Raw genomic sequence first — 72,089 nt, forward strand, 5'->3', positions numbered from 1 at the left:
AACCATTTGGAGACTGCGATGCAAAGGGTGCATTCTTGTTACCATGGATATAGCCACTTGGAGTGAGTATCAAGTGATACATTTGTTACAATTCAATTTTGAACTGCCTTTTTAGTCGAAGATAGTTTGTTCTAACAGAACACAGACAGACAGGTGCGACATTAGCACCTGAGAAAAGAGCTCTCAGCCATTTAAACTGAAGGAAGAGAATTTTAGTCTGTTTAATTATCTCTCAAAATTCTAAAAATAATGTCAAGCCAAAACAGAGATCTCTAATAATTTAAACTGAAGGAAGGGAAGTTAGACTGTAACAATCTTTTATCCCTCAAAAAACTCTAAAGTCAGATTGATTCTATTGAAAGTGTTTGCAAGTTGTTAATTGTTGAAAAGAAGAAGGAAAGCATCTCTTACTGTTGGAGTTAGACTATGGACTGTTCTACTATGGAAGACCCTTCCCCCCCCCCCCCATCGGAAGGCTGTAAGGACTTCAAGCAACATTAGACTATAAATTTGCAAGGACTCTAATTTTTTCTATTTTAAATGTTGTTTATATCTTCATAGTGTTTAAGAATTTCATTTTTCTAATTAAAGAGTAAATTTATTGATTTAAAGACACCTGGTTTGGTTAGCCTCATTTAGGGGTTAATAGATGGTACAATTTGGCTGGGTCTTTCTTTAATTTGGAAAGTTTTAAATGATATGTTAGGCGATCTGTGGAGCGACGTGATTGAATTAACAGTATGTTTCACCCACCACAATCAGAATAGTTTATTTTGATTGGGGGCTTTGACTGGAGCGGTCGGTTGTAACATTGTTTTCAGGTTGGAAACCTGTCCCTAATGGGAAACTGATTCAAGATGTTCATGGGAGTGAGCCCTTAATTGATACGGAGACAGGTTTCATGTCCAATTAGAGCCAGTGGGGGCAGATGAAGTGGGAGACTGATATAGACTCGCCATCACTGAGGCTGCTCATTTCTTCTGGCATATTCATCAGAATTCGTCCTAAGTCTTCCATTGCAGTAGAGGGAAGCGAGATGTCACAGGAGAGCCGGAGGCCTGGCACCGGGCCAGGGCTGCTCCTCGCTTCATCGATGCTGACCTGGATCTAATGTTGGAGACCGTGAAGGAGGAGGTGGGAGGTCCTCTTTGCAGAGGGTGGCAGGAGGAGGCCACTGCATCGCACAGGGCACTAAGTGGGTTACTGGGGTTTGTTCTTACTCTCTGTCTACTGTTTTCTTCTGTTTGTACTGTATAAATTTTGACACTTTAAGCCACATGTCTGGGACTCCTTTTATTGCTGCCATGACAGGAAAAGTGGGCATAAGGTTGTGAAAGAGCTAACTGGATCCTCCATGGTGAGAGCAAAACCCCTGAGCAGATGTGCTTCCGTCAATGGTGGTAAGTGATTAAACATTCAAGGCGGTGTCTTTCATGCATGTGTCAGCATACGCAGCTCAGCCTGCCTTCCATGCTATGCTCCTCAACCTGGGTCAGAGGGACTCCGTTGAAAGATCCCTGAATCGGGAGATCCTTGACATTCATGGCATCTTCACAAACCCTTCGCACCCTGAGCTATCTCGTTGTGCAGCCGGGCACCTCTCTGTTCAGCACCATCTCCCTCTCCCTCTACTTCCTCCTCCCCTCGCATTTCCTGCTCCTCCCCTGATGAGCTGTCTCCTTCCAGAGCCTCAACGTCCACACCTCTCCGGAGGGCTATGTTATGGAGAATGCAGCAGACCACCACAATATCCGAGAAACGTGCAGGAGCATACCACCTGACTGATCCAGGCACTGGAAGTGCATCTTCAGAAGCCCCATGGGCCTGCTCAATAGTGGTCTTACTGAGCAGGTGGCATTGGCTGTACTGCCTCTGTGCCTCTGTCTGGGGCTTCTGTAGAGGAATGAATAGCCATGTCTTCAAGAGATATTCCTTGTTCCCTTGGATCCATCCATGCACTTTAGGGATTGGCTTGAAGATCTGAGGCATGAAGATGAAGGAGTCATGGCAGCTGCCAGGAAAGCAAGCGCACACTTGGAGGGAGCTCTTGTTGTGCTCACTGGCTAGTCACTCGATGCCTTGATGGCCACATGGGTGTAATCAATGATGCCCTGCACCTGGGGGAATCCAGCGATGATGGCGAAACCCTATGTCCTCTGTCCCTGAGCAGCCATGTCTGTTGTGAAATTAATATACTGTCCAGCTCTGGCAAAGAGAGCATCAGTGACCAGTGAGCTGCAGTGGTGGCAGCTGTTTGCGAGGTACTACCAAGATCTGCAGCTCATTGTTGAAGCCAGAAGTAAAGAGGTTCAAGGCCACAATGATTTTGATGGCTACTGAAGGGCATGGTGACCAGTACTGAGAGATGCGAGGTCTTCAGCGGCAAGATCACAGATCTCTGTGACCATCTGCCTGGAGAGTCACAGTCTCCTGTGGCACTGGGTCTTGGTCATCTCCAGGTAGCTCCATCTTCGGCAGTAGATCCTATGTTGAAGGTATGGCCTCCATTGTCATCAAGCTCCTCTTTCCTCTCCTGTGACCTCCTGCTGCTCAGGGCGCCACCCTTCTTGTGTAGTCGTGTACCCCCATTTCTAGCTTCAGCCTTCCTTTTGGACAGGTGACTACCCTGTGATTGGCAGCCTTGTCCACTGCTCATCTGCCCCTGTGATTCTGGGGGGGGGGGGGGGGGGGGTGGTGAGTGGAGGTGCATGATGACTTCATTCAATGGCCAAGTGCTGAATGCCCACTGTCTTCACCACCTGCCCAGCACCAAGGGCACCTTCTTTGCAAATACCAAGTCCCTCTTCGCCCCGCTGACTCTCGTATGGGGCTGGGATGATTCCCTGGGGCAACCCTGACTGGCTCCCCATTCTGCACCTGCCCTCCCTTCAGCTGATCAGAAAGATAATTCCTGAAACCTTTAAGTTCCCTTCAAAATTCCATCCTCCCTCTGCAACAAGCTCCTCACGAGCTTTTTATGTATTTTAATTGGCCTCAATGGGGAAGCAAGCGGGATCGCTGTCCTGCCCTGGTGAACATTGCTGGCGCCAAGAACGGCATCTTAAAACTGACAAGCCAGCCAGCACCAGTATTTTTGTGCATCCCCCCAACCTCTGTTCCCAACCTTGGTGGGGTGGAGAGACACCCGAAAATTCAGCCCCCAGTGTGAACATTTTAACACTTAACTCTAACAACTACTTGTAATACCGCTAGATGGCACTATAATGAGTATTCCAATGTTAAATTACAACAATGACCATGAATAGTTATTGTAACATTACTAGATAGTGCTGAATTGTCTTTTCCCCACAACGCACGAAAAATGTATGCTAAAATAATTCATCCTGTTTTACCCTCAGTAATTGCCATTTTTAATGCCCAAAGATTTTGAACAAATTTAAAATATCAAATAATATTTCATAATTTGCTGAATTGTGCATTTCAAATGCCTTCACTAAAGGTTTTATTTGGCACAGTGAAGAGTAAGTGGTGGCAAAGTACCCAGCGCTATGCCTGCAGTAGGCCCAGCATTAGCAATCTAATGAGGTGGGACAAGACATTCTCAGCCTCCTGCCTTACTTTCCACAATGTGCATCTGTGGCATTCCCAGTCAGGTACTCCAAAAATCTGGCACCAAAAAAAAAACTCATCAGTAATGTTAAAATTATCTATGCAGTTAAAGGGAGAACATTTCTACAACACTTTTGTTCAGTTTTTCTTCATAGAGTCATATAAACCAACCTCTTGTATTGTTACAGCAACAGTCAAATCTGGATCCACACCATTTTTAAGTAGTTTGCAATACAGGGTCAGCAATGTTCAAATATTGAAATCTGGTAATTCTTTGTTGTGGAGGTTTATTTTTTCAGTAACTGCATTGAGACCAGGAATTACTGCAATGTGAAGGGTATTGCAACATGCCTACTTGAACTTCCAAGGAGGGCTAGGGAAGGCTAGGCACTCATAGGGCAAATGACTATTAATTGAAAGTGGTTTACAAATAATTGGCAACATATAGTATATTTTTAAAATAGCCACTGTACAGTATATACTATTAATTTCTGTGGCACATGGGAATATTGAAGAACCTGTGGTTGCAAGGTTTAAAAAAAAGCTTGCATATTTGCACTTGGGCAATGATGCAAGATGGTAGCTAAATGTTCCTACATGTTGAAAATAGATTTACAGCATGCAATTATACAGCAAGGAAATAAATATATAGCCACATGAAAACTTCCATATAATCTGCATTATGTCATTTAATAGTTATACTGCACCCATATTTTAAAAACACAATTCTGAGATATGAAGCCTTTATTTTGTTCATAATTATACAGATGCATACAGTGTTTAATTTACAAAGCAAATTAAACATTCAAAAGTTACGTCTTATAGCATTTTGAAAAAGAAAAAATGCACAAAATGTAATATGAAGAAAACATTTAGATTAATGTGGATTGCTAATAGTTACTCTGAAAATTATAAAACAGCACTTGTACCAACGTAAGTTCTCCAACTCATTTAAAAAGCTATTTTGTAGCTATTCAGACCAAAATGTCTACGTGATCATTTAACAGCTCTATTTAATATAACTGTTTACCTTCACTTACAAAGAATTCCAGAGAAATGTATTTGCACAAATTCATGTCAGAAAGCAAAAAGCCTAGACTGCAGATTAAGTTGCAGTGAAAGCTATCAGACTACAGAATAGAGTAAAAAAACAGATCTGCTTTCTAGTGGAAGGCTTGCAGAACTGGCTAATATTACTCCACGATTGGCTTTAAGTGGCTTTTTTTTTTTAATTTGATCTCTAGGCAAAATCAATGCTGATGTAAATCAAAGATATTCTGAATATTTAACTTGTTCAATATGTATTTTTGTGTACACATGTGTATATACATATTTAAAATATATAAACTGGCACCCTTTGTTGGCTAGTGCGCCAACTACCTTGGCTTCAATAAGCAGTAGATGCTGTGTATAAATAACTTCTTTGATGTTTATTGCTGCATGAAATGTAGTTATTGTCTAAAAGTTTATTAATTTAAATTCATAAGTGTAAATATTAAAATATTTGAGCTAAAAATTTACAGTGATTGTGTTAAAATGCAAAAGATGGAAAGAATATTCTCATATAGTTAGGGAGGTTTTGCTCCAACTTAAGTGTAGTTTTGAAGATAATATGGCAAAACAGAGGAGTGGTTTTTCCATTACAGACTTTTTTTGAACTTAGTACTCAGTGGGGTTAGTGGAGTCGTAAACTGTACATACAGTAAAAGGTTTCAGATGTTTTCCTTTACCAAATGTAATTAGATTCGGGTGGTATGTGACTCTCAACATTCTCCTTAGGTAAAGGCGTATGCTGTCTGTGCTTGAAACCTGATGACCTCAGGGTGTTCATTACGCTGGCTCCGTATCCTTAAAAAAAAACAAAATGCTTAAAAAGATCCAATTTATTCATCTTCAGCATCTGTGCAATTCATGTAATATTAGCATAGTTGCAATGCAAACCTGGTGAAAGAATATGCTTACGGTAAACAGCAGGAATATGTCAACAAAGCTATGCTGAACCGACAGAATTTCAAAGATATGTTCTGCATTCAATTTACTGTTTCAAATTAGCTACAGCAACTAGCTACGCTTTCCATTTAATGATTACTTGATGTTCTACTCAAGTTAGGTTTGCAAGAGAAACCAAATCCAGCATTAAAGCATTAAATTTATTCTGGAGGTGATTTATTGGATTGATATGTCTCTATTAAATGGGACAAAAGAAACACAGTAATTAGTTGAAAGAGATCAAATTACCTGGGATTTAATGCATTCTTAGGATCAAATATGTTGCCAAGACTATTTGGCAAAAAAAGCTGTGAAAGAGGTCAGGGTGTCTGCATACCCTTCTGTTCCCACTTACTCTTATTACAATGTCTTCCATGCCAGCCTTCCCTGCATTCACATTTGTTTGGCTCAATACAGGATCCATGTGGTCCACAGTCAGGTTCACAAACAGCTGCAAAAGAGCAAAGTATGAATGTTTAATTTTTCTCAATATTTTTTCAGGGTTTAAGGATTTCTCAGTCACTATGAGCATATTGGGCCTGTTAAAATTTCAGTCAATATGGATGTAAAGATTGGATTTCCCAAATGGGTATGGCAATTTCTAACTTAAAACATATTCATCTTCACCTGTCTCTTTCATGGCAAGCTTGCTTTTTAAGTCTGATGCTAAAATGACAGTATTGTTACATCACTTACAACTAGTGTACTTTAATTTTTTGAAGAAATCGGTGGCATTTGGACAGGGTGCTTTCTGTGCATTGAGTCAATGATTCTTATTTATTCATTTAGTTTTTTAATCATTCTTTTCCATCATTTTTTTCTCTTCTCCCAATGCCCATGCAGATAAAGAATATTTCAAGCACAAGACAGTATTTGTACCAATATAGTTTAGCAGAGTTGCAACAAATAAACTGTCTCATGTCTTTCTCACCTTCCCCTACAGGTTTTCTCCCCTCCCTTTCTGATACATGCACTGACTCATCATGGAATATAGTTTCATGGTCACAACAAACTCTTAGTATTCTTTCCAAGTTCATTCTTCATGTGTGTATCCAGATAACAGCTACCAGCAGGTTATCATGGAAGCATCACTGCCAAACACAATCCATATGTTCCTATGTTCCAATATCTGTACACATGTACTGGATCAATGGTATCACTGGGTATCAGGAGCTAGGATTATTTTCATCACCTCCTCCCTGGCCAAGGGTAGCTCACTCAGCACAGACCAGGGGCATTCCAATGGAATGAAAATTAGATGGGTTTCATAACAAATGAATGATCCACTCCACTGGATTACATCCCAAGCAGTGAAGATGAAAATCAAAAGACCTGGGACCTTGTCCTTCTGTAAACTCAGCACCACACATTTATCCACTGAACTATCAAAGGAGCCAAAGGGGATGAAACTGGTCTTCAGCAAAAATGCAAAACTGACAACAGCAAATTGGCAGCTCATTTCACACCACACCTGACTTTCTGTCCCACTGACTTCAATACTGCGGATTAGCTCTTGCCTATTTCATGCTTTCGATGAAGGCCAATTTCACCCCAAAGATTCCTGACAGCAAGATATACTTTACAAATAAATTCTATTTGAAATCAGTGTTCAGTTCACCTCTGAAGTCAAAAGAGCACTGATCTCAATGTTCAGCACCATGTAATTTTCAGACACCAAAACACTGCAGAAATAAAACCAATGTGCAACACACAGCACAACTATTGGTGAATTAAAAGATAGAAGGATCACCCAGGGAAATTTTAAATTTAGTTTTGATTTTAAAAATTGCTACATACTTGGAGAAGGATCACGTGTGTCTTTTTTTTTGGTCTTCCTTACAGGATTCTTTTAATAATAACTTGAAGAAAATAAAAACCACCACAGGTGAAGGTGTGATGAGTTTGAAAAGAGAAAGATGTTTTTTTAATCGCAAGATACTTACGCTTAGAGCACAGGTCACCCTGGTAACCTTTAACGCATTTGCATTTGTTTCTCCCAGTGCATTTCCCCCCATTTCTGCATGGCTGCCGACATTTACCTGCACAAAAGGAACAGTAGATTTCTGCACTGAGTGTTTCATACTTCTAACCACCCAGCATATTTCAGTTACTCCAAGAATAAGTATTACGAGAAGGTAGATTTAAACTCAGTTAATGAAAAATAATTAAATACAGGATGCAATAAAGGAAACACTAGGATCTGAAATTTATTTTACCCAAGTGGCTCAGGACTAAGCTGCTAACAGCCATGAGTGAGTTTTGGCCTGATTCATGAGAAATGTATCGTCATATATTTCGTCTGTTTGTAGTGCTTATTTCCTGGTCATTTTATGCTTCCACTACTGTGCGACATCTTTAAAATTAATTTACTGTATATTTTAGAAGCAACACAACATACATTTGGAAAGCAAAGCACCTTTAACATGGCAGAATGGTGCAAGGCGCTTCAACATAAGGCACAGATTGAACACCAAACAGAAGTGGGAGAAGGTTCAGAGAGGTGATTGCAGGCATGGTTAGGGAAGTATATTGAGAGCGTGCTTTTTAAGGTATGAGAGATATAGCAAGCCTTCGGGGATAATTCCAACCTGCATGGTCATGAAATGGGTGTGAGAGGAAACAGTCATCCAGACTCAAGGGCCAGCATAAGCTGATATTTATGCGTGGAAATTATTGAGGTCATAATATTAATTTGTAAACAAGAGTAAAGATTTTGAAAGCAACATGCAACAACTCCATATCCCTTGACACCCTTACCTAACTAAAATCTATCAATTTCAGATTTGAAAATTTCAATTGATGAGCATCCACAGCCTTTTGGGAACAGAGTTCCTGATTTCCAATAGCTTTTATATGCCTTGCTAGTGTTTAGCTAGAAGAAGCTCTGATTCATCCCAGACAGTTGGACAGGTAAATGAACAGCACAGCAACGATTATGGAATCAAGGGTGGTACAGATTCTGACACTTATGGATAATGTTACAGAGGCAGCATGTATATGAAGAATAAGAGCAGATCATTGGATGGTACATCAAGGCATGCTGGAAGTGACTAAACAGGGGTGGTGGTGGTGGTGAAGAAATTGTAGGAGTGATCAGATTTAGTTGTGACCTTGGAAACACTCAGGTGATGTTGAGGTTGAAGTGTTTTGTGTGAGGCAAGTTAGCATGCAGTGTGAGTTTTCATTGAGGGCCAGATGTTAGAAAATCTGGACTGCAGAGGGCCGTGCCATACCACCTATCCTTCATGGAGCAGTTTCTGCAGGAAAACACCTTTGACCACCGGTCCATCAGGCAGTGGTCTGCACAGAATGTCCTCAAGGCCCTACGGGGAAAGGAGACGGTGGATCCTGACGGATGGCTCCCCGAGCAGACCATCAAAGTAATTTGGCGGAATGCCTCATCACCAGAACTTTCAAACAAGCACCAAGATGTAGCTTGGCTGGTGGTGAGAAGGGCCCTCCCTGTCAGATCCTTCATGCACACCCGAAGTCTCGCCCCCTCCGCACAATGCCCCCGCGGTGGTTGTGGTGGGGAAGAGACGGTTGCCCACCTCCTCCTGGAATGTGTCTTTGCAAAGCAGGTGTGGAAAGAGATGCAGTGGTTTTTGTCGAGGTTCATCCCAAGCAGCTCTGTAACACAGGAGTCTGTGCTCTACGGGCTGTTCCCAGGGACGCACACCGAGACAAACATCAACTGCTGCTGGAGGACTATCAATTCGGTGAAAGGCGCCCTTTGGTCTGCCCGTAACTTGCTGGTCTTCCAGCGCAAAGAGTTGTCCACCACCGAATGTTACAGACTGGCCCATTCCAAGGTCCAGGACTACGTGCTGAGGGACGCACTAAAGCTTGGTGCAGCCGCAGCAAAGGCTCAATGGGGAAAGACCACAGTGTAAGGTCCCCCCACCAAGCTGAACTGAGGGCTGGATCCATGGGAAACCCCTCGAACTGTATCGGAGAAATTTTGTGTGCTGTAAATGTATAAATGTATATGGCATGACAATGAAATGGAAGGGTTGTGAGGCAACTCATGATTGTATAGAAGGAAACTGATCACCTTTGCACTGTTTGTATTTTTTGACTTGATGCTGTTTTAAACTGTTTGGGAATGTAATTTTTACAGATTTTTATGAATAAAGTATATTTTGGAAATAAAAAAAGTGAGAAAAGTAAGCAAAAAATTGTTGGCAGGCTCGGAAGGTAATGAGAACTTTGGAGGAGGGGTGGGAGGAATGAGAAAAGATGTACTGAAAGGAGAAAAGAGTGCTGGAGGGTTAAGGGATCGGGTTGAGTTGGGACTTGGAGTTGAAAGCCATGCTAATTTGGGCAGAGAATAGAATGAATTGCCAGCACCTGATGCAATTGCAGTGAGGGGAAGAGGAGTCACCAGCAGAAAGCCAGGTTTCAGTCAGGCCTAGGATGTTGATGGGTTCATCTGAAATAAAGGCATGGATGGAAAATGGACATGGCAATGTAGAGTGGGCAGTCAACAGGAAATCCAGAGGCATTGGAAAGGGAGAGCAGAGTGAGGGATGTGGAGGTTTAACCCTCAGAGAATGATGTGGATACCATATGTATCAGGAGAAAATAATAAAGGTAGTTGCTGCTGTGTGACAGAAAGTGGTGTCATGGTGGATCTCTAGGTTGGAGCAGAGGAAGTTGTGAGCTCCCAGCTGGGACTCATTCGTGGCAGGACAGGTCAGTGGGAGAATCACAATGTAGAGAAAGGCTGGGAGGAGTGTGCGGTGAATTTGGGGGCAAGTGGGGAATATTAGGAAGAGATCAGGAGAGGACGGATGGTTCAGGAAAATAGTCCTAACAGGAATGAGAGATGGTTATACAAAAGAGGGAGAGAAGCTTGGGTCCAGACTGGCAGCCAGAAGTACACACACAAGTAGATGCAAAGTGTGATATTTGGTATAGGTAATTTCAAAAAAACTTTCCATTTAAGATTTCTTGATTCATCAGCAATCATTATAGAATGTGAGTTTTTCAATATGAGCTTTAAGATATTTGATCATTTAAAATCTAGCATTTCAATCAGAAGACTACATTCACAGCTGGAAGCTGAAACCATGTTGTGATATCAGAAAATGTTACCACTTTCACACATAATTTATTTGTTTTCCATTTTAATGTAAGTGCTTAAAGTAAATGGAGTAAAGTCAGAATTCAAACGTGTTAACACATTCATTACTAACTGCATATGATTTTGGCCCATTGGTTTGTTCATTATATTTCAGCTTCAGCATTAAACTCATTTAAGCACTTTAGTGTTTACATATGCAGAGTTTACACTTCCTTTAATAAATGCAATATTTAATTGTTTATATTTTAAAAATCTTTAGTTACAGCAACAACGAATAGCTCGCCTGAAAAACTTTTTGAGCTATTTCATCATCTATCAGTTGACAGTTCAGTTCACCAGGCAACTATTAACAGCACATAACAGCATCAAGCTGAACAGTAAAAGTTGTAAATAATTTGCTATCACAAATAAATCATTTTTGCAAACATATTACATCTGGCAAATGTAAATAAACAGAAATTGGTATATGTAAATGTACAAGGTTGATACTGACTGATTTCACACTGATCCCCTTCATATCCTGGTGGGCAAATGCATTTGGCAGGATGGAAGCAGGTTCCACCATTGTAACAGGTTGTGGTGCAGTTTGCTGAAATAAAATATTTCAAAATAAGATGCTCGGTATAATTCTCAACAAATATTGGGGCACAAAAAAGTACATCTCAAAAGACTGCCCATAAAATAACTTGAATTAAAGTCCTTCTTTAAAGTGCAATTCATGGCTGCATGATTAATATCTCATTTTCTGTGATACAGATGTGCAATGAAGGATTCACATAATAAATGGTGAAATACAAGTTCAACCACCCTACTACTGAGTTCCTTCTTCTCAGTTATGAGAACATGTTCAAAAGAATAAATAATTTAATACCAACCATTTTACTTGGAGAGTCATACATCAGTGTGTCAGACATAATGTGAATCAATTATGCAATTTCTCAGAGCATGGAGACCATTCTGTCCAACATAGAGCAGCTGATCAGGTCCACGAACATGGTGGTGCCCACCCCGATGGAGCCTCTGCTTGCAACTGACAGCTTCTGCAGCAGCTCACATTGCTGCTAATGAAGCAGAGTTTGCTGCTATCTGGGGCCAGTGTTAACAAGGGCTTCCAGAGCATCACTTCAGCCCTGCACTCTATACTCATGAAGAGCTGAAGGAGTGCTGAAGCACAGTCCCAGGTGAAAGGCTTTGACAGCATGCCTGATCCCCCATGACTCACTCTACCAGTGCCCTTGTTAGTGCCAAGGAGCTAGCTGAGCCAGACTGTCCCAGTCCACTGCGTGATGCTGTAATCATCAGCCGGTTCCCCAAGTCCCAAAGCTACTCAAGGACATATGAAGTGTACTCAATGGAAGCTCAGCAGCCTTCCACTTCCCAAGCTGTAACCACTGAAGAAACACCTGGTAGGAGCACAAGGATAGGTAAACAAGCATAGCAGACTGACTAAAGAGCTGTAGAGGATTCTTAATTATTCCTGCTAAATATTATACACAGATGGAATTGAGATGTTGGATCAATTCTTTTTCTGGGTTTGGTGTTAGTGTCAATATTTGTAGTGAAGTGAGGACTAGACCAACATTGCAGGTGAAGTCTAGTGGACACTGGAAAAGCAATGTAGATGTTTCTCCTGGATACAGCATTGCACAGAAAATGGTCACTAATATACCTGCTATAGCTTAGAAGGAGCCCATTGCATTCTGCTCCGCAGGGCTCAGTACTGGGTCCCCTGCTTTTCGTGGTGTATATTAACGATTTGGACGTAAATGTAGGGGGCATGATCAAGAAGTTTGCGAATGACACAAAGATTGGCCATGAGATAGATAGCGAGGAGGATAGCTGTAGGCTGCAGGAAGATATTGATGGTCTGGTCAGATGGGCAGAAAAGTGGCAAATGGAATTCAACTTGGAGAAGCGTTAGGTGATGCATTTGGTGGGGGGGGGTGGGGAAGAGAAACGATCAAACAAGGCAAATGGAATACACAATTAATAGAAAAATACTGAGAAGTGTAGAGGAAGTAAGGGACCTTTGAGTGAATGTCCACAGATCCCTGAAGGTAGCAGGACAGGTCAATAAGGTGGTTAAGAAGGCATATGGAATCCTTTCCTTTATTAGCGAAGGTATAGAATGCAAGAGCAGGTAGGTTATGCTGGAACTGCATAACTCATTGATTAGGCCACAACTTGTGTACTGTGTGCAGTTCTGGGCACCTCGTTACAGAAAGGATATAATTGCACTAGAGAGGATACAGAGGAGATTTATGAGGATGTTGCCAGGACTGGAAAAATGCAGCTATGAGGAAAGATTGGATAGGCTGGTGTTGTGCTCCTCGGAACAGAGAAGGCTGAGGGAAGATCTGATTGAAATGTACAAAATGTTGAAGGGCCTGGATAGAGTGGAAGTGAAGAGTCGATTCACCTTAGCAGAGAGGTCAGTGACGAGGGGGCATAGATTTAAAGTGATTGGTAGAAAAATCAGAGGGGAGATGAGGAAAAACTTTTTTACCCAGAGGGTGGTGATGGTCTGGAACTCACTGCCTGAAAGGGTAGTTGAGGCAGAGACCCTCAACTCATTCAAAAGGCGTCTGGACATGCATCTTAACTGCTGTAAGCTGCAGGCTAGAGACCAAATGCTGGAAGGCGAGATGAGAATAGGTGGATCGTTTTTCAGCCAGCACAGACACGATGGGCCAAGTGGCCTCTTTCTAGGTCTTAAACTTTCTATGATTCTAAAAGAAATAGACCACGATAACCTTAATAGCCACATGCCCTAGTACAGTGGTTCTGAAACAGGTTTGGTTGGAGGACCACTTTTCAAATAGATTAGTAATCATGGAGCCCCCCCCACCCACCCCATCTAAATTATCTTATCTCTTTGGCCTCCTTGTCTCGGGAGACAATGGGTAAGCGCCTGGAGGTGTTCAGTGGTTTGTGGAGCAGCTATAAAGGCCAATACTAGAGTGACAGACTCTTCCACAGGTGCTGCAGAAAAAATTGGTTGTCAGGGCTGTTACACAGTTGGCTCTCCCCTTGCGCTTCTGTCTTTTTTCCTGCCAAATGCTAAGTCTCTTTGACTCGCCACACTTTAGCCCCACCTTTATGGCTACCCACCAGCTCTGGCGATTGCTGGCAACTCACTCCCACGACTTGTGATCAATGTTATAAGACTTCATGTCGCGTTTGCAGACGTCTTTAAAGCGGAGACGTGGACGGCCGGTGGGTCTGATACCAGTGGCGAGCTCGCTGTACAATCTGTCTTTGGGGATCCTGCCATCTTCCATGCGGCTCACATGGCCAAGCCATCTCAAGCGCCGCTGACTTAGTAGTGTGTATAAGCTGGGGATGTTGGCCGCCACTAGGACTACTAAATTATAATACCGTATAATAATCGCAATATGCAAGTGCTGCATGTAAGCAGTGTTTTAATAGTGCTCTAAGAAAACAGGCATTTCCTTGCAGATACCAGTGAGATGGATGTGCCTGTTTTTCATTGCAAAGTCTATTTATCCTTGGCAGGAGCACAGACAGCAAAGGGAGAGCAGAGCATGGCGAAAGCACTAGGGGAGCAGGGAAAGAGCAAGAGCCTGGATGGGGAGAGCAGGAGCTCGACTATAGCACTTCCACATTATTTCGCGGATCCCCTGTAAAGTCTCTATGGACACTAGTTTAAGAACTACTGTCCTAGTTGCGGCTGCAACACGGGACATCGCTTGGTAATAACCCCTTGGTGAAGTGAAGGCATCTAACACATTGCTCCTAAGGGAGGTGAAGGTAAGAGAAGTGTTCCCTGAAGACCGCAGTAGCAATGGTCTCTCCTCACTCTTCTCCCAGCTACTCCTGATCTCTCCCATCTTCTTCGCTGCTCCCCCTCATCCTCCATCCCCAAAGGAAGGTCTACCAGATCATCCATTACTGCAATAAAACGGTTTTGAAGGAACTGTTTTTAAAAGCAATTCAGCATCAACAAAATCTTGGTAACAGAAGTCACAATTCAGTTGCAGAAAGCACAAAATAGGCACAAAAAATGCAGAAGTTAACCAGCAGCTAACATCCGGAGAGGATAACCCATTTAAATAGTACTGCTGCAGAGTCCTTGCTGCCCATTAGCACTACAGTTTGCTGGGCGAGTTTATCCTGTAGCGAGTCACATGTTGGAGCTAAAAGATTTCACAGAAGGGTCTTAAAACAACCATATGATCTTTATTTAAATATTATAATGAATGTGCTTCCAACATGGCCCTGGATGCCTAAAGCGGAGCCAGATCTGGTAAGGCGGGTGGTGCACTTCCAATGTGGAATAAGCATGCCCACACTACCTGCCATATTGCTCCCTTAGAAGCCAACTTTTGCCTGGAAAAGGGGCAGCTCATGATCGGATTCTAGCTTAGATTCTAACAGCACCACTACCTGTCAATTTGATGCAAACAATATATTCTAACTATAATTCTGTCAGAAGATTTCTTAAAATAAGAGCTTGCACCCATACAAATTATACCAAATAGGTATAGGCTGAAGTTATTGTCAGCAGTCTTCTTCTTTGGCTTCCTTGTCTTGAGAGACAATGGGTAAGCGCCTGGAGGTGGTCTTGTGAAGCAGCGTTTGTGAAGCAGCCCCTGGAGTGGCTATAAAGGCCAATTCTAGAGTGACAGACTCTTCCACAGGTGCTTCAGATAAAATTGGTTGTCAGGGCTGTTACACAGTTGGCTCTCCCTTTGTGCTTCTGTCTTTTTTCCTGCCAACAGCTAAGTCTCTTCGACTCGCCACACTTTAGCCCTGCCTTTATGGCTGTCCGCCAGCTCTGGCGATCACTGGCAACTGACTCCCACGACTTGTGATCAATGTGACAGGACTTCATGTCGCGTTTGCAGACGTCTTTAAAGCGGAGACATGGATGGCCGGTGGGTCTGATACCAGTGACGAACTTGCTGTACAATGTGTCCTTGGGGATCCTGTCATCTTCCACGCGGCTTACATGGCCAAGCCATCTCAAGCGCCGCTAACTCCGTAGTGTGCATAAGCTGGGGATGTTGGCCGCCTCGAGGACTTCTGTGTTGGAGATACGGTCCTGCCACCTGATGCCAAGGATTCTCCTGAGGGTGAAGATGGAATGAATTGTGACGTCGCTCTTGGCTGACATACGTTGTCCAGGCCTCGCTGCTGTAGAGCAAGGTACTGAGGACACAGGCTTGATACACTCGGACTTTTGTGTTCCATGTCAGTGCGCCATTTTCCCACACTCTCTTGGCCAGTCTGGACATAGCAGTGGAAGCCTTTCCCATGCGCTTGTTGATTTCTGCATCGAGAGACAGGTTACTGGTGATAGTTGAGCCTAGGTAGGTGAACTCTTGAACCACTTCCAGAGCATGGTCGCCGATATTGATGGATGGAACATTTCTGACGTCCTGTCCCATGATGTTAGTTTTCTTGAGGCTGATGGTTAGGCCAAATTCGTTGCAGGCAGCTGCAATCCTGTCGAAGTGTCTTTGCAGACACTCCTCCGTGTGGGGTATTAATGCATCGTCAGCAAAGAGGAGTCACCTGATGAGGACTTTCCGTACTTTGAGCTCAAGTCACTTTAAACAGGCTCCAGAAGCTGACTGAGCGTGTCTACCCTGAGGTACAGTGTGGCTTTTGAGCAGAGAGATCCACCATTGACATGCTGTTCTCCCTTCGCCAGCTACAGGAGAAATGCCACGAACAACAGATGCCCCTCTACATTGCTTTCATTGATCTCACAAAAGCCTTTGACCTCATCAGCAGACGTGGTCTCTTCAGACTATTAGAAAAGATCGGATGTCCACCAAAGCTAGTCAGTATCATCACCTCATTCCATGACAATATGAAAGGCACAATTCAGCATAGCGCAGCCTCATCAGACCCCTTTCCTATCCTGAGTGGCGTGAAACAGGGCTGTGTTCTTGCACCTACACTGTTTGGGATCTTCTTCTCACTATTGCTCTCACATGCGTTCAAGTCTTCAGAAGAATGAATTTTCCTCCACACAAGATCAATTTGTCTAAGAGCGAAGACCAAAGTACGGAAAGTCCTCATCAGGGAACTCCTCTTTGTTGACTATGCTACATTGTCAGCAATATTACTATTTAAATGCCTCATCTTAAATGTTAAAATAAACAGGCAATGCAAGGAATATATTGTATGTTTAACATTCATAAGAGTACATCAGGTACAGTAATTTCCATACTTATTTTTTTCTTTTTACTCATTCATTGAATGTGGGCTTCACTGGCAAGACCAGCACTTATTTGCTATCCCTGACTGCCCTTGAATGGTGCTAGTGAGCTGCATTCTTGAACTGCTGCAGTTTGTGTGGTGAAGGCAGTGCCACAGTGCTGTTAGGTATGGAGTTCCAGGATTTTGAACCAGTGATGATGAAAGAACTGTAATACATTTCCAAGTCAGGATAACACAGTTCATTTGCACAAAATAATGTGCACTGAGTGCAGCTAACCTTATTTGGCATGTACTTTAAAACTGCTGTTAAATCTGCTGTTGCATTTTGCCCTGATGATTTTGTAATGTAAAACATTGCTTGTGATAATGAGCACAGGTACAAATAATAGTGCTGATTTTCTTGCATTTAATAATAAAGTAATGCTTGGTAGCTGAATTTGGGCTGTAGTGAATATACTCCCAGTATATGTGAACAAGCAGGAAAGGACAAATGACTGACAGGAAATATCCTTGCAGCTGATCAAATTCCCCCGTCCTAACTTTGATGGGAATGTGATAGAAATCTGTACTTACAGTAAAATTACTGTCATGGAATGGGAGCAGCTCCCAGGAGGTTCCCAGCATTTGTGTTAAATGTGGTTTCCTGGGGTGTGTAAAGCTCAGTGATTCTGCACACCGTTCATTCACCTCTGCAACATGGGTATAAGTTTGTTCAGACACACAAGTTGAAAGTTCTCTCTCGCTCTTCTGGTTTACTAAGTTTGGGATTACGGCACATTGAGTAGGAGTTTTGGCTGCATTTATAGCACACAGAGCATTCCACACTGTTCCGCATGTATGGGATAAAGCTACAATCTGAATAATACAATCATGAAAAATGACCAGCATTACATTTTCCTTTTAACAAGTTCCAAAGGGAGTGGAGCAACAACTTGGCTTCCCCAGTACTCTGATATCTAATGCCAACTTTCCCTCCTGACTCCAGTCCAGCTACTGACTTTAAATCTCCTCTCCCTGTATCTATTCTACTGGGGCTGTTGCCAACTTTAAAATCAGTAACAGAAGTCTGGACTGACATTAGGAATGGGAAGGAAAGTCATTAAGTATCACAAGCTGAGTGACAGCTGACAACAGTCGATTGATAACAATGCATTTTAGAACACAAGCATACTTCGAATGAACAAATATCACTACTTCTCTTGTAATTATTGACGAGACTTTTGTTGGGGGAGGGGATAGATTTCTATAATTCGAAGTACACCTCCGTGTTATATCTGACCTTGTAGTGTTCAGTGATCAGTCAGAGGGGGCCTACTTCCCAGCACAGACATCCCTCACCATAAGCACAAAAATTCACCAAACATATCAGAATGAAATAATAGTAACAGTTTTTCAGCCATGCTCTTCTTTTACCTTTATCACAGTTAATACCAAAGTATCCAGGAGGGCAGATGCACAACCCTGGACTGACGCAGAGTCCTCCATTCAGACATCTGGGAGCGCACAGAGCTAAGAATGAAACAAAAGGGAGTTTGAATGAACTTGTAGAAATGCACTGATTCTCAGGATAGCATGTTCTAAAAATTTATTACTAATTAGTTGCTCATCTCAAAGAATCCTGTTAAAAAAAAAACACTTTTCTCCCCCTGCTTATTCCATCTCTGTTTGTTACCCAATCCTAACTAAGACAGTTACCAAGCTGCTGCCAGGACTCTTCAACGAGGCCAGCAAGGGAGCTGGAGTAACCTAAAGTGCCTCAAAGTATAGGGGAAAATTTACTTAGTATGATGCCTCTCCAATAAAAAAAAACTGAAAGCAGTTCGAACTTGTCTGACTCCACATACTCTGGTGGAATGAGCGGCAAGCTCACTCCCAATATATTTGCTGGGCTTGCTGGTGTATGCATTCTCAGGCACACTTTGTACTTCTCATTTTATGCTGCACATCTTAAAAAGTAAAAACTGAAGGGACTGGTGTTCCCTGGGTATAAAAGTCAGAAGACAGAGGCAGAGGGTCAGAATGTCAGATCCCTTCCCCTTTAACATTACTGTAGGATCTCTGGGGCTTTTCCTGCACTGTGAAGCTTGATCTACAGCTGCAGAGGACCCATATTCAAAGCATATGAGGCAGCATTCCCAGCCTCCCATTTTATTCTCTGATGAGCTAGCTAGCTGGACACCCCAGGGAAGAAGTTCCTGAAGAAGAATCCCTCAAAAGCAGCAGCAGGCTTGAGGGGTCTCATTTTCTAGACCTTCCCACCAGCAATAGGTCCTGCCAGTGGACAGGCCTGTGGAAATGGCAAGAAATTTTATTGATCCTGGGGCTACATCACACTTCAAGAGCACTGCTACTGCCTAGTGCTGGGAAAGGGGAAGGAAATTCAACCTGAAATATCTAAATTACTTCAGATGAATAAAAGAATATAAAATGTTCCCTTGTTGACCTAAGTATTTAAAAATTTAAAATTTAAAAACACCACTATTCAGCTAAAGATGAACTGGGCAATTTTATACAAGATAATTAATTGAAAATACTGACAAAAACATTTCACATTTTAATTCAAAGATTAAACTTATACAACATTTAACTTTTGCATATCCCTAAAATTTTCTAATCCTGAATGTATTTTTTAGTAAATGTGGACAAAGAAGGCCACAATATGCCAAAGTAATCATTGGTATGTACTTGAGGCAAGCTGTAGAAATCTGTGATGATTGTCCTGAGCTGGTGCAAAATAATAGCGCTGTTTTCCTGTTATAGGACACAGGTCAACTTGAAATATTTTCATATCTCTAACATAATGAATTATTTTAATCCATTATTTTAGCTTACAAAGTAAGCTAAATAGTTTTACTTTAATTTCTTTATTCATTATGTTCGGACCAAGGCGGCAGGAGTGCACTGTTTATTCTAGTTTCACTTCTCCAAGGGTCGCAACATCTATTTAAATTTTCCCACTTACTGATACGGTCAATCATATATTCTATTTTTCCCAGAATAAAACACACCAACCAAGTTTCTTTAATGAACAAAATTATGTTCATTATAAAACAAGTCTTAACCAGTAACGAAGCAAAGCATAAACACACAGATTGAAATTTTAAAGTTCCCTTTTTATTTTAGCCCCTCACACTCACACACATACACTGGTTAACTGGAAAAATAAAAAGGGATTTTTGTTCAGAACTATGTTACAGACAAAAAAACACTTGGGCTGAATATTTGCTCATTTTTGAAGAAAACAGCAGATGATAGATGTTGTGTTCCAAAACCAGCATACAATCTAGCCTCCGATTACACATAGACTGATCACTTGGGATCTTTTAGAACAGTTCTTTTTCGGCAGTGTTGAGAATTAATTTAACAGACTTTTCTTTAAACATTCAGCAAGAATCTGGTCTCTTCCTCCATGACATTTCTTCATCAGGCTCTACCTTGATCTCATTCCAGAAAGTAAACACTGACACTACAACCAAACACTTGCAAGTTTGCTGCTCTCAGGTGCGCACTGCTGCTCCCGAGCTTGTCCTGTCAAGGGGCGCGTGACTGTCACTTCTCTGCCCACATCTTCCCCAATTACCAGGGTTTCTGTTCTATTTTTAACTTGAGTCATGTGACAACCAGTAACGTTGTTGCCGAACTAGTTCCTTCAGTGTCCTCTTGGGATACATTCTCCTTCCCCAGAAAGGTCACAGCAACTGTTAAAGACATTCCGGTAGAGTAAACTTTATTCTATTGCACAAGAAACCTGCTTTTTTTTCCTTTTCCAATGATTATTACCCCACTTAGAATTGTATGTCGTCGGTGTTGGATTTACCCGTAAAGAGAGCCCCCAATTACATGTTGCAACCGAGATGGAAGGAGTGCACTGTTTATTCTAGTTCCACTTCATGGGTCACAACATATATTTATATTTTCTCACTTACAATCCAGCTACTGACTTTAAATCTCCTCTCCTGTATCTATTCTACTGGGGCGTGCAACTCACTTCTCTGCCCACATCGTCATCAGTTACCAGGGTTTCTGTTCTATTTCTAACTTGAGTCATGTGACAACCAGTAAACGTGGTCATCAAACTAGTTCTTTCAGTGTCCTCTTAACGAACCTCTTGAAAAAAAAACTGGTCCAACCTGGTCAGTTTGACTATGAATTCTTAAAAAAAAATTTAACAAAAACAGAAGCACTTTTATAATAATTCCTAAATTTATTCTCGCTCTGCTTTAATCTTCTCTCTTCTATAGGTTTTCTGCACCACCTCCTTGCCAACAGGCCAGGCAAATACAGTTCTGTGACTGACTGAGAAGGTGTATGAGACTGCCAGGTGATTTGCCTGCCAACTTTCCTTCCCTTCCCTGGGTAGCTTAGAGAAACAACTCAAGAAAAGGGCATACTGTCTCATTGAACAGAAAGCAGTGCATCAGTTACAGAACTGATCAATCGTTGATAAATGCATCAAACTTTGTTCATCTGATTACACTGGGTTAAAAATTCATAGGTATATGATAGTCTGTGTTACCTTTCTCACAATGAGGTCCATAGAATCCATCAGGGCACTCACAGACCTGTCTCTCTGTACAGTAACCTCCATTGCGACAGCCCCCTGGGCACTTGGCTTTGAACACAAGAAAAATAAATGCCTGTAAATCTTCAATACATTTTGGTACCTTATTAACATAATTCGGCATCAGGTGGCAGGACTATATCTCCAACACAGAAGTCCTTGAAGCGGCCAACACCCCCAGCTTATACACACTACTGAGTCAGCGGCGCTTGAGATGGCTTGGCCATGTGAGCCGCATGGAAGATGGCAGGATCCCCAAAGACACATTGTACAGCGAGCTCGCCACTGGTATCAGACCCACCGGCCGTCCATGTCTCCGTTATAAAGACGTCTGCAAACGCGACATGAAATCCTGTGACATTGATCACAAGTCGTGGGAGTCAGTTGCCAGCATTCGCCAGAGCTGGCGGGCAGCCATAAAGACAGGGCTAAATTGTGGCGAGTCGAAGAGACTTAGTAGTTGGCAGGAAAAAAGACAGAGGCGCAAGGGGAGAGCCAACTGTGCAACAGCCCCAACAAACAAATTTCTCTGCAGCACCTGTGGAAGAGCCTGTCACTCCAGAATTGGCCTTGATAGCCACTCCAGGCGCTGCTTCACAAACCACTGACCACCTCCAGGCGCGTATCCATTGTCTCTCGAGATAAGGAGGCCCAAAAGAAGAAAGAAAGAATGGCATATGCAGCAATAAGAATAAGTAGTTTGCTCTATACTAATTAATGTAAGCACAGATTCAGTTTAGTTCCATTTTTTGTAAAATTGCAGCTAACCAGGTATCTTCCTGTTCTTAATAAATGGTTCCATAATTTGTGGGTAATTTTTTTTCAACTGATGTCTATTTTGGCTGAAACATCAAACGATTTACTTTTAAATTTGTATTTATAGCCTTTTAATGCTGTTGACTTTTCTGGTCACTTTTTTGTTTCAACATTAGGGGCAAAACATCTACAATTTATATAAATTCTAATTCAGAAAAACAACCTTCCCCAAAACAGGTAAGCCTTTACATTTCCTGAGGATGGGCGAATAGCAGGATGAAATCTTCCGGTCATAGGGCTGAATTTTACAAGTGTACCACAGTTCGCAGCGGTGCACTCTGATGGTGGCGTGCATCCCGCGCAGATGCGTCGTCCCCGAGATATTACACACAGGGGCTGATTTAAATAGAGGGGGCGAGTGGCTACACCCCCCCACCCCCCGCCCAATGACATCAGGGGTGGCTGCCGCGTGCCAGGCAACAGTGTCCAGTGCCACCACGCAGGCACCGGCACCATTTGTAAAGGGCTTGAAGCCCTGAGAAGTAATTTTAATTTTTAACAGTAAAACGTTAAGAATTTTCACTTAATTAAGATATGGAGGCCCTTCCCCAACCGCGCCCCCCCCACAATGGTCATTTCAATGCCCGATATGACCAACACTTGCCTTTTTCCCTACCTGAACTTTTCCCCCCGAACCTTCTAACTTTTGCCTTTCAACCCCTTTCTACCATTCCCACATCCAATAAAAAGTGATTTCCCTGCTCCCCCACCCTGAGAATTTTATTCCTCCCCCCTCCCCTCCAGGTTCTTGCCTCGGAATTCCATATGGAGTTCCAAAGGTGCGCAAGCTGCTTTGGGCAACCATAAGCCCAAATAAAATCAGCGTGGGACGGCTACCGCCTGCAGGTAGGTCAATTAACATTACTGTGCATTTACATATTTAGATGAAGGCCACACCAAGGTTGCCCCCCACCCCCACAACGCCGCTGGTAATATGTGTTGGGCCCTTCTCGACGCCGTGGGTCAAGGCGGGCCTCTCCCCGCAGAATTTTACCGCCCCCCACCCCTCCCCCCAACCCCCCACTGCAACCCCGCCGTCAAGGGGCTGGTAAAATTCAGCCCATAGATTCTTGGGTCATTTACAGCACAGAAGGAGGCCATTCGGCCCAGTGAGTCCATGCTGGCTTTCCACGAGGCTGTTCAGTCAGTCCCACTCCCCCGCTCAGTCCCCATAGCCCTGCAAGTCTATTTCCTTCAAGTTACCATCCAATTTCCTTTTGAAGTCATTGATTGTCTCCACTTCTACCTCCGTTTTGGGCAGCGAATTCCAGGTCATTACCACCCGCTGCATAGAAAGGTGCTTCCTCATATTCCTCCTGCATCCTTTGCCCAAAACCTTTAATCTGTGTCCCTTCGTCCTTGTACCATTTGTGAATGGGAACACCTTTTCTTTGTCTAACTTATCTAAGCCTGTCATAATTTTGTACACTTCTATTAAATCTCCACTCAATCTCCTTTGTTCTAAAGGAGAACAAACCCAGCTTTTCCAACCTAACATTGCAACTAAAATCCTCCATCCCTGGAACCATTCTGGTAAATCTCCTCTGCACCCTCTCAAGGGCGCTCACATCCTTTATGAAGTGTGGTGTCCAGAACTGAGCGTAATATTCCAGTTGGGGCTTAACCAGAGCTTTATAAAAGGTTCAGCATAACCTCCCTGTTTTTGTACTCAATGCCTCTATTAATGAATCCCAAGATGCTTTACTAACCACTCTCTCAATATGCCGTGCCACCTTTAAAGATCGCTGCACATGCAACCCCAGGTCCCTCTGTCCCTACACACTCTTTAGAACTGTGCCATTAAGTACATATTGCCTCTCCCTATTCCTTCTGCCAAAATGTCAGCATTAAATTCCATCTGCCACCTCTCTGCCCATTCTGCTAACCTATGCCCTGTTGCAGGTGAAAAAAAAATTGCATTGCTCTGGCAGGAAATCAAACCCAGGCTGCAGCAGAGAAGCACCAAATCCTAACCACTAGACCATTAAGGAATGACAGGATTTTCCCTCCGGAGCGGGAAACAGAGGACAGGACTGTTTCAGAGTCCTGAACCCGCCCTGAAGGGGTGGGAAACAATCACAGGCCCCGTTTTACACAGGGGCAGCCAAGTAATGGCTGGAGGGTGAGCTCGCTGTTCAATTAAGGATGGTGGGCAGGCTTTCAAAGCTGACGGTCCAATCAGAGGCCTTCCAGCTTGAAAGGAGCAGAAGGCTGAAATAGCAGATAACTAAGGGACAGGGCGCTTAATGGAAGCACCGTCTCTAATTTTTTTTTTTAAAAACTTAAATTTAAAAATGGCTTTTGCCGCCAGGCCCAACCTCCAGGCAGTTAAACTGCCCCCCACCACCTCTGCAGGGACCTGGAGACACACTGCGAAATCCCAGTCGGTCTCCTTTACTTGGCCTCAATAGGCTCTTAACAAGCCGTGTCAGCTACCTGTTGCATGCGGGGCGGTAGCCCTGCCACAACCCCCACCCCCTCCATTCCGCCTCTGCAAAAATGGCCCAGGGGCAGGATGGAGCAGGGGAACCGCAACTTGGCAGGTGGGGCTATTTTTAGTGCCCACCTGCCTCCAATCCCAGCCCCAGTGAAACCAAATTCAAGCCCTTCCACTCTATAATCTTGAACTATAATGGTAAAACTGACCAACTAAAGCACAACTAGTAGATATCCATTCTGATATGGATAATGATATCGTTAGGTCCTGATTTTCATATTTAAAGAAGGATCCCACTTCCTTTCTGTGAGTGTCCTGCTCGCCTGCTGAAAACAGGAGGTTAAGATCATGGCAGGAAGGCAGTGAGATCAGAGGGAATTAAGTGACTTGCCTTATTTTAACTACCCTCTACCCAGTTTCTGCCAGGCTAGATGAGTTAAAATCAGGACCTATGTTTCAGTGAGAAACCTCAATTTAAAATAATTTAGAACAGATTAAAATCATCCTTCAGGACTATCATTTTATCAAAATCAGATTATGGATGATACCTTGTTAAAATAGGCATTAATTTACCCACAGTAAAGACACCGCCCTGCTTAAAGTATTAGGATTCTATAGTGAATGTTTATTTTACATTGATTAGGCGCTGCATTTGTTTCACAATTCTTTTTCATGAATTCAAACTTCTCGGAAGATTATTTTACATACCACTAATCTGAATCAGAAAAGAATGAATTTTATAAACTTACATATTTGTTTGTTCATAGCAAATATATTTGAATGACAAAAGCAGCATAATAATCAGGATACGTTTTGTTTACCTCTTTGACAAGTTTTGAAGAATATTGCATTATGAGGTGTTTGAAGAACAACATTCCCTTCGACATCCATAATGACCACAGTGACCTCAAAGGCTGCTACCCCATCCTGGCTGCCAAGGCAAGGAAATCCAATCTGTACAACTAAAATGTCACAACAGCTTATATCAATACAGAAAATTACAAAGCCATCCCTTTTCATGATCTGCATTTACACATTTAATATATTAATATTTGAAAAATGTCCACGTTAAGGAGGAATATTGAAGGGAAGTACTCTGATCGGGATACTTCCCTCCTTTTTAACAATGTACATACATCCTACCTACCCAGAAATTGCTCTGATGTTTTAGTTGAAAAAGTAATTTTGTTGCAGGGATGGAGCCTCTGAAATAGGACATCTCCACTTTCCTCTCTTAGCACACTCTGCACCGATAGGATGTGTCCTAGAATGACTCCATTGGAAATAGTGGGCACTGGAACTTCAGACTGGCTTGAGATCTGCTTCTGATCCATGTGGAGCAGCCACCTAAAGAACCAAACTCCCAGGGTAGCTTGTGGTAGAAGTTACAGGCCCAGACACAGAGCTGCCCAAGCACATTATGCACCCTTAGAGGCGCCCAAAGCTGTCCTGAAATTGGTTGTTTCCACCTACATCTTCCATGCCTCCACAAGCAGCTCACCCCATGAGAGAAATGAATTCAGCTACATTCTGGGAAGGGGACTGGAGTTGGCAATGGTGGGGAGGGAGCCGGATTGCCAGGAGTGAGTTTGGGGGGGGGGGGGGGGGAAAAAGTGTTCCTGTTCCTCCAGGCCCTACAGAAAGTGTTTTATTTAATTGAAGCAGTTACCTTTCACGTGTAGTCACAGAGGCTGCTAAAGAATCCTGAGCTGCTCATCGGGAACAAATTTTGCAGAGGGGTCTTTCAGGGGACGTTAACCCCTCATTAACATATTTAAGGGGCCATATGCCTGTTTTAGGCATCCACCCAGCACACCTCAAAAACAGTCCCATGTTTAGGAGTAGGACCAATGCCTGGGCAAATTGGGAGAAGACTATCTCACTGCTAAGTTGGTTTACCAATTTCTACCCATTTGACTGCACAGAGGTACTCAGGCTGCGCTAAAGGACTGGCCCCTTGTGCTGTCTATGCAGCTGCTATTGGACATGGATTTCATCAGCAAAATCACAAGCAGCCTAGCTGGAGAGGTTTCATGCCATTAAGAAAATTATATATTTTTACTAAAACATCAATGTGATTTCAGGTAATATACATTATTTTCTCCTATAAAAAGAGATACAATTTTATACACAAAGTACTCGTCCGAGATTTTACTTCCTCTTTTACAGTTCTCTCCACTGAAAATGTTGAGAAATAAGCCATACCTAGTTACTGAACTAGCCTCATAAGTTACCAAACATTTCTATATTGTGCTATACTGGGTCTCATTGGTTTTTAGCTCTGGATATCCTTTAACCTCCTCTTGGAAATTTCTAAGTCAGTATTTTCTTTCAGACAATGTGCCTTTTGATTTTTCTCTGACTCAACTCCAGCTCATAGGACAAAACATAGGAGTTCTGTAACTTTAGTACAGAACTGTACTGTTGAATAAGTACCGTTATACAGTCCCAACTGTACAAGATCATGTGAATTTCTGTCACCCAGTAAAATGATCTTTATAGTAAAGTGGTTTTACCAGTAACACAATAGATCAGTAAATTATACTGCTGTGATGAGAAGTAATGTTAATACAGATCATCTTGAAGACATTTAATCAATTTTATCAATAAGTTCAGAAAATTTATAAACATAAATTCATCCTGAATTGCTTAAACCATATTTCGTTGAAGTTTCTTTTCAAAGAATTTTTTAAACTCAGTGAACTGACAAAATCTGGTAAAAAGTTAGGAAAGTTATGTAAGGATCAATAGAAAACGAGAGGTGAAATGCTTAAAAATTACAGATTTTCTCTCCCCTTCTGATGATGCTGATTAGTGCAGACTACCCTTTAGTGTCTTGCACCATTCTTTGTGTGTGAGCCAAACAGTGACTGTTGCCAAGTAACTGAAGCTCGGGGCAGGGGGTGGGGAGCATCACAGTCAAGCCTTATACGGTCTTCACATGCACAATCCAGCAAGGGTCATGGTATAGTGATTAGGAGCGGTGCCAAATTTGTTCGCCCTCTCGTCAGGGATCAACTGTAGAGCTCAACTGCTGCCCAGACTAAGACCATATAAATTAGCACAGAGGAGGGGGTCAGACCGTATACGCTTCCAGTCTTGTAGCATCTCAATGCCACACCAGGCAATGTGTTTACCCACCAAGCTTTTGGAAGAGCAAAAATCATATTTTTAATTTGGCTTTTGAAATCTACTTCAGTCTACTTTGTTTTATTGTTAATTATGTCACAATTGAACATATTTTTACAATTAAAGCATGAAAAGCCGTTTCATAGTTTTGCTTTCCAAACTGGTTCTTTTTTAGTGCAAGTAAAGCAGGCAGGTGGTAGTTCAAATGTTCAGACATTTAAAAACAATGTTTTTAATACTGAAAGGAAGTAAGAAACACATAAGATTTACTGACCTGTGGCCTTGTGTGAGATTGTTGCCCGCAATGGAATGTTCACAGTTGGATCTCCCATAACATCTTTATCCAATGACCGAAGTGATTGGAATTCATAAAAATACAGAGCCTGAAATGATTGTTTATAGAATTAAAATTAATTTGTTTCCCAATGGTTTTCTTTAATGTGAACGGCAACATATCTTTTTCAATGCTTTACTGATGGGTTCTTCAGTTATTTTCAAGTCTAAAAGGATCACAACTGAAAATTTTAGAATGTTTCAAAACTTGTCCAGTTTGTGTCAATTCAGATTATGCATGTTACCTCTGTCTCTTTCAGGTAACTGCAGTTTTGTGGTTTTGAATATGCATGTGCCTTACAAAAACATGACGATGAGCTTCCAGTTGGCTCAAGTAAGAGAATGTACTGCCTGGTGTAGTACTGTTCCAGGCTGAAACTCCCAAACTGTGATCTCAGCCCGAATTATAGCAGGGCTAGGGAGGGGGCAAAAAAATAGTCCAGTCACCTTCCTAATTGCTATTACTATTCCTGCTGGAATTCACATATGTGCATATATTAAAGGAAAAGTCAGGTGAAACATGATGCCCTTTACTGCTGAATAGCTTACAAGCTAGGGTCACATATGGGTAAGATACTAAATGGCAATTTTGTCTGTGATATTGTATCCCAGTAAGACCCACCACTTTCAGCAAAGGAGTGGAAAAGCTGGTGAAAAATGTGTGAAGAAATCCAAATTCAAGGCTTGGATTCAAACACCTGAAATGCAATTCAGATCTGAACAGGACTCTTACAACTTCACGGTTTTTGCAAATAACATATTCCAAAACACACGGTGTGGATTGTAAAGCTTTTAATCAACATAACCATATTATGAAAATAGAACTGGAAAGGTTAAAATAAAGGTTAGGTTAAAATAATTTTAAAAAATAATTTACTAGTTATAGATCAGGATATATTACTTTCTCACAGGAATGGATCAACAAACTTAAACAAAAGAACCAAACAATTCATTAAGGAGCCTAGAGGAGAAGATGCATGTATTGTGACTACAAATCAGGTTATGCATTATAGGGTGCAACTTTATTGAACCTAAAGTGAAAGTTTACAGTGCGGTCACTAAATTTTCATCATTTATTGGTGCAGAGCATTTATGATAGTGTTGAAATTGGTACTTCTGCTAAATTTTGAGGGGGAAATCTATGATTATTAGAAATTTTAGGGAAAGCAATAATTCACACCTTTAAATTCTATCATAAATATTTGGATGTGATATGCATTTTTCAAATTGAAGTCTGAAGAAAGAAAAATGAAATGGCATTGCTTTTGATACCAGAGGTTTGGCCTCAACTGCTTTCCGTGGTAGAGAATTTCACAGAGGTATGAGGTATCTGTTTCAGGTTCACTTTAAAGATCAGGTGACTGTTTTCTTGTGCAATTTAGAATGATCAGAGGGCCACAGAGACCCTGATATGTTTATAGGTAGTAAATTCCAATTGGGGATCAGGTGAAATCATAAACCGTAGGTAAAACTTGGGTGCTTTGCAATGTAATTTGCATCCCATTGTCAATCCTGGGTATCTCCAATTTGTATATTATATATACACAAACACTAATTGGGTCACAACATTCCCTTTCAAGATGCACTGAAAACTCCAAACCCAGGCTTTGTCCTTTAAGTAAAACTGTATCAGCATACGAATTAGGAGCAGGAGTAGGCCATTCGGCCCCTTGAGCCTGCTCCATCATTTGATAAGATCATGGTTGGCATCAACTCCAATTTCCTGCCTGCTCCCCATAACACTTGACCCCCTTGTCTAGCAAGGATCTATCTAACTCATCCTTGAATATATTCAATGACCCAGCCTCGACAGCTCTGAGGAAGCAAATTCCAGACTAACGACTCAGAAAATTTCTCCCCATCCCCATCTTAACTGGCAGCTCCCTTATTTTTCAACTGTGTCCCCTAGTTCTAGACTAATCCACAAGTGGAAACATCTTTCCAGCATGCACCCTGTCAAGCCCCCTCAGGATCTATATATTTCAATAAGATCACCTCTCATTTTTCTAAACTCCAATGGGTATAGTTGTTCAACCTTTCCTCATAAGATAAATTGTCACTAGTATAGGTAGGTGGTAGGGAAATATAGGGACAGGTGGGGATGTTTGGTAGGAATATGGGATTAGTGTAGGATTAGTATAAATGGGTGGTTGATGGTCGGCACAGACTCGGTGGGCCGAAGGGCCTGTTTCAGTGCTGTATCTCTAATCTAATCTAATCTAATCATAACCCGTTGATACCAGGAATCAGTCAAGTGAACCTTCTCTGAACTGCTTCTAATTCAATTATATCCTTTCTTAAGGAGACCAAAACTGTACTCAGTACTCCAGATGTGATCTCAAGGCCCTATACAGCTGTAGCAAAACTTCCCGACTTTTATATTCTATTCACCTTGCAATAAACAGCAACAGCATTTGCCGTCCTAATTACTTGCTGTACCTGCATACTAACTTTTTGTGATTCATGTACTAGGACACCCAGGTCCCTCTATACCGCAGAGTAATATACTGCTTTTCTATTCATAGAAACATAGAAAAATAGGAGTAGGCCATTCGGCCCTTCGAGCCTGCTCCACCATTCAATACGATCATGGCTGATCATCCAAACTCAGCAACCTGTTCCCGCTTTCTTCCCGTATAGCTTGATTCCATTAGCCCCAAGAACTATATCTAACTCTTTCTTGAACATATTTAATGATTTGGCCTCAACTGCTTTCCGTGGTAGAGAATTTCACAGGTTTACCACTCTCTAGTTGAAGAAATCTCTCCTTATCTCAGTCTTAAATGGCTTACCCCTTATCCTGTGACCCCCGGCCCTAGACTCCCCAGCCATCGGGAACATCCTTCCTGCATCTAGTCTGCCTAGTCCTGTTAGAACTTTGTAGGTTTCTAGGAGATCCCTCTCATTCTTCTAAACTCTAGCGAATACAAGCCTAATCAACCCAATCTCTCTTCATACATCAGTCCTGCCATCCCAGGAATCAGTCTGGTGAACCTTCACTGCACTCAATCCATAGCAAGAACATCCTTCCTCAGATAAGGAAACCAAAACTGCACACAATACTCCAGATGTGGTCTCACCAAGGCCTTGTATAATTGCAGCAACTCATCCTTGCTCCTATACTCGAATCCTCTCGCTATGAAGGCCAACATACCATTTTCCTTCTTAACTGCCTGCTGCACCTGCAAGCTTACTTTCAGCAACTGGTGCACAAGGACACCCAGGTCTCGCTGCACCTCCCCCTTTCCCAATCTATCGCCATTCAGATAATAATCTGCCTTTCTGTTTTTGCCACCAAAGTGGATAACCTCACATTTATCCACACTATACTGTATCTGGCATGTATTTGCCCACTCACTCAACCTGTCCAAATCACAATGCAGCTTCTCTGCATCCTCCTCACAGCTCCCACTCAGCTTTGTGTCATCTGAAAACTTGGATATATTACATCTAATTCCCTCATCTAAATCATTGATATATATTGTGAATAGCTGGGGTCCTAGCACTGATCCCTGATGTACCCCACTAGTCACTGCCTGCCACTCGGAAAAAGACCCATTTATTCCTACTCTTGGTTTCCTGTCTGCCAACCAGTTCTCTATCCATGTCAGTACCTTACCCCCAATCCCATGTGCTTTAATTTTGCATGCTAATCTCTTACGTGGGACCTTATCGAAAGCCTTCTGAAAGTCCAAATACACCTCATCCACTGATTCTCCCTCATCTATTCTACCAGTTACATCCTCAAAAAATTCCAGTAGATTTGTCAAGCATGATTTCCCTTTCGGAAATCCATGTTGACTTTCTCCGATCCTGTCATTGTTTTCCAAGTGCTCTATTACATCTTTTATAATGGACTCTAGCATTTTCCCCACGACTGATGTCAGGCTAATCAGTCTATAACTCCGTTTTCTCTCTACCTCCTTTTTTAAATAGTGGGGTTACATTAGCTACCCTACACACCATTGGAACTGTTCCAGAACCTATACAATTTTGAAAAATGACCAGCAATACATCTACTATTTCTAGGGCCACTTCCTTAAGTACTCTGGGATGTAGAGTATCAGGCCTTGGGGATTTATCGGCCTTCAATCCCAATTTCCCCAACACCATTTCCCTACTAATACTGATTTCATTTAGTTCCTCCTTCTCACTAGACCCTATGTTCTCCAACATTTCTGGGAGGTAATTTGTGTCCTCCTTTGTGAAGACAGAACCAAAGTATGTATTTAATTAGTCTGCCATTTCTTTATTCCCCATTATAAATTCCCCTGTTTCTGACTGTAAGGGACCCACATTTGTCTTCACTAATCTTTTTCTCTTCAGATACCTATAGAAGCTTTTAGTGTCAGTTTTTATGCTCTCTGCAAGCTTACTCATACTCTATTTTCGCCTTCTTAATCAATCCCTTTGACCTCCTTTGCTGAATTCTAAACTGCTCCCAATCCTCAGGTTTTCTGCTTGTTCTGGCCATTTTATATTTCTCCTCCTTGGATCTAATACTATCCCTAATTTCTTTTGTAAGCCATGGTTGAGCCACCCTTCCTGTTTTAATTTTGTGCCAGACAGGAATGAACAATTCAAAACAAGAAACGCTGGAAATACTCAGCAGGTCTGGCAGCATCTGTGGAGAGAGAAGCAGAGTTAACGTTTCAGGTCAGTCACCCTTCTTCAGAATTGGAATGAACAAGTGTTGTAATTCATCCATGCGCTCTTTAAATGCTAGCCATTGCCTATCCACTGTCAACCCTTCAAGTAACGTTCCCCAATCTATCATAGCCAACTTCCTGCCAAAGTGCACAAGTTCACATTTTCCCACATTACACTCCATCTGCCAAATTTTGCCCACTCACGTAACCTATCTATATCCCTTTGTAGACTCTGGCCAGAATTTTACGACACCACAACCCCCCCGCCCCCAACCCCACAAAGTGTGCCAGATGGTGGTGGGGGGTGGCGTAAAATTGAGCGGGAGGCTCCAAGAGGCCTTCCCGGCCAGCCCCCACCCCACTTTAGTTGGGCCACATGGGGTGGGAGTGCGGGCGAGAACAGGCCACCTGCTCCAGGTATTTTACCCGCGGCAAGCGGACGTCCGGTAGATGTGAAAGGCCCCCCAGTAATACCTGGCGGCCTCTCAGCGCACCGGGGGCGGGGTGATGGTGGGGCCCTGACAATCGGGTACAGGGTGCCCGATTGAGGTTCGCCCCTGCTTCCCCAACCACCCCCAGGACCCGAGATGCCCCCCCCTCCCCCTTCCCTCCCAAACGACCACCCTTGCCTTTCTACCTATCTTTTTGCGTCATCTGCAAATTTAGCTACCACACATTTGGTCCCTTCATCTAAATCATTGATGTAGATTGCAAGCAGTTGAGGGCCCAGTATTAATCCCTGTGGCACTCCACTGGTCACATCCTGCCAACCCGAAAATGATCCATTGGGTTGGATTTTGAGGAGGAGGCGGGCCTCCTGACGATGGGCCGAAAAGGTGGAGGGAACACCGTATCGATCTCTTCGTGCACCCCATCCGCCCGCCACCTCGGGGCAATCCTCCAGTGTTTTGAAACTTATGTTTCCTGCGCCGGGATCCCCATCCTTTTAAAGAAGGGGATCCTACCTCCAACAGTTGCTGGCCAATCACAGGGCTGGCAGTGCCACCAGGAGCGGTGGCCACTGCTGGTACTGCAGAAGCCTTGGACCCAGGCTCAGCGCTGGAACACCAGACCTCAGGCAAGTGAGGCAAGGTCGCTGGGGCTAATCCAAAAGGCCCCAGTAAGTGGCATTGGGTAAAGTCCAGGGTGGAGGTGGGTCATGTGAGGTGCACTTTCCTGGATGGGGCCCTCCATGGGCCACAGATTGCCCATGAAGGAGGGACCCTCCCCCCCAGCAAGCCCGCAGGGAGGGTGCCTTGTTTTACAAAGCACCCTCCCTGCACAGCGGAGGCAACCCCCCACCATTGCCCAGACTCGCTCTCTAGAGGACCAATGCTCACTTGAGTCACTCATTTCCTTTTTAAATACTTGTAGAAACTCTTATCTATTTTATTTCTAGCTAGCTTGCTCTCGTACTCTAATTTCTCCCTTTTTTTTTTAAAAAGTCATTCTTTGCTGTTTTTTAAAATTCTGTCCAATTTTATGATCTACCACTAATCTTCGCAGAATTGTACGCTTTTTCTTTTAATTTGATACTATTTTAACTCCCTTAATTAGACATGGGTGGTGCATCCTTCTCCTGGAGTCTTTCTTTCTCACTGGAATATATCTTTGCTGAGAGTTATGAAATATCACCTTAAATGTCTGCCACTGCTTCTCTACTGTCCTATCTTTTAACCTGACTTCCCAGTTCACTTTGGCCAAGTCTGTCTTCATACCCTTGTAATTGACTTTATTTAAATTTAAAACACTGGTGTTAGACTCACCCTTCTCACCCTCAACCTGAATGTAAAATTCTATCATGTTATGATTACTGTTGCCTCGAGGCTTCTTTACTATGAGATCATTAATTAATCCTGTCACATTGCGCATTACCAGGTCTAGAATGGCCTTCTCCCTGGTTGGCAGTAGAACGAACTGCTCTTAGAAAATGTTGCGAATACACTCGATGCACTCATCTTCCAGGCTACCTTTGCCAATCTGATTTGTCCAATCTATATGTTGATTAAAATCACCCATGATTATTGCAGTACTTTTCTTACAAGCCCCCATTATTTCTTCCTGTATATTCTGTCCTACAGTGTAACTACTGTTAGGGGAACTATAAAATACTCCCACAAATGACTTCTGTCCTTTGCTATTTCTTATCTCCACCCAAACTGATTCTACATTTTGACATTTCTAAGGTCATCTCTCACTACTGTACCTTAATGGACGATGCTACCCCACCATCTTTTCCTAGCTTCCTGCCCTTTCAAAATGTCAAATACCCTTGAATATTCAGGTCCCAGCCAAGGTCACCTTGCAACCACGTCTCTGTAATGGCTATCAGGACATACATTTTTTTTTTGTGCTAACAATTTATTCTTTTTGTTACGAATGCTGCACGCATATACAGAGTCTTCAGTTCTGTCTTTTTACCATTTTTGCAAACTCTGGCCTTATCTGTTAGTGCATTCTTAAGTTTGTACGCTTTGTCCCTTCCTGCCATACGCTGTTCATCATTAACCATGTTGCTACCTCACAATATTGCCTTGTCCTTTCCCTTCCATTTACCACATTTCCTCTCACTTGATCCCTCCCCCCATTACTTAGTTTAAATCCCTCTCTATTGCGCTAGTTAAACGACTCGCCAGAACAATGGTCCCACTGTGGTTCAGGTGAAGACCATCCCAACAGTACTTTCCCCAGTCCTGGTGCCAGATCCCCATGAATCGAAACCTATTTCTGCCGCACCAATTTTTCAGCCACACATTTAACTCTCTAATTTTATTTACCCTATCCCAGTTTGCTCGTGGCTCAGATAGTAATTCAGAGATTACCAACTTTGTGGTTCTGCTTTTTCGTTTTAAATACTTAGCCCTTAGCTACTCATAATACCCAAGCAGAACCTTTCTCCTAGTCCTATGTCATGGGTACCCACGTGGACCACGACAACTGGATCCTCCCCCTCCCACTGCAAGTTCCTCTCCAGTCCTGAGCAGATGTCCAGAACCCTGGCAGCGGGCAGGCAACACAGCCATCTGGATTCACGCTCTCAGCTGTAGAGAATGGTGTCTATCCCCCTGACTTTACTGTCCCCTACTACCACTACATTCGTATTTATTCACCCCACTTGAATGGCTTCCTGCACTACGGTGCCATGGTCAATTTGCTCATCCACCCTACAGCCCCCACTCTCATCCATACAAGCTGCAAGAACTTCGAACCTGTTGGACAATTGCAAGGGCTATGACTCCTCCATCTGTACCTTCTCAATCCCCTTATCTGCCTTACTCGCAGTCACACCTCCCTGTCCCTAACCACTGACCAAATCATACGACCCTAGCCTAAGCGGTGTGCTTGCATTCCGGAACAAAGCGTCCAGGTAACTTTCCCCCTCCCAGATGCATCGCAGTGTCCGTAGCTCGGCCTCCAGCTCATCAACTCTGAGCCCAAGTTCCTTGAGCCGCAGACACTTACTGCAGATGTGGTTGCCTTAGCTTACATTGGTGTCCACCAGCTCCCACATACTACAGCTGCAACACAGCCCCTACCTTACCATTCTTACTGTGTTTTACTTAATTAATTGTTTTAATTAATTTGTAATGAATTGCTCTACTCACCAATGACTTACGTAACTAATTTAAACCCTAACACTAATACACCTTACTAGTTACAAATAAACAGAATATTCAACAGCTCTTACTTTCCTTCTACTGGATTTTTAAAATTAATTATAAAGGAAGCTAATTAAGCTAGTTAAAACTTTTTTTTTTACAGCATGTGCCTGCAGTAGCTGCTACACTTGCCGGTAGGCCTGCAAAATGGCTGATTTTTATTCTAAATCTGTTAACGCTAACCATAGGATGCCAAAGGCATCACTTGATATGAAAAACCTTTACCCTGAATTGTTCCGTGCTGCCACATACTGGCCACCTGGAAGACTGCGCCTTGGTTCAATCAGATCAACCAATACATTTGCAGAAAGTTTATCCCCTCCTCTCCCCACCAGATGAACTGGGGCTTAGTACCACCTCTTTCCCCCACACAAAAAAAAAATGCAATATCTGATAAGCCCCTCCATGCAGCTGCTCCCACTACACCGCCCCCCCCCCCCCACAAAACTCACAGCAACACAAATTTCTACTTGTATGCTAATGAAGCTCCCATTAATAAGATTTTGGGGCTTGCGGGGGAGGGAGGGTTCCGCATTCCTTCCATGCCCACCTTCTACTGACAAGAAATTTGAAGCTCACCCTTACTTTCCAACGCTTTCACTAAGAAGCCATTGGGGGCTCGGAGGGAGGGAAGTTTTATGTCAATGATGCCCTGTTGATGTACAGACCAAACTTAGACTGTTCTTTAGCTCCACTAGTGCTCTAGGACCAGAAAGATGATTCAAGGGCCAGAGATAGAGGCAGATACAAACATTAACCAGGTACAGAAAGATACATGAAAAAATGAAATGGACGGTGGGAGCCAGAAAAAAGGCAGATTGGGGAAGAGAAAGAAAAAGTCATATTGGTGAGTGAGGGATTGAGAGAAATTAAGCAAAAAACTGGTAGGATAGAGAAAAAGAGATAGTCAGCACAATGACACGGAATTTTTTTTAAAAATTTGTTCTTGGGATGTGGACAACACTGGGCAGTTAGCATGTACTGTTCATCCCTCGTTGCCTCTTAGTGTGGGACTGGAGCCCTACATAGGCCAGACTAGGTAGGAGTGACATTAATGAACCAGTTGGGCTTTTTTGACAAACTAGCAACTTTTGATGGTCATTTTCTCAAATTACAAAATTTATTACATTTTATTTCACAAATTGCCATGGTGGCACTCAGAACCTCAGAGTTACTAGGGAAAGAGACAAAATTTGCAGGGGCAGTAAAAGGCGCTGAGTGACCAAAAGACAGATTTGGGGACAGAAAGAAATTAGTGAGGCAGAGAGAGGTACAAAGAGAAAAAAAGATTGTCGCATAGAGAAAAAGAAACACTCCAGAACAAAAAAAAAGAGATTGCAGCAAACTGACAGAAAATACGATCAGGGCACAGACAGAAAGGTTGGAGGAAAAAATATAGATAAATAACCTAGAGCACTGAAATAAGGAGACACAGGAGGGGTCCTGGATAGTTCTGGAATCTCCAGGAATTGAAAAATAATCTCCTGGACATAGTTGCAAGCAATCCAGGAAAAAAATCACAGGGGCATTTATAACCACCCCCCCCCCCCCCCCCCCCCACCACCCATTTTCTTTAAACTCTTTCCTTTATTAGTTATAATGGGAAAAAATGGTTGTTTGACTTGGACAGTCAAGAATCATGCAATTGGGTAACAAAGTAGCCAGGGTTTGCCTGCCCCCAATCCCCATCACATAGAAGGGGCGGGCTGTCCATCTCTGGCAATGGCTTCAGCTGCCTGTGCACAGGCACTGGCACCATTTTTAAAGGACAGCCAGCCTTGCCGGTCAATTTGAATTTTTAAAGCAGTACCACTCAAATGTTATACCAAAAAAATTCTAACGCCCATTCTCCCCCCCCATAACCATTACATTAACTATTTGCCCGTCCCCCTGCAAAACACTTACCTTTTATATCTGACCATGGCAAGCCTGGAAGATTGAAAGTAAATTGACTTAAATTTATGCATGTCGTTAATTTAAATATATAAATCTAGGTCCCGTTGCCCAGCGGCAGGGGGGCCAACCACGGAACCTTGCCACCACCGGGAGGATCGGGCCAGCCTTCCCTGCGTCGGCCTCCGTGGTGCACTGATGCCAGCACCATCTTCCACTCCCCCGCTCCCGCCACGGAGCCTGACATTGAGAGCTTGGCAAAATCCAGCCCAGTGTCCATTTGCTTTTGTTATTGGTGCGATAAAGCAAAGGACAGATGCATCAGGCGACCAGTGGTGGGAATGCGTGACAGTTGGTGATCATGTAATGTAACCTCCCAGAATTGATCCAACTAAAGTTGGAAACCCCTAATAGAGACAAAGAGAAAAACACAAAGATCAGATTCACACTTCACAAAAATAGAAACACAATTTCTGAGAGAGAGCGGATCTTTGAGAATGAAAGGGACAGAAAGATCACAGCGACACAATTAAGGAGATACAAAACACCAGGTGAGCAGAAGACTCGCTGTGAGCAACACCACAAGAGTTCTACAAGCTATATATTTTTTAAAAATACTTCTGGGCGGATTGAGTCTGTATTTTTGCTTTCCTAACCGTTAGTCTCCAATGGCAGATCTATTCAATGTAGCTGATTCATGAGGAAGCCACAAGAAAGATTAATGACTATGATATTGTCAGGTTTATCAAGGAATAATTAATTGTTGATTATCAGGAAGTTTTACAGCTACTTTTACATTCCGGAGGTAAAATTTTCAATTTAGTGCTCCCAGCATCCATTTTAATGGATAAAAGAATTGTGTGATCCACGAACTGGGCATGCTGAACCCTGCACCCAAATTCCTGATATGTGCTAGTTCACAACAGGAGTAATAATTTATTAAAGTTACACCTATATAGACAATAATTAGGCACAATTATCAAGCATTAGTCTATCAAATCATTTAGATAACAGTTGTAAACTATAGAACACCACCACCTGCAAGTTCCCCTCCAAGCCACACACGATCCTGATTCGGAAATATAATCGCCATTTCTTCACTGGCGCTGGATCAAAATCATGGAACTCCCTCCTAACACTGTGGGTATACCCACACCAGATGGACTGCAGTAGTTCAAGAAGGCAACTCACCACCAGCATCTCAAGGCAATTAGGGATGGGCAACAAATGCTGGCCTTGACAGCGACACCCACATCCCATGAAATGAATTTTAAAAAATTTTAGCTTTATTATGAGCCCCTGGATTATTGCCTGGAGTGTAGTTTCATATGTCCATTATTTTTTTTAAAATGCACTTTGTGGGGCCACAGCATGTTACAGCACCAATGCCCATTACAGTGACTAAATTCCTAATCTTAGCAATTAATAGGTATGTGCATGCTATTTTAACTCTTGATACTTGCTCCGTCTTTCTCAGACCCCTTCCTTTCCAACAGATGTGCCATTGGACTGAACTTTCCCAGTGGCGGCGAGTTTCAAAAATGGCACAGCGCACACACGAGATGAGCGCTGCTGAACCACCATGGTACTTAGCACCGCGGCTCATTTACATGGAGGGGCAGAATGCCCGCTCCCTCTACATCAGGGGCGGGAGCTCCATCCCCGGCAATGGCATCTGGTGCCATCACCATTTTTTAAAGGGCTACAAGCCCTTCAGGTCTATTAAATTTTTTTTTAAATAAAAGGTACAGGTCTTTAAAAACTAAATTTAAAACTTTATTAGCAGTTTCAATCCCTTCTTCCACCCCTCCCCCCATGACTACTCAATTTATTAATTGCCCTCTCCCCCCCCAAAAAAGTCAACTTTCGATCACAACCTTTCCCCACTTTAACCTTCAACCCCTTCCCACCATCCCCTCAACCAATAGCAAGAGTTTTCCCCGCTCCCTCCTCCCTGCCCTGGAAACTTCATTCCTCCCCCCTCCCCACCAGCAATCTGCCTCCAAATGGAGATCCGAAGGCGCGGGACTTCCAGCAACTGCTCGGAATATTGGAGCGGGACAGCTATTGCATCAAGGCAAGTCTTTATTCACATAATTAAAGTATTTTATTTGGGTTCCCGTCGCTGAGTGGCAGTGAGGCCGCCGCGAGGCTTTCCTGGCATCAAGGCCCGTGGTGGGCCTGTCACGGAGGTATTTTTCAGGCACCCCCCACCAACATCGGGGGACTGGTAAAATCCACTCCATTTCCCTGAATAAGATGGAACTGTGTCTTTCTGGTTTACTATGTTTTAGCAAAATCTCATGCGTTTTGAAAACATTCCGTAATGGAAAAAAAATTATTGGAAATAAGTGAGTAACTGTGAAGAGAAAACAGGTTACAAGTATGTAATCCTTCACTACAACTGAAGACTGAAAGATCAACAGGTACTTTACTAAAGTTGGTAAAACTAAGACAAGAACAAGGTGGGTGTAGAGAATCAACAATCAAAAATATCAATCACAGAGGGAGTTGTGAGGTAACTCCAACATACAAGGAGAAAGCAATAGTTTAACAGGTGTGAGTGAAGGTAACAGAATCATCAGTGGCATGGAGTAAGAATGTTTTTGGGAAGTAGAGGAAGAATTCAATGTAGTGAAAACAAAAAAATGGCACATATTCAGACAGGGTTAATGCTGAGGCTTAATTTCTATTAATGATAATAAGGATGAGATACAATTATGATTCTCTTCTGTTTTGTATAAATCTGGAGAGATCGGAATGTGATGTTCAATCCCTAGAATTATTTTTTAAAAACTCATTCCATGATACAGCATGATTCAGATCATTAGTTTTACTCCATCTGATTTCATCAGGTAATGCTAAGAGCTACATGGCTGCACAGTCTCTATACTTGGTTATGGAAATACTCAGCACTTACCACTAAATTTAAACCATGCTTATCTGATTTTATTTATATGTCACAAGTAGTATTCTGGAAATTTTAATTATTGCCGTGTTCCAGTACGAGTGCTGATTAAAAGCCTGATCGATATCTTTCTACTGTGATGATGCCACGAATGCTGATCTGCCGTTTTGACTGAAATTATCAAAAGTTTTTAAAGAAAATTATACTAACTACAGCACAGAAGGAGGTCATTCAGTTAGTTTTGCCTGTGCTGGTTCTTTGGAAGAGCAATTGTGCTTAGTCTCTCATGCCTGCTTTTTGTCCGTAACCACGCAAGTTCCCCATCCTCAAGTAACTGACCAACTTTTAAAATATATGGAATCAGCTTCCACAACCTTTACAGCTGGAGTGTTCCACAGCCTGACAACTTTTAATGAAAAAAATTCTCCTCATCTCTCCAATGACCTTCCAGTGATTTTGAATCCAAGGCCTCTAGTTATTGATCCACTTGCCAGAGGGATTTTTTTCCCTTATTCACTCTATCAAAATCTCTCATCACCTTGAAAATCCTTGTTAGGTCACCTCTTATCCTGTTCTGTTCCAAGGAGAACAATCGTAACTTTTCAAAACTCTCCTCATAACTGAAGTCCCTTATCCCTGGTAACATTCTAGTAAACCTCCTCTGTATCCTTTCTAGAATCACTCATTCTTGTGTCCTAATGAGCCAGATGAATTTGTCATGAGAGAAAGTTCACATTGTGTGGAAAGGTTAATCCAGCTGTTGAATACTAATCACAGATAAGTTGTAAGGTTGAAGTAGGCCATGCTTCGTGCCTCAAAGTCTTTGTTCTTAAGCCCCTAAAGATAGCTTTGAAGTTCAGGATGAAATCCTCCTAATATGCCATTACCTCCAAGCTGTTTTTTTCCGATTATGATCATACGGAACAATAATCAGTCACTTGTAAATTTTTGGCCAAAGGAATTTTAAAAAACCTTATTCAACAAATCTTCACCCATTTAAAGTCCACTAATCCAATAGAATTTAACACACATTGCTGAATACTAATAAAATGCATTTTATTAAAGCAGAAAATGGACAACAAATTTCAGTTTGTTCCCAGGATATAGTTGGACCGTGAAACACCAAGATAATAGCCTACCTCTAATCCCAGAGTGCTCCCTTCCGTCACTAAAGCCTCATCTGATCAAAGGTAAAGGCATGGGTTACTTCCTTTCTTGTTGAGATGAATGACCCTGGATACCTGTTTTTTTTTAAAGTATTCCTTAAGCCATGCCATGAAATCCCAAAACCCAATCAGAAACAGCAGAGTACGAATGGGATTTAACCACTATCAGGTTACAATATTCGACCACCTCAAATGAGTTTGAAAGTTTAAGAAACAGCATTTTTCTTTGTGGGTTGTTTAAAGTTTTACTTTTGAAACAGAAAGCACTTCTTTGCATAACTTCTGCTAAAACAAACATAAGTTGGAATACAGTATTTATTTCAAGACCAACAGTTAAACACTGGTTGTATTTACTTCATGGTCAGTGGTCGTAGTAAAATAGAAGTTAGAAATAATTTACTAATTGCTACCCGATGTGTAATTAAAAAGATTGCGTTTCAAGGTCATTTTGCTACTGTATTACTGTTTAGTAAATTTATGAAAGTTTCTAGATGTCACACATTAGATAATATTTAACAAATTGCTGCTACTTTGTTCAATGTTGAATGTGCTTAATCTATCAAGAAGGCAGGTAGCAGAAAAAAACTATACAAATTTAAGTTTTAAACAGAGGTGAGTAAATACTTGAGTGTAATGACAAGCAAGCATCATCAAGGAATTTACAACCATATTAAACCTGAAAAGAGATTATGTTTTTGAAATAATATATATATGCAATATACTTAAAATTATGTTACACTCCTGTAAATATAATACATATATAAATGCAAAAAGTAGTCACCATGATTTTATTTATGTGTGTGTGTTTGTGTAATAGTGGTGATTTTACTTTATTTGATCCATTTATTTCCAGTAGGGCTATCATGGTAAATGCCAATGACCACCTCGCTTCACGACATTCATGCAAGATGGGTTTAGACTGAAGAAATAATGGTTGCATGGAATTACTGAAAGCTTGTCGTGATAATTGATTACTAGAAATAATAAAATGCCTACATTATTACTTAACTTCTATATTAAAATCAAATCAGTCCCATCCTTTGAACATTATTAAGCTGCGACATCATAAAGATTCTAATGCCACAAAAATAAAAGTGTGTACGTAATCTGAATTCTAATACTTCACTACGTTTTCTTTTCCTTTAGACAGCATGTTTGATACCCTATAACCCAGCTATGATGTTTGCCACATAAACACCAAGTTTATGTCTGTATGATGTACAGTTCCAGTGAAACCAGATGTAGACCACAAGATAACTATCAAACCTTCTTCTGTAGGCAATAAACTCTTTAGTTTGGCAGAAGTCTGAGAAGTTTATCACTGTTATTTTCTGTTAGTAGATGGAACAGATGGCTACCACATGCATATTGTACTGAATAAAGTGGTATCTTCTGGGCCCATTGCTTTAATCTTGGTTGGCATGCACAGCACTAGGATGCAAAATACCACAGTGGAACATGATAAAAAATATTAAGACTTCAAAGGAGTTCATTTTCAACAAGAACCACTTTCTGTAAAACAAAGCTTACAAGCTACAGGCAAAATTCACATCCACATTCAAGCTGCACTGGATAGAGGCCACAAACAAGGTATTTACGTTTGGTGGCATTACAGCTGAAAGGACAAAGTATTAAGGGGGGGGGGGGGGGGGGAAATAATAGTTCAATGACTGACCACGCTGGGGCAAATAAGATCCAAAAATTCAACATTTGTTATTTACATTACCCAAAGAAAATTGTATATATAGAAATTCATAATTTTTCATAGATTATTCATACCTGACAAATATGCTGACAATGTTAAAGTATAATATTTGTACACCCTCTTTCATTATGAACAAGTCAATAATATATGGTAAATATTTATTTACAATTTCATAGATTGTTTTCAAACTTCTGAATAATCTTTTTTCTTACAATGACTAACCAAGCCAGGAAATTTATTTTCAATTATACTACTAATGGTACAGTTTTCATTTCGTAAAATCTAGAATACAGTCTAAAGTTGAAGATGCTTCAGTTTTTGCTTTCAACTTCTCTAAAAAAAAACCACCCCAAATCCTCCCAAACAGAAATACAATCTTTACTGCTATGATCGTGGTGCTATGAAACACGTCATTCCTAATGCATACAGTAGAATTTTCAAATTCATCTCAATAGATCAATGTTTAATTACCTTCGCTGTGATATTAGTCAAATATAATGGTTTTCAAAGTACACGACTGCTTAAATTACAGAATAAAGTTACCGCCTCCAATAAATGCAGGCAAAATTTGCAGACATAATTAAGTCTTGCATCCGAACATTTGTTGTGAAATCATGTTGGCTCCAATCCTTACCTGTCCCGTCGCCTGCCAGGTAAAATTCATGGCCTGGATGTTGACTGGAATCGCTGGCATTCTCTGTTGGGCTTTCCTGAAATCATGAGTGAACGGAGCCATTTTACCGTCGGAAACGATAAGAATATCCTCTTCAAAACCTGAAAGGTGGTTATTTCAGGATGATCAAGAACTTAGACCCAATACTGCGGCACCAGTTTGACTTTTTTCGGTAAATCATCTGAATACCAAATCGTTAAACTTAATAATTTATAAGTTCGATACGTTTCACGAATTCCGGCAGTGAATCATTTTAATAATTGAATAACACTATTTCCCAGATCCTGAAGGATCACAATAATTGTGTTTTTAATTCTGAAGCAATCAAAGACCGCTAGAGTTTCATAAAACAATTAGGAATATAAATCACTCGTAGAAAGTTTCAGCCCCTTTAATACCCATTCGTTCAACAAACATTTGTGGATTATCACATGTATTCATTCTTAACACTCAAGATAGACAACTATATAGTTAAATAATCTTTCATTGATTTTGCTGGATTTTGGTAAGAAGCAGGGAGGGGTGCTCCCAACAACACGATGCACACAAGCGAGGAGATGTAACTCCAGGGCAGGGAGCAATATAAAAATTAAAAGCTAAATTAACTTTCAGATAAAGCGCCTGAGACGCTGAGTGTGCAAAAGTTTTTACTTAATTTTCATTCATTTAGCAAATCTGTTCACTCAACATTTCAGTAACGTTACCTTCGTACTCTCTAGTCCCATCTTCGAACCTGTTTGTTGGGACCACCCGCACATCACACCAAGCACTTCCATCGCAAGTGAGGTTTACAACTGAATTAAAATTAAAGGCAGAAGTCCAACTTCTCCAATAACCTTTAAAGCCCTTCCACTTTAATTGGAACAGTGTTTCTGAATGTTACAGGGTAGGAACTGGTAAGAATTGTGCTCACCTATCAAAACTCTGGCTTGGTGAGCATCTATCCACATGTTGAGGCTCCCCTCAGGTTGTGTAGCTTCAGTCAGTAAAATGAGAAGTTTCACTGAGAAGCAGAGGTTCACCGTTCGCACCAATGTCCTGGAGCAGCCCATCCTCAAGGCTTCTTTTCCCCCTCTCTTACTGTGCTTACTTTGCCGTTTTGTGCTCTCAATGATGCGCTCTGCTCCGCTCTCAGATGCGCGGTGCTCGGCGTCCGAGTGAACGTGACTAGGAGAGGGCACGAGCCCCGCGCGCCCCCGTCGGGTGAACGACGCAAAGCCCCGCGCGCCCCCGTCGGGTGAACGACGCAAAGCCCCGCGCGCCCCCGCCGGGTTCCAGTGCGCCGCTGTTGCGCTCCAGTGTGTTAGTGGCGTAAACCAGCTTTTTTTAGCAGCAGCTGGGGTCGGACAGGAACTTGGCAGATCAAAAAACGACTTTAAAAAGGTCTATTTTTCAAATAGAAATGTCACAAAAAGTTTCAAATAGAAATTTAAGAGGAGCAAATGAAAAGAAAACATGTCTTCGACAAAAATTCTGTCAAGCACCGTCCAAACGTGGGTTATTTGTCGCTTGTCCAGCAATAACGTCACTGCAATATTCTGGTGAACATTGAGAAGTGCAAGCCCCAAATAATCAATTTTCACTGGTTGAGTTGCGAAACTGGAAGATCATTGTTTTGGTGTTCTGTCAAATGAACTAAGGTTCGTTCCTTCGAAATCCAATATTTAAAAAATCTCTACAAACACACTAAGTATCCACCCCCCTCACTTATCCTATGTGCAGTCTCATGCAATTACTAATGATCATTACAGCAGAATCTTCCAGCTTTCTAACCACACTTATTAGTAATAATTCCTCCCCTTTAGTGTTTGGAATGCAAGAAGGAAAAAGTGATTTGGTCCATTAAGAAATGCAAATAGCGGTAATCAACTAAGTAGCTTTATCTGGGACATTAGAAAAGAGATCTTGTAATAGGCCTGAAGTAACACATATTTAACTTGATAAATCTCACCTTTTTGCCTTGATTCTGTAGTATTTTGTGCTTAAAAGTGTGTAATCTTGTGTTATTAACTCGTCTAAGAGCGAAGTCCAAAGTATGGAAAGTCCTCATCAGAGAACTCCTCTTTGCTGACGATGCTGCTTTAACATCTCACACTGAAGAGTGCCTGCAGAGTCTCATCGACAGGTTTGCGTCTGCCTGCAATGAATTTGGCCTAACCATCAGCCTCAAGAAAACGAACATCATGGGGCAGGACGTCAGAAATGCTCCATCCATCAATATTGGCGACCACGCTCTGGAAGTGGTTCAAGAGTTCACCTACCTAGGCTCAACTATCACCAGTAACCTGTCTCTAGATGCAGAAATCAACAAGCGCATGGGTAAGGCTTCCACTGCTATGTCCAGACTGGCCAAGAGAGTGTGGGAAAATGGCGCACTGACACGGAACACAAAAGTCCGAGTGTATCAGGCCTGTGTCCTCAGTACCTTGCTCTACGGCAGCGAGGCCTGGACAACGTATGCCAGCCAAGAGCGACGTCTCAATTCATTCCATCTTCGCTGCCTTCGGAGAATACTTGGCATCAGGTGGCAGGACTATATCTCCAACACAGAAGTCCTTGAAGCGGCCAACACCCCCAGCTTATACACACTACTGAGTCAGCGGCGCTTGAGATGGCTTGGCCATGTGAGCCGCATGGAAGATGGCAGGATCCCCAAAGACACATTGTACAGCGAGCTCGCCACTGGTATCAGACCCACCGGCCGTCCATGTCTCCGCTATAAAGACGTCTGCAAACGCGACATGAAATCGTGTGACATTGATCACAAGTCGTGGGAGTCAGTTGCCAGCATTCGCCAGAGCTGGCGGGCAGCCATAAAGACAGGGCTAAATTGTGGCGAGTCGAAGAGGCTTAGTAGTTGGCAGGAAAAAAGACAGAGGCGCAAGGGGAGAGCCAACTGTGCAACAGCCCCGACAAACAAATTTCTCTGCAGCACCTGTGGAAGAGCCTGTCACTCCAGAATTGGCCTTTATAGCCACTCCAGACGCTGCTTCACAAACCACTGACCACCTCCAGGCGCATATCCATTGTCTCTCAAGATAAGGAGGCCCAAAAGAACTGCAACAGTAGAATTGGTGCTAAGCAGTTTCAACTTGTAGGCCCAATTAGGGCCCAACCTTACTCTGTAGCGAAGCAGAGTGAGACATCTTAGTTTTCTGCTTCAGTTCTAAGGCAGTGCAGGCTCTGGATTTACACTATACCAGCCTGGCACCCATAATACTGTTGTATCAGTTCATCCTGACATTTTTTTTATTTGTTCATGGGATGTTCGCTGGCTAGGCCAATATTTATTGTCCATTCCTAATTGCCCTTGAGAAGGTGGTGGTGAGCTGCCTTCTTGAACCGCTGCAGTCCATGTGGTATAGGTACACCCACAGTGCTGTTAGGAAGGGAGTTCCAGGATTTTGACCCTGCTACAGTGAAGGAACGGCGATATAGTTCCAAGTCAGGATGGTGTGTGACTTGGAGGGGAACTTGCAGATGGTGGTGTTCCCCTGCATCTGCTGCCCTTGTCCTTCTAGGTGGTAGAAGTTGTGGGTGTGGAAGGTGCTGTCTAAGGAGCCTAGGTGTGTTGCTGCAGTGCATCTTGTAGATGGTACACACTGCTGCCACTGTGCATAGGTGGTGGAGGGAGTGAATGTTTGTGGATGGGGTGCCAATCAAGCGGGCTGCTGTTTCCTGAATGGTGTCGAGCTTCTTGAGTGTTGTTGGAGCCACACCCATCCAGGCAAGTGGAGAGTATTCCATCTAAAGGCCTGCTCAGGTCAGGAAAAAAAAAACTCAACCCGAACCCGACAGAACCACATTGGACCCGAGCCCAACCTGGCCCGAGTTCTTTCACTTTATCCCGCGCCCGACCCAACCACCAGAATGTTCAATTTACCTACCTTCCCATTCTGAATCCGTTTTTCACTTTTTCAGTTTGTGCAGATAAGCAACAAAAATGGTAACTGGACTTGAAAGGTTGTTTAAAAAGATGAAGATTACAACCATGAAGTCAGTGATTGTTTGGTCACGAGTTAAACAGAAACCCACAGAGTTGTGCCCAGACCGGTTGTGCCACACTACTGTACGTGTGTAAACTAGAGTCCTGACAGTGATCATTTTATTTTTTCATATAAATACTGTATATTTTATAATAATTAATCACCCAGGACCTTTCTGGTCTCTGCATCTCAGCTGCTCACTGGATAAGCTTGCAGCAAGTATTTCAACCTGTAAATCAGGAGTCCAGGTAATGTATAATGATATTTTCTGAGCCTTTGGACAATTGCTGTGTTTATTTTAAACAGTACAGATACTGGTACAGTGTTGCACAACCTGTCTGGGCACAACTCCATGGGTTTCTGTTTAACTCGTGACCAAACAATCACTGACGTCGTGGCTCTAATCTTCATCTTTTTAAACAACCTTTCAAGTCCAATTAATACTGTCTGTGTCCGACCCGGACCCAGCCCGACCCAACCAGAGCCCAAAAGCTGGACCCGGAAGAGTGACCCAACCCGAACCCGACACATGTCGTTGGGTCCCGTTAGATTCGGGTCAGGTAGCAGGCCTTTAATTCTATCACACTCCTGATGTGTGCCTTGTAGACGGTGGACAGGCTTTGGGGTCTCAGGAGGTGAGTTACTCGCCGCAAGATTCCAGGCCTCTGACCTGCTCTTGTAGCCATGGTATTTATATGGCTATTTTTCCTCAACCGAGGATTCCCCCCAACTGCCGGACTGAACATTGAGTTCAATAATTTCAGAGCATGACGGGCCCCCCATTTTACTTTTATTTTTAGTTATTTTTTCTTTTTTACATTGTTTACATTTTTTTTGTTTGTTTATTTCATTTCATCTTAGTTTGTTCAGTTTGCTTACCCACTTTTCTTTTCATGTTTGTACTTGCTGCTGTTCAATCTTCAGTCCGTTACACCCTATCTGTAATAATGCTTTGTCTTTCAACTCACCATTAACATATTGTTTGCCTTTGCTCTAGTCAGCTATTCAGTGACCTTGTCCAATCTACACCTTCTCCTTTGTTATCTCTTGCCCCACCCCCCGCCTTACTTGCTTATAACCTTTGACATTTCTAATATTTGCCAGTTCCGAAGATGGGTCACTGACCCGAAACGTTAACTCTGCTTCTCTCTCCACTGATGCTGCCAGACCTGCTGAGTATTTCCAGCATTTCTTGTTTTTATTTCAGATTTCCAGCATCCGCAGTATTTTGCTTTTATATTATTTATATGGCTACTTCTGTTCAGTTTCTTGTCAATGGTAACCACTCATTGAAACCCATCATTATTTAGAGTTACCAAACCAATAATCATAACCCCCAGTGTCAGGTTGACGACTCCAGGGCCCCATCAATAATCCAAACACCAGGGGCTGAATTTAATAGTGCGCTGCACATCGTGGTGGCGCACTTTGAAGTCAGCGGCCTTCAGACACAGAAGCACCGCTGCTAGGCCCCTGTGATATTTCGCGCGGGGTCTCTTTTAAATGGAGGGGATGGAGCGGCCACCCCCGATGTTGTAGCCACTTACCGGAGGTGGTGATAAAGCGTGTCCGACCCGAGCCCGCATGCCGGTCCCGGAAGTGCGACCCGACCATCTCGAACCCGACACATGTCGTTGGGTGTCATCGGGTTCGGGTCAGGTAGCCGGCTTTAGGCAGTAGATTATTGGACTGAGCCACACCAATTAAATTCAGTTCCACTTTTAAGCCGTACATTTTGTCCTTATTTTTCTATAATACTTTGATTTTATAGTATTATTTATAATTAAATAGCAACGTGTACCTTAGTTTGGGAAGTAGATAAACAATTGATCGAAGCACAGGAGTTTCTCTACAGTACTGGTTGAGAAACTGGAAAAGACGACACTAAGGCACTTCAATGCCACCACTGATGGGAGGATATAATGACAATATGACAAATTTAGATAGATTAATTATAAATGTGGACATAATTAAGAATTTATAATGAAAAACTTTGGTAGGAATTGCATGCAAATATAGGGCTTTTAATTTATCACACATTTATATTTGGAGTAGTAAAATTTAGTGACATCAAGGTTTAAACTAGGTCCATTACAAATTATTAAAACATACAGTTATTGAGGCCATCTAGAGAAATCTACTCATAATTTCTCATTTTAATGCCCACTAATAGGATTTCAAAATGCTAGGCAAAATCTGGAAATTTGCTTCAAATTAAGGCATTGTAAAATCCATTATGATCCATGTTTGAGCTGGCAAAACAGGTAACATTTGCACCATATAAGAATCAGGCAATGACTATCTCCAACAAGGCTCAATGAACAACCCCTTGACCTTCAACAGCATCACTATTAGAGTTCCCCATTATTACAGTCCAGAGCTTAACTGGACAAGTTATATTCATATTAACAGTGAACATAGACCAGTACAGCACAGTACAGGCCCTTCGGCCCATGATGTTGTGCTGAACCTTTAACCTACTCTAGGATCAAACTACCTACATACCCTTCATACTACGCCCTTTCCACCCTGGGAAAAAGTCTCTGGCTATCCACTCTATCTATGCCTCTCATCATCTTGTACACCTCTATCAAGTCAATCTTTGATGAGTGGCTCACCGCCTAACCATTCAAAATCTTTTCACCATCTACAACAGTTAAGTCAAAAGTGTGATGGAATACTTACTCTGGATAGATGCAGCTGCAATAACACTGAGGAAGCATGGCAGAGTAGTTCACTTGATCAGCACCCCTGCCACTTGCTTTAACATTCATCTCCTCCATCACAGCCACACGGGCACTATGTACTATATATAGGATGCCCTGCAACAACTCGCTGACATTACTTCGATAGCATTTCCCGCCTTTGTAACCTCTACAGCCAAGAAGGACAAGAGCAGAAATAACATGGGAATGCCATTTCCTGCAAATACCCCTCCAAGTCACATACCATTCTGATTTGGACATACATTGCTATTCTTTCATCATTGCTGTGCCAATATCCTTGGATATCCTACATATCACCATCATAGGAACACCATCATTTCATAAACTGCAATGGTTCAAGAAGAGAGCTCACCACCACCTTTTCAGGGTAATTACAGATAAGCATTAAATGTGGCCTTGCCAGTATTGCCCATGTCCAGAGAACAACAAAGAAATTAAAGTCTGCTTCACACTTGCCTTAGTCCAGACTAAAGTACTATTGATAAAATAATAATGAGATCTAATTTTCTTTTATCAAATTATATATCACAATTGGTATAAGCATAATTATCAATGTTACACTGTTAAATACAAATTTATTTCACTTATAGAGACCTTCACAGCTTACAGCAGCCCTTCAGAGATTTTCAGTCCCATTTACTTCTGGCATAAATTCCACTTTCAATGACAGTGGTACGTATATCTTCATTTTCTTTCTATAAAAATACATTTTTCAAATACAGGATATATTTGGTGCTAGACTGTAACAAAATCTTCTAGAATGTTAGCTGTATACCTTTCTAAACTACCTCTCAAATAAATTTATGAAATGAAGATTAGTTGATGGTGTTTAAAATATCTTTGTGATTACAGTTTTTTGTCCTAACCTGTCTTTGAATTGCTGACTGGTGCTGGAGTACAGTTCTATGAATAACTGCAGCTTGCCAATATTCCACCCACAAGGCCAATTTTTATGAATTGTGAACTTGTAAATAAATGTTAACAGACTACTGAAATTCTTAGGGGTGGGCGGGGGTTGCAGAGGCAAGAAAACATCATGGCCAAGTACAATCTTGTCTTCACTTGACATGCATCGTTTCCAGCAGGAGTCACTGGATAGCAGCTAGCGGCTGGAACTCTAACATTTGCACCTCCCTAGCTCAGGGACATTAAGGATAATTATAGTATGCCTACCATTACCCCAGTTGAAATCAGCTAACTCAACATCAGATCAGGATTGAATGTGGGTGCTTCCTGGTTTATGTATCTCAGGACTAGACCAGGCAAAAATTCTGTTTTAGTAAAAAAGAACAGAATAGTTTACTCTTTAATTCATGCTTGGAAAATGAACTCACAGGAACACAGACCTGAAACCTCTCTTTCACTGAAAACCAGGATAATGCCTTTTTTTCCCTATAATTAGTGATTATCTGTGACTATGACCAAGATGTGTTGCCCCTCCTTATCCTCCTTGACATTTCCAGAGTATTTAACATTGTTATGCATGACATCTTCCTGTTGCGTCTTATTGTGGAACTGTCTTGACTAAAGCTTGGGGCAGCCACTGTGAAGGCTCAATGGGAAAAGGCCACTGTGTAAGGTCCTCCCGCCATAGTATACCAAGCGGCTGGAACCCGTGTAAAACCCCTCAGGCTGTATGCACCAAATATGTTTTTGCTGTTAAATGCAAATGTACATTGCATATAAAATGGGATGGAAAGAGCTGTGAGGCAACTCATGTTCTGTATCGAAAGAATCTGATCGCTATTGTACTTTCCGTAATGTCAAATTTGAATTGTTTTGAACTGTTTTGTAATGTATTTTTTACAAATTTTTATAAATAAAGTATATTTTTGGAAAAAAAATCATGGAACTGTCTTGCATGCTTATACTACTAGCTATCCCATCCCAGCACAGAAACAGGCCATTTTGCTTAACAGGTCCATGCCAGCGTTCATGCTTCATACGAGCCTTTACCACCCCTCTTCATCTAACTCCATCAACATATCTTTCTATTCCTTTCTCCCTCATCTGTTTATCTAGCTTCCCCTTAAGTGCATCTATGCTAGTCGCATTAACTGCTCCTTGTGGTAGCGAGTTCCACATTCTAACTATTCTCTGGATAAATAAATTTCTCCTGAATTCCCTATTGGATTTATTAATGACTATGCTATGTTTATGACCCTTAGTTCTGGTCTCCCCCACATGTGGAAACTTCTCTATGCCTACCCTATGCCTACTCATTCATAATCTTAAAGACCTCTATCAAGTCACCCCTTAGTCTTCTCTTTTCTAGAGAAAAGAGCCCCAGTCTGTATAACCTCTCAGTCCTGGTATCATTCTAGTCCTTCTCCAGTGCCTCCATATCCTTTTTATAATATGAAAACCAGAACTTTTCACAATACTTCAAGTGTGGTCTGGTGAAGCTTCTATACAAGCAAGCATAACTTCTCTGCTTTTCAATACTTTCCCTCTAGAAATGAATCCCAGTTCTTTATTTGCTTTTGCAATGGCTATATTAAACTGTGTTGTTACTTTTCGTGATTTGTGTATCTGTAATCCCAGATCCCAGTGCTCTACTACCTCATTTAGACACTTATTTTCCAAGCAGTATGTGGCCTTTCTTCTTTCTATCGAAATGTACTACCTCACACTTTTCTATATTGAATTTCCTTTACGAATTATACCCCCATTATATAAGATAATGAATGTCTTCCTGTATTTTGTCACAGTCCTCCTCTGTATTAATGACACCCGCCCCCCTCCAAATTGCAAATTTGTCATCTGCAAATTTTAAGCATTTCATGATGTTTCTACACATTAAAATGCGATATAAATGTAATTTGTTTTTGTTGTTCATAGTAATGACCCATTACAAAATTGTAGAAATACATAGGTTTGAAATGTATGATTTCTGTGAAAGTAATTTTTTTACCGGGTGTTAATTACAGAAGAAAAGAGGCATAACAACCTTTTGTTAAAGGACAAGTTTCAGCCTCAATGTCTTTTGTAGTGCAGGTTTGCTGCAGTACTCAATTAGATGCCTCTGCAGCAGCCTTTTCAGAGAAAGTTTCTCTAGAGAAATCAATTTACTTGATAACTTCCTAATACACTTAGACATCCCCTTTTAAAGAATGTTTGAAAAGAATTATTTTCCACAAGAGCAATGTGAGAAGATGAAATTACCCCAAAGTATTGAATGTCAAAGACACTTCTGCATTTGTCAGCGTCAAAGAATATTACGTTTTATGTGAACTTGATTTAAACCACAATGGGAGTATTCAGCCTGCCACATAACCTTCAGCTTAATATTTATGATGTACTGAAAAATCATAGAAACACATCAAAAATGTTAAAATTTGTCACAGCAATCAATTAAGTTATCAAATAAAAGGTCTTGTATAGTATTCTATTTAAAGTATATAGATCAAATTGAAATTATTACAGTAAAAGCCTTGCAATGCCATTGACAGGGAGCTGTAATGCTAACCGAACATGCTTCTGGTCTGAGAGAGCCCTCTGCAGGACACCAGTGTTTTCAGAAGTGCAGGTAACGTTGTTGAATTAGGTAAAAGAAACTGAGATTCATTATTTTTCAAATATTGATTTTAACTGTCACCCAAGTAGCTCACATGTGTGAGCATTTTGCCTCCCAAGCAAAAAGTTCAAGTTGGAGATTTGGCAGTCACACTCATTTGAATCAGTTGAGCATTTCACAAGCCTTTGGTCAAGCTTGCTGAATTGAGCACCACATGGAAATGTGTGACATGGGGAAAAGTGATTTTGTTAATCTTTATTTGCTTAAAATCATTCCTCCAATCAGATCACTTGTGGGTATTAACAATGGTTGGGGGCAAGTGGTCAAGACGATCTTTTCATGCCGTGTAAATTGGAGGAGAATGTATTACAGCAAGCAGCTTTTGTAATCAGTAAAAAGAACATGAAAGAAGAAAATTACTTTTGTACACCATAATCTTGTCTAGCATTTAACGTATTTAAGTTTAGTCAAAAGAGAGTACTAACTGTACTGCAGGAGTGAGTGACCTTTATTGATTTTTGGATTTGTGAATTCTAAATTATAACCTAATTAACCTAATCCTGACAACAGGATTCTGGTTGAAACAGGTAATGCTGGATATTTATTTCCTTTGTTTACCAGGTTCTATAATTAATCTGTTTGCGGTGAAGAATGACATTATCAAACATCACAACAAGACCATGCTCTGGACACTGTGAATTTGAATACCCATGGCCTGCGTTAAACATATTTTGATCTGTCAGGTGGGAATCTCTGTCCCTGATCCTGCTGGAGTATGTGAGGTCAGTAGAAGGTTCCCTTTTTTTAATCTTAAAGCGAGCTATGGTTGTATCGCAGGCATCTACTGGAGGATGGGAAGTGGTGGAGGTTAACTGTTTGAAAATACACTTGCATGCCCAGACCCCAGCATATGGTTGGATGAGGCTTATCGACTCACCTGCAGCAGCAGCGGACCTGGGTGCAGTAACCAAAGTGTTAAAACAGGGGAGAGAGGGGCAGCCCAGTGACACACCTGCAGCAGCAGTGGCAGCGGCGGAGAACCTGAGTGGAGACTGAGTGCAGCAACCAAATTGTGAAAGTGGGGGAGAGAGCCTCCAGCGAAATCACCAACAAAAGCATCTGCAAAATAATTACAGTGATGTCATACTCAGGGTAAGAGCTGATTGGTGAGTAGTTGGTAAGTGTTTCCAGTTAATTGTCTGGAAAGTAAAGGCATGGCAGGGCACCTCAGGCCCCTGGAATGCACATCGTGTGCCATGTGGGAATTCCTGGATGCTTCACGCTGCTTGGACGACCACATATACAAGAAATGGCACCAGCTAGAGCAGTTTGAGCTCTGGGTTTCGGAGCTTGAGCGGCAGCTGGCATCACTACAGTGCATCTGCGAGGTTGAGAATTTTGTGGATAGCATGTCAGCCCGCAGCTTAAACATGTGCAGGCACTGAGGGAATGGGTGACTGCCAGAAGGACAAGGGGGACCAGGCAAGCAGGACAGGGATCCCGAGTGCATCTCGCTCTCCAACCGGTATTCAGTTCTGAATACTGGTGCGGCTGATGGTTCCTCTGGGGGTGCAGGCAGAGCCAAATCCATGGCACCATGGTGGCTCACCTGCAAGGTGGGGTGGGGGAGGTGGAAGAAGAAGTGTGTAAGAGCAATAGTGGTAGGGGATTCAATAGTGAGGGGAACAGACAGGCAGTTCTGTGGCCACACACGTTACTCCAGGATGGTACGTGACCTCCCTGGTGCCAGGGTCAAGGATGTCACTGAACAGCTACAGGATATTCTGTGGGCGAAGGGAGAAGAGCTAGAGACCATGGTCCTTATTGGCACCAATGACATAGGCAGAAAGAGGGATGAGGTCCTGCAGGCAAAGTTTAGGGATTTAGGAAAGAATTTGAAAAACAGGATCTCAAAGGTAGTAATCTTGGGATTACACCCAGTGCCACATGCTAGTGAGTACAGAAATAGAAAGATAGAACTGATGAATACGTGGCTGGACGAATGGTGCAGGAGGGTGGACTTTAAATTCCTGAGGCATTAGGTCGCTTCTGGGGCAGATGGGACCTTTACAAGCCGGACGGGTTGCACCTCAGCAGGGCCAGGACCAATATCCTCACAGGGGGTATCTAGTGCTGTTGGGGAGGGTTTAAATAAGCTTGGCAGGGGGATGGAAACCTTACAGTAGATTGAGAAGGGAGAGAAGAAAATTTGAAAATGGACGTCAGAAAATTAGCAAGTGTGTTTGGTAGGCAGAAGAAATGAAGGTTAGAAAATAGACAACAAGGGAGCTTATCAGTGCGAAATGGTATACACTTTAATGCAATAAGTCTAGGGAATAAGGCAGATGAGCTGAGAGCACAAATTGACACATAGGAGTATGATACTATAGCTATTACTGAGACATGGCTGAAAGAAGAGCAGGAATGGCAGCTTAACATTCATGGTTACAGGGTTATCAGACAAGATAGAAAGGGGGATTAAAAAGGAGGGAGTGTATCAATCAGTGCGACCTTCTCTATCTGATATCGAAATACCTCAGGTGAATGAGCCTGAGCATCTGCTTTGGAGAATTGGAGTAAGAGACATTGCATGCTGTGAGGTGTTGGTTTGTTCAGTATCATTAGGCCCTGACTCTGCTTCCTCCGTCATACCTTAGGGGAAAAAAAGGAACAAAGCTTACAATGTTGTCACAATGAGAACCCTACAGATATGGATCACAGTTATGTGAGGCATGTGGTATTGTATGTCAGTGTATACTTTAGTGCGAGTTAATAAGTGAGCAAATAGGGTGAGAAGAATGCCCCTGAGAAGAGAACATAACCCTAAACCCTGGCTAATTCTCCAACCTCCCAAAACCTTGTGCAGTCACTGGCCTTTTGGTCTATGAGCTGAATGGTTGCATCCTTGTATGGGGTAAGACTTCATTGATGAGAAATTGGCCTCATTAGGAACTGCTTTGCGGTCCACAGTGCATGCACTGCTGTGGGCAAATCGTGTCAGACACCATATTGCTGCAGTCATTAGTGAGTGCACAGTGAACGTCCACTGTAAGTATACAGAGCAGGCAGATCATGACATCAATGAATGTACAATGCTGATTTGATGTCCGAGGTGCCAATTTGGAGCTACCAGAACTGAAAGGGACTTCACTCCTTCAATGTCCAGCTGATGTGTGACCATAGACAGAGAATCATGCAGGTCAATGCTCAGTATCAGTAATGGCAGCAGTCATGATGGCTTCATTCTGTGGCAGTCTGCTGTGCAGGTGTATTTGAGCCACCATAGTTGCTAATGGGTAACAAGGGCTAACCACTGACGACATAGCTGATATCTATGGTGCGCAACCCATGTACATGTGACCAGCACGCATACAATGAAAGCAATGCCACCACACTTAAAAACAAAAAGGAGGCAATCACTTGGCTGGAAGTGTACTACAGGTCTCCAAACAGTCAGGGAGAGATAGAAGAGCAGATATGTAGGCAAATCTCAGAGGTGTAAAAATAATAGGGTAATAATAGTAGGGGATTTCAACTTCCCCAATATCAACTGGGATGGTCTTAGTGCAAAAGGCTTAAAGAGGGTGGAATTCTTAAAGTGCATACCGGAGAGCTTTTTGAGACAGCACATAGAAAGTCTTACAGGAGAAGGGGCAGTACTGGACCTAATCCTGGGGAATGAAGCCGGACAAGTGATAGAAGTGTCAGTGGGGGGGCATTTCGGGGATAGTGACCATTCTTTTTTTCTTCTTTCTTTTTTGACCATAACTCTAAGATTTAAGGTAGTTATGAAAAAGGACAAAGATGGACTGGAAATAAAACATCGAATTGGGGGAAGGCTGATTTCAATATGATAAAACAGGATCTGGTTAAAGTGGACTGGGAGCAGCTACTTGTAGGAAAATCTACATCAAATCAGTGGGAGTCATTCAAAAAGGAAATAGTGAAAATTCAGGGCCTACATGTTCCCGTAAAGGTGAAAGGTAGGACCAACAAGTCCAGGGAACCCTGGATGTCAAGGGATATAGATGATTGGATAAGGGGAAAAAAAGGAGGCTTATGGCAGATTCAAAGTGCTGAAACAGTGGAGGCCCTAGAGGAGTATAGGAAGTGTAGCAGGGTACTTAAAAAAGTAATTAGGAGAGCGAAGAGGGGACATGAAAAAACACTGGCGGGCAAGATAAAAGAAAGTCCCAAGGCATTTTATAAGTATATTAAGGGCAAGAGGATAACCAGGGAAAGAGTAGGGCCCATTAGGGACCAGAGTGGCAGTCTGCCAGAGGACAGAGGTGAGGTTTTAAATGATTACTTTTCATCTGTGTTCACTATGGAGAAGGACGATGTAGGTGTAGAGATCAGGGAGGGGGATTGTGATATTCTTGAACAAATTAGCATTGAAAGGGAGGAAGTATTAGCTGTTTTAGTGGGCTTAAAAGTGGATAAATCCCCAGGCCCAGATGAAATGTATCCCAGGCTGCTATGTGAGGCAAGGGAGAAGATAGCAGGGGCTCTGACACAAATTTTCAAATCCTCTCTGGCCACAGGAGAGGTACCAGAGCACTGGAGGACAGCAAATGTGGTACCATTATTCAAGAAGGGTAGCAGGGATAAACCAGGTAATTACAGGCCAATGAGTCTAACATCAGTGGTAGGGAAACTATTGGAAAAAATTCTGAGGGTCAGGATTAATCTCCACTTGGAGAGGCAGGGATTAATCAGGGATAGTCAGCATGGCTTTGTCAGGGGGAGATCGTGTCTAACAAGCTTGATTGAATTTTTCGAGGAGGTGACTAGATGTGTAGATGACGGTAAGGCAGTTGATGTAGTCTACATGGACTTCAGTAAGGCTTTTGATAAGGTCCCACATGGGAGATTGGTTTAGAAGGTAAGAGCCCATGGGATCCAGGGCAATTTGGCAAATTGGATCCAAAATTGGCTTAGTGGCAGGAGGCAGAGGGTGATGGTCGAGGGTTGTTTTTGCGAGTGGAAGCCTGTGATCTGTGGTGTACTGCAGAGATCGGTGTACTGCTGGGAACCTTGCTGTTTGTAGTGTACATTAATGATTTAGACGTGAATTTAGGGGGTATGATCAGTAAGTTCGCAGATGACATGAAAATTGGTGGTGTCATAAATAGTGAGGAGGAAAGCCTTAGATTACAGGACGATATAGATAGGCTAAGATGGGCGGAGCAGTGGTAAATGAAATTTAATCCTGAGAAGTGTGAGGTGATGCATTTTGGGAGGACTAACAAGGCAACGGAATATACAATGGATGGTAGGACCCTAGGAAGTACAGAGGGTCAGAGGGACCTTGGTTTACTTGTCCACAGATCACTGAAGGCAGCAGCACAGGTAGATAAGGTGGTTAGGAAGGCATATGGGATACTTGCCTTTATTAGCCGAGGCATAGAATATAAGAGCAGGGAGGTTATGATGGAGCTGTATAAAACGTTAGTTAGGCCATAGCTGGAATACTGTGTACAGTAGGGCGGCACAGTGGCGCAGTGGTTAGCACCGCAGCCTCACAGCTCCAGGGACAATTCTGGGTACTGTCTGTGTGGAGTTTGCAAGTTCTCCCTGTGTCTGCGTGGGTTTCCTCCGGGTGTTCCGGTTTCCTCCCACTGCCAAAGACTTGCAGGTGATAGGTAAATTGGCTGTTATAAATTGCCCCTAGTGTAGGTAGGTGGTGGTAGGGCATATGGGATTACTGTGGGGTTAGTATAGATGGATGGTTGCTGGTCGGCACAGACTCGGTGGGCCGAAGGGCCTGTTTCAGTGCTGTATCTCTAAACTAAACAAGTTCTGGTCACCACACTATAGAAAGGATGTGATTGCACTGGAGAGGGTGCACAGGAGATTCACCAGGATGTTGCCTGGGCTGGAGCATTTCAGCTATGAAGAGAGACTGGATAGGTTAGGGTTCTTTTCCTTAGAGAAGGCTGAGGGGGGATCTGATTCAGGTATACAAAATTACGAGGGGCATTGATAGGATAGATAGGAGGAAATTTTTTCCCTTAGCGGAGGGGTCAATATCCAGGGGGCATAGATTTAGGGTAAGGGGTTTAGAGGGGATTTGAGAAAAATCTTTTCACCCAGAGGGTGGTTGGAATCTGGAACGCACTGCCTGAGCGGGTGGTAGAGGCAGGAACCCTCCCAACATTTAAGAAGTATTTAGATGTGCACTTGAAATGCCATAGCATACAGGGCTACAGGCCAAGTGCTGGAAGATGGGATTAGAATAGATAGGTGCTTGATGGCTGGCATGGACACAATTGGCCGAAGGCCTGTTTCTGTGCTGAATAACTCTATGACTATGACACGAAATGTGATAAAGAAGACCATTGGTGTGCTGAAACCACTGCCCGGCCTGCTTTAGAGGAGTCCTGCAGTACTAGGCAGAGGTGGTGTCAAGATCTGTGGTACTCTGCTGCATGCTGCACAACATCACCATCATGAAGGTGCAGCTCTCAACACCAGCTACACAGTGAGCAGCTGAAGGGCAAGAGTATGAGGAGGAAGAAGAGAGAAAGAGGAAGAAGAAGGGAGGATGCAACCTAGACAGCCCCTTTCTGGCCAGGCTGTCCGTGAAGAGTTCATCTGAGTGCAATACCAGTAACCACAAACCCAATTCCCTATTCACCAACAGTCCCACACTTTACATTCGTGGGATCATAGGAAATAGGAGCAGGAGTAGGCCATTCGGTCTGTCAAGTTTGCTCCACCATTCAAACAGATCATGGCTGATCGTCTACCTCTACGCCATTTTTCCCCACTCTCCCTTAATGTCATTAGTATCCAGAAATCTATCGATTTCAGTCTTGAACATGCTCAATGATTGAGCTTCCACAGCCCTCTGGGGTAGAGAATTCCATAGATTCACTACCCTCTAAGTAAAGAAATTCCTCCTTATTTCAGTCTTAAATGAACCCGGCCAGGTGTTCGATTTAGATGCAGGTGAGCACTTTGGCGATAGTGATCACAATTCGGTTAGGTTTACCTTAGCAATGGGCAGGGACAGGTATATACCGCAGGGCAAGAATTATAGCTGGGGGAAAGGAAATTATGTCGCGATTAGGCAAGATTTAGGATGTGTAGGATGGGGAAGGAAACTGCAGGGGATGGGCACAAACGAAATGTGGAGTTTATTCAAGGAGCAGCTAATGCGTGTCCTTGATAAGTATGTACCTGTCAGGCAGGGAGGAAGTTGTCGAGCGAGGGAGCCGTGGTTTACTAAAGAAGTTGAGGCGCTTGTCAAGAGGAAGAAGGCGGCTTATGTTAGGATGAGACGTGAAGGCTCAGTTAGGGCGCTTGAGAGTTACAAGCTAGCCAGGAAGGATCTAAAGGGAGGGCTAAGAAGAGCAAGGAGAGGACACGAGAAGTCACTGGCGGATAGGATCAAAGAAAACCCTAAGGCTTTCTATAGGTATATCAGGAATAAAAGAATGACGAGAGTTAGAACAGGGCCAATCAAGGATAGTAGTGGGAAGTTGTGTGTGGAATCAGAGGAGATAGGGGAAGCGTTAAATGAATATTTTTCGTCAGTATTTACAGTAGAGAAAGAAAATGTTGTCGAGGAGATTACTGAGATACAGCCTACTAGGCTAGATGGGATTGAGATTCACAAGGAGGAGGTGTTAGCAATTTTGGAAAGTGTGAAAATAGATAAGTCCCCTGGGCCAGATGGGATTTATCCTAGGATTCTCTGGGAAGCCAGGGAAGAGATTGCAGAGCCGTTGTTGTTGATCTTTATGTCGTCATTGTCGACAGGAGTAGTGCCGGAAGACTGGAGGATAGCAAATGTTGTCCCCTTGTTCAAGAAGGGGAGTAGAGACAGCCCTGGTAATTATAGACCTGTGAGCCTTACTTCGGTTGTGGGTAAAATGTTGGAAAAGGTTATAAGAGATAGGATTTATAATCATCTTGAAAAGAATAAGTTCATTTGCGATAGTCAGCACGGTTTTGTGAAAGGTAGGTCGTGCCTCACAAACCTTATTGAGTTTTTCGAGAAGGTGACCAAACAGGTGGATGAGGGTAAAGCCGTGGATGTGGTGTATATGGATTTCAGTAAGGCGTTTGATAAGGTTCCCCACGGTAGGCTATTGCAGAAAATACGGAAGTATGGGGTTGAAGGTGATTTAGAGCTTTGGATCAGAAATTGGCTAGCTGAAAGAAGACAGAGGGTGGTGGTTGATGGCAAATGTTCATCCTGTAGTTTAGTTACTAGTGGTATACCGCAAGGTTCTGTTTTGGGGCCACTGCTGTTTGTCATTTTTATAAATGACCTGGATGAGGGTGTAGAAGGGTGGGTTAGTAAATTTGCGGATGACACGAAGGTCGGTGGAGTTGTGGATAGTGTCGAAGGGTGTTGTAGGGTACAGAGGGACATAGATAGGCTGCAGAGCTGGGCTGAGAGATGGCAAATGGAGTTTAATGCGGAGAAGTGTGAGGTGATTCACTTTGGAAGGAGTAACAGCAATGCAGAGTACTGGGCTAATGGGAAGATTCTTGGTAGTGTAGATGAGCAGAGAGATCTTGGTGTCCAGGTACATAAATCCCTGAAAGTTGCTACCCAGGTTAATAGGGCTGTTAAGAAGGCATATGGTGTGTTAGCTTTTATTAGTAGGGGGATCGAGTTTCGGGGCCACGAGGTCATGATGCAGCTGTACAAAACTCTGGTGAGGCTGCACCTTGAGTATTGCGTGCAGTTCTGGTCACCGCATTATAGGAAGGATGTGGAAGCTTTGGAAAGGGTGCAGAGGAGATTTACTAGGATGTTGCCTGGTATGGAGGGAAGGTCTTACGAGGAAAGGCTGAAGAACTTGGGGTTGTTTTCGTTAGAGAGAAGGAGGAGGAGAGGTGACTTAATAGAGACATAAAAGATAATCAGAGGGTTAGATAGGGTGGATAGTGAGAGTCTTTTTCCTCGGATGATGATGGCAAACACGAGGGGACATAGCTTTAAGTTGAGGGGTGAAAGATATAGGACAGATGTCAGAGGTAGTTTCTTTACTCAGAGAGTAGTAGGGGCATGGAACGTCCTGCCTGCAACAGTAGTAGACTCGCCAACTTTAAGGGCATTTAAGTGGTCATTGGATAGACATATGGATGAAAATGGAATAGTGTAGGTCAGATGGTTTCACAGGTCGGCGCAACATCGAGGGCCGAAGGGCCTGTACTGCGCTGTAATGTTCTAAATCTAAATCTAAATGGCCTGCCCCTTATTCTGAGACTGTACCCCTTGGTTCTAGGCTCACCAGCCAGAGGAAACATCCTATCCACATCTACCGTGTCACGCCCTGTAAGAATTTTGCATGTTTCAATGAAATCACCTCTCATTCTTTGAAATGCTAGCGAATACAGGCCCTGTCTCTGCAATCTCTCCTCATAAGACAATCCCGCCATCCCAGGGATTAGTCTGGTGAACCTCCGTTGCACTCCCTCTATGACAAGTATATCCTTCCCTAGATAAGAAGACCAAAACTGTGCACAATACTTCAGGTGCGGTCTCATGCACCTGCATACTACCTTTTAGAGACTCATGAACAAGGACACAGGTCTCTTTGGACAGCAACACTTCCCAATCTCTCACCATTTACGAAATACTCTGTCTTTCTGTTTTTTCTACCAAAGTGGATCACTTCACACTTATTCACATTATATTCCATCTGCCATGTTCTTGCCCATTCATTTAGCCTGTCCAAATCCCCTTGAAGCCCCTTTGCTTCCTCCTCACAACTTACACTCCCTCCTAGTTTTGTGTCATCAGAAAATTTGGAAATATTACAATTGGTCCCCATGTCCAAATCATTTACATAAATTGTGAACAGCCGTGGCCCAAGCACTGATCCATGCAGTACCCCACTAGTGACAGCCTGCCATCTTGAGAATGACCCATTTATTCCTACTCTCTGCTTTCTGTCTGTTAACCAATTCTCAATTCATTGCAGTATATTACCCCCAATCCCATGTGCTGTAATTTTGTTTACTAACCTCCTGTGTGGGACCTTATCAAAAGCCTTCTGAAAATCCAAATACTCCACATCCACTAGTTCTCCTTTATCTATGCTACAAGTAACATCCTCAAAAAACTCCAACAGGTTTGGCAAACATTATTTCCCTTTCACAATCCATGTTAACTCTGCCCAATCATATCATTATTTTCCAAGTGTCCAGTTATCCCATCCTTTATAATAGATTCTAACATTTTCCCTGTTACTGACATCAAACTAACAGGTCTGTAGTTCTCCATTTTCTCTCTTCTTAAATAGTGAGGTTACATTTGCTACTTTCCAATCTGCAGGAACCCTTACAAAATCTAGAGAATTTTGAAAGATAACCACCAATGCATCCACTATCTCAATAGCCACCTCCTTCAATACTCTGGGATGTAGCTCATCTGGTCCAGGGGATTTATCAATTAACAATCCGATTAATTTTCAAGTACTACCTCTTTATTAATACTAATTACTTTCAGTTCCTCATTTTTACAAGTCCCTTTGTTCCCTAGTATTTCTAGGAGATTTTCTGTGTCTTCCTCCATGAAGATCAGTGGTACAGTGGTTAGCGCCACAGCCTCACAGCTCCAGCAACCTGGGTTCAGTTCTGGGGACTGCCTGTGTGGAGTTTGCAAGTTCTCCCTGTAACCGCGTGGGTTTCTGCCGGGTGCTCTGGTTTCCTCCCACAGCCAAAGACTTGCAGGTTGATAGGTAAATTGGCCATTATAAATTGCCCCTAGTGTAGGTAGGTGGTAGGGAATATGGGGTTAATGTAGGATTAGTATAAATGGGTGGTCGTTGGTCGGCACAGATTCGGTGGGCCGAAGGGCCTGTTTCAGTGCTGTATCTCTAAATAAATAAAGATAGACAGAAAGTAATTGTTTAGTCTCTCCACTATTTCCTCATTCTCCACCTCAAACTCTCCTGTCACTGCCTGCAATGGACCCGCATTCGTCCCTGCTAATCGTTCCCTTTTCACATACCTAAAGAAGCTTTTACAGTCTGCCTTTAAGTTTCTAGCTAGCTTGCATTCATAATCTATTTTCCCTTTCTTTTTCAGTTTCTTGGTCTTCCTTTGTTGGACTCTAAATTGCTCCCAATCGTTGGGATTACCACTTTTTCTGGCGACCTTATAAGCCACTTCCTTTGGCCTAATGCAATCATTAATTTATCTTGTTAGCCATGGTTGATTCACCTTTCCTGTTGGGTTTTTGTGTCTTCGTGGAATGTATATTTGTTGTAAACCATGTAATACTTTAAATACTAGCCATTGCCCGTCTACCGTCAAATCTTTTAATGTATTTTCCCAATCCACCATAGCCAACTTACCCCTCATACCTTCATGGTTTCCTTTGTTCAGACCCTAATTTCAGAATTAATTATATCTCTTTTAAACTTAATGTAGAATTCTATTATATTGTGGTCACTATTTCCTTATGGCTCCTTTACAGCAAGGTTATTAATTAGCCCTTTCTCATTACATAATAATAAATCTAAAATAGCCTAATCCCTAGTTGGTTTTTCAATATACTGCTCCAGAAACCCAACTCGTACACACTCCAGGAATTCATCTTCCATGGCATTAGTGCGAATTAGGTTTACCCAATCTGTAAATTGAAGTCACCTATTATTACTGTATTGCCCATGCAACGTGCAGCTCTAATTTCCTGATTTATGCTGTGCCCAACATTACCACTACAGTTTGGTGGCCTAAAAACAACTCCCACCAATGTTTTCTGCCCTTAGCTATATCGTAGCTCCACCCAAACTGATTCTACATCTTGCTCCTTTGACCTAAGATCCTCTCTCACTAATGTACTGATCTGGTCCCTTATTAACAGCACTACCCCACTTCCTTTTCCCCTCCGCCTATCCCACCGAAATGATGAATATCCCTGAATATTAAGTTCCCAATCCTGGTCACCCTGTAACCACGTCTCTGTAATGGCAATTAAATCATACCCATTTACCTCATTTGCCTTCAAATCATCTAACTTGTTGCAAATGCTGTGTGCAATCAGATAGAGTGCTCTTAACTTTGTCTTAACATTATTTCTCATTCCGATCCTATTTGATGTTTGCCTTTGTCTCGTCTGCCTCCCAATTTCGCTTACTACTTTTCTACTTCCTGTTACCAGTTTTGCTTCCCTCCAATCTGAGCTCCCTCTTAGGTTTCCAACCCCCTGACAATTTAGTTTAAATCCTCCCCAACAGCATTAGCAAATCTCCCTACGAGGATGTTAGTCCCAGTCCTGCCAAGTGCAACCCGTCCATCTTGTACAGGTCCCAATGCTCCAGAACTGGTCCCAATGCCTCAGAAATTTGATGCTCTCCTTCCTGCACCAATTCTCCATCCACGTATTAAATCGCTTAATCCTCCTATTCCTATGCTCACTAGCATGTGGGACTGTTAGTAATCCTGAGATTACTGCTTTTGAGGTCTTGCTTTTTTATTTCTTTCCTAACCTGAACTCAAGAGGTGAGGTGAGAGTGACTGCCCTCGACATCAAGGCAGCATTTGACCAAGTATGGCATCAAGGAGCTCTGGTAAAACTGAGGTCAATGGGAATCGGGGGAAAACCCTCCACTGGCTGGAGTCATACCTAGTGCAAAGGAAGATGGTTGTGGTTGTTGGAGGTCAATCATCTGAGCTCCAGGACATCACTGCAGGAGTTCCTCAGGGTAGTGTCCTAGGCCCAACCATCTTCAGCTGCTTCATCAATGACCTTCCTTCAATCATAAGGTCAGAAGTGGGGATGTTCGCTGATGATTGCACAATGGTCAGCACCATTCGTGACTCCTCAGATACTGAAACAGTCCGTGTAGAAATGCAGCAAGACCTGGACAATATCCAGGCTTGGGCTGATAAGTTACAAGTAACAGTCGCGCCACAAAAGTGCCAGGCAATGACCATCTCCAACAAGAGAGAATCTAATCATCTCCCCTTAACATTAAACGCATTACCATTGCTGAATTCCCCACTATCAACATCCTGGGGCTACCATTGACCAGAAACTGAACTGGAGTAGCCATATAAATACTGTGGCTACAAAAGTAGGTCAGAGGCTAGGAATCCTGAGGTGAGTAACTCAACTCCTGACTCCCCAAAGCCCGTCCACCATCTACAAGGCACAAGTCAGCAGTGTGATGGAATACTCTCCACTTGCCTGGATGGGTGCAGCTCCAACAACACTCAAAAAGCTCGACACCATCCAGGACAAAGCAGCCCGCTTGATTGGCACCCCATCCACAAACATTCACTCCCTCCACCACCTATGCACAGTGGTAGCAGTGTGTACCATCTACAAGATGCACTGCAGCAATGCACCAAGGCTCCTTAGACAGCACCTTCCAAACCCGCGACCTCTACCAACTAGAAGGACAAGGGCAGCAAATATATGGGAACAACACCACCTGCAAGTTCCCCTCCAAGTCACACATCATCCTGACTTGGAACGATATCACCGTTCTTCATTGTCGCTGGGTCAAAATCCTGGAACTCCCTTCCTAATAGCACTTTGGGTATACCTACCCCACATGGACTGCAGCAGTTCAAGAAGGCAGCTCACCACCAAGGGCAATTACGGATGGGTAATAAATGCTGGCCTGGCCAGCAACGCCCACATCCCATGAATGAATTTTAAAAAACGCTTAAACTCTGCTTTCAGGACCTCATCCCTCTTCTTACCTATGTCTTTGGTACCAGTGTGGACCTCGACCTCTGGCTGTTCACCCTCCCCCAGAAGAATGTCCTGCAGCCGCTGTGTGACATCCTTGACCCTGGCACCAGGGAGGCAACATACCATCCTAGTGTCATATCTGCGGCCGCAGAAACGCCTGCCTGTTCCTCTAACTAACAAAACCCCTATCACTATTACCCTTCCACTCTTCTTCCTCCCCTCCTGTGCAGTTGAGCCACCCATGGTGCCACGGACTTGGCTCCTGCTGCACTCCTCGGAGGAACCAATCGCCCTCACCAGTATCCAAAATGGAAAACTGGTTAGCAAGCGGGATTGACTCAGGGGACTCCTGCACTACCTGCTGGCTCTTTTAGTCTGCCTGGCAGTCACCCATTCCCTCTCTGCCTGCACATTCTTAACGCACGTAGTGACCACCTCCCTAAACGTGCTATCCACGTAGTTCTCTGCCTCGCGGAGGCACCACAGTGACTCCAGCCGCCGCTAGAGTTTTGAAACCCGGAGCTCAAACTTCTGCAGCTGGTGACACTTCCTGCAGGTGTGTTTGTCAAGGACACATGGTGCATCCACGACTTCCCACATACCACAGGGGGCACATATCAATCAGCTGAGCTACTCTGCCATACCTTATCTTTACAAACTAATTATTGTTAGTGTCATAAGTAGAATAACTTACCAGTTACTTGCCAATCAGCTTCTTCCCCTGTACTGAAGTAAGAACCAAATAGTGGGGGCTGAAAAGGCAGAAAAAGAAAAGAAAGAGACAAAGAAGCACCTCCTTCACTTAGTCTCTGAACTCCTGTGTTCAGTCTTCTCCTGCAAACAGTAGCAGGGTAAAATATTCAAATTGGTAGGAAAACACACAGCAGCAGCCATTTGTCACTATGTAGTCCATAGTGCATGTGAGTTATGCAGCTACTTTAGATGGAATGATTTGTTTTGGACAAATACATTCAAGGCTATGAGTGAAGGAACATTCATAGGTATAAATTGTTGGTGCAAAACATGCCCTGTTCCATAATGAACATTGAAGGTAAGCATTCAAAATATTGTAAGAAAGTGTGAAGGGGGAGAAAACTCTGGGTGCCATGCATGTTTGGGCATTGACTGAATGTAATGATGATTAATGGGACCTTGACAAATTTGGCGGGGTCATGAAGTTTTTTGCAGCATTACTTCCAGGCCTGCTGAAAGTTGCATTCATATTCATTACTATCTCCTCCATGCACTAACTGCTGCTTGTATGTGGACTTGGGGTCCTCATTCTCAATAAGAGGCCCCTCCTCTCACTTGTTTTCAATAAAATTTCTATAGTTACATCAATAACGTAGGACATTCTGGGACTTGCACTATTTCTTTCCCTGTGTTTTACTGGGTCAAAAGTTCTCATAATTGAATCTCACTGGCAGCAGATGTACTCTTTAAGCCTTTAAATCATGCAGTGGCACCAACAGTCAGCTCTCAATAACAAACGTTATTCAGGTCTAGAGCTCAAAGACAGTAGTATAATTAGACTGACTTTAGAAGTTCTGGTCAGCCCACCCACATTTCACCACATTACCATTCTGCCCGACTGCTGCCTGGTTTATGCCTGAACAAAAAATTCTGTACCATTGCATACTGTTCTCTCTAAAAAGATATAGAGAGCTATTTTGGTGAAAGCATGAAAACACAAGCTAAGTGGGTACTGTTCTAATAAGATATGCCTATTTGGAAGTTCAGTTTTGGCAAGTAACTTTGGTCCCAATTGCTAAATACCATACTTTGACCGGGCACTAAATCAGAAACCTGCAGATTTAAACACTCAAATTGTAATTAGAAGCAATTTTCGTGGAGCAGTGCATGTGGGTGCCACGCACCAACTTCCACTAAATATGCAGAGTGGGCTGACTGACACACAGTGGCAGGTTTCAGGATGACACACAGATGTGCAGAGTATTTCTTAAATGGTAAGAGATTAGAAAGTGTAAATGTACAAAGGGACCTAGGTGTCATTTATTTAGAAATACAGCACTGAAACAGGCCCTTCGGCCCACTGAGTCTGTGCCGACCAACAACCACCCACTTATACTAATCCTACATTAACCCCATATTCTCTACCACATCCCCACCATTCTACCACCTACCTACACTCGGGGCAATTTACAATGGCCAATTTACCTATCAACCTGCAAGTCTTTGGCTGTGGGAGGAAACCGGAGCACTCGGTGGAAACCCACGCAGACACAGGGAGAACTTGCAAACTCCGCACAGGCAGTACCCAGAACTGAACCCGGGATGCTGGAGCTGTGAGGCTGCGGTGCTAACCGCTGCGCCACTGTGCCGCCCAATGTTCAATCAAGTCTCCCCTCACTCTTCTAAACTCCAGTGAAAACAAGCCCAGTCCGTCCAACCCTTTCTCATAAGACAATCCACTCATTCCAGGTATCAATCTAGCAAACGTCCTCTGAGCCGCCCCCAACGCATCCACATCCGTCCAAAATTGCACACAGTATTCGAGATGCGGTCCCACCAATGCCCTATACAACTGAAGCATAACATCCTTACTCTTTTATTTTCAATTCCTCTCATAATAAAGGATAGCATTCCATTTGCCTTCTTTATTACTTGCTGTACCTGCAAACTAACTTGTGACTCATGCACTAGAACACCTAGATCTCTCTGCACATCAGAATTCTGCAGTCGTCCTGTCCGCTTCACAACACAGTTTCCTACCTACCTTTGCGTCATCTCCTCTATTTCATGCACCTGCTCTCACTTCTTCCCCACCCTCCCAGAACCACGACAGGGTTCCCCTTGTCCTCACCCTCCACACCAGCCACAGATCATCTTCCATAGGCAAGTCATGCTGTAGCTGTACAGAACCTTCGTTAGGCCACACCTCGAACACTGCGTGCAATTCTGGTCGCCACACTACCAGAAGGACGCGGAGGCTTTGGAGAGGGTACAGAAGAGGTTCACAAGGATGCCGCCCGGTCTAGAGGGCACTAGCTATGAGGAGAGGTTGGACGAACTTGAATCGCTTTCACTGGAACGACGGAGGTGGAGGGGCGACACGATAGAGGTTCACAAAGTTATAAGTGGCATTGACAGAGTGAATAGTCAGAAGCTTTTTCCCAGGGTGGAAGAGTCAGTTACCAGGGGACATAGGTTCAAGGAGAGAGGGGCAAAGTCTACAGGGGATGTGCGAGGCAAGTTCTTTACACAGAGGGTGGTGAGTGCCAGGAACTTGTTGCCGGGGGAGGTGGTGGAAGCAGGTACCATAGAGACGTTTGAGAGATATCTTGACAAATACATGAATAGGATGGGAATAGAGGGATATGGACCCCGGAAGTGCAGAAGGTGTTAGTTTAGGCAGGCATCAAGATCGGCGCAGGCTTGGAGGGACAAATGGCCTGTTC

General features: G+C 42.8%; 1 protein-coding gene across 1 annotated transcript; it reads right to left on the reverse strand.

Annotated features, from left to right (window-relative positions):
* Nucleotides 1-4,457: 4,457 nt before the first annotated feature.
* Nucleotides 4,458-45,910, reverse strand: wif1 (wnt inhibitory factor 1). Its single transcript, XM_068051215.1, has 10 exons — nt 45,680-45,910; nt 44,728-44,867; nt 28,055-28,163; nt 25,473-25,613; nt 21,354-21,449; nt 18,251-18,346; nt 11,139-11,234; nt 7,503-7,598; nt 5,915-6,010; nt 4,458-5,418 (listed from the first exon to the last, which is right to left on the reverse strand). The coding sequence occupies exons 1-10, from the start codon at nt 45,816-45,818 to the stop codon at nt 5,297-5,299; spliced, it is 1,131 nt and encodes a 376-aa protein (XP_067907316.1). The 5' UTR covers nt 45,819-45,910; the 3' UTR covers nt 4,458-5,296.
* Nucleotides 45,911-72,089: the final 26,179 nt, after the last annotated feature.

Source organism: Heterodontus francisci, chromosome 18, assembly GCF_036365525.1.
Source record: "Heterodontus francisci isolate sHetFra1 chromosome 18, sHetFra1.hap1, whole genome shotgun sequence".
NCBI lineage: Eukaryota > Metazoa > Chordata > Chondrichthyes > Heterodontiformes > Heterodontidae > Heterodontus > Heterodontus francisci.

Excerpts from the sequence above, each read along its gene's own strand:
- wif1 (XM_068051215.1), bottom strand. The coding sequence starts at position 45,818 with ATGGGCTGCTCCAGGACATTGGTGCGAACGGTGAACCTCTGCTTCTCA. Across the intron at positions 11,235-18,250 it reads TGGTATTAACTGTGATAAAG|CAAACTGCACCACAACCTGT; the intron begins GTAAAAGAAGAG and ends ATTTTATTTCAG. Across the intron at positions 6,011-7,502 it reads GGGTGACCTGTGCTCTAAGC|CTGTTTGTGAACCTGACTGT; the intron begins GTAAGTATCTTG and ends GCTCTTTTGCAG.